At 34.9% G+C, this 58,009-nt stretch overlaps 4 protein-coding genes and 1 pseudogene across 6 annotated transcripts in view; 2 read left to right on the top strand and 3 right to left on the bottom strand.

The window, feature by feature from the left end:
• Positions 1–5,178, bottom strand: part of LOC138321373 (queuine tRNA-ribosyltransferase accessory subunit 2-like) — an 8,988-nt gene extending 3,810 nt beyond the window's left edge. Inside the window, exons 1-8 of one of the 2 annotated variants that reach the window (XM_069265018.1) lie at positions 5,054–5,178; positions 3,583–3,791; positions 3,046–3,127; positions 2,188–2,251; positions 1,953–2,057; positions 1,474–1,644; positions 912–1,011; positions 417–505 (exon numbers count right to left, since the gene is read on the bottom strand). In XM_069265018.1, coding sequence (XP_069121119.1) covers positions 417–505; positions 912–1,011; positions 1,474–1,644; positions 1,953–2,057; positions 2,188–2,251; positions 3,046–3,127; positions 3,583–3,703 — 732 coding nt within the window. In that variant the 5' untranslated portion in view covers positions 3,704–3,791; positions 5,054–5,178. Of the gene's footprint in view, positions 1–416; positions 506–911; positions 1,012–1,473; positions 1,645–1,952; positions 2,058–2,187; positions 2,252–3,045; positions 3,128–3,582; positions 3,792–5,008 lie in introns of both variants that reach the window. The other variant, XM_069265019.1, reaches the window with a different exon arrangement.
• A 229-nt stretch (positions 5,179–5,407) lies between these two features.
• On the top strand, positions 5,408–12,904 carry LOC138321372 (negative elongation factor E-like). Its single transcript, XM_069265016.1, has 10 exons — positions 5,408–5,540; positions 7,286–7,358; positions 7,712–7,770; positions 8,601–8,675; positions 9,011–9,085; positions 9,491–9,542; positions 10,421–10,577; positions 11,001–11,055; positions 11,301–11,409; positions 11,715–12,904. Exons 1-10 carry the CDS (start codon positions 5,460–5,462, stop codon positions 11,789–11,791), a joined length of 813 nt encoding a protein of 270 aa, XP_069121117.1. The 5' UTR covers positions 5,408–5,459; the 3' UTR covers positions 11,792–12,904.
• A 5,679-nt stretch (positions 12,905–18,583) lies between these two features.
• LOC138321371 (WD repeat-containing protein 47-like) lies at positions 18,584–30,259 on the bottom strand. Of its 2 annotated transcripts, XM_069265014.1 has the most exons (10): positions 28,590–30,259; positions 26,953–27,762; positions 26,378–26,620; positions 24,854–24,960; positions 24,273–24,430; positions 23,563–23,729; positions 22,817–22,990; positions 22,041–22,163; positions 21,473–21,691; positions 18,584–21,001 (listed from the first exon to the last, which is right to left on the bottom strand). In XM_069265014.1, the coding sequence occupies exons 1-10, from the start codon at positions 30,133–30,135 to the stop codon at positions 20,853–20,855; spliced, it is 3,696 nt and encodes a 1,231-aa protein (XP_069121115.1). In that variant the 5' UTR covers positions 30,136–30,259; the 3' UTR covers positions 18,584–20,852. The 2 variants fall into 2 exon arrangements, with proteins under 2 accessions (XP_069121115.1, XP_069121116.1); XM_069265015.1 differs by lacking the exon at positions 26,378–26,620.
• Positions 30,260–35,508: 5,249 nt separating this feature from the next.
• LOC138321370 (inositol 1,4,5-trisphosphate-gated calcium channel ITPR2-like) lies at positions 35,509–48,471 on the top strand (annotated as a pseudogene).
• Positions 48,472–53,829: 5,358 nt separating this feature from the next.
• LOC138321368 (MORN repeat-containing protein 5-like) lies at positions 53,830–57,135 on the bottom strand. The gene is made up of 5 exons (XM_069265013.1): positions 57,006–57,135; positions 56,505–56,652; positions 55,659–55,770; positions 55,129–55,260; positions 53,830–54,819 (listed from the first exon to the last, which is right to left on the bottom strand). The coding sequence occupies exons 1-5, from the start codon at positions 57,050–57,052 to the stop codon at positions 54,731–54,733; spliced, it is 528 nt and encodes a 175-aa protein (XP_069121114.1). The 5' UTR covers positions 57,053–57,135; the 3' UTR covers positions 53,830–54,730.
• Positions 57,136–58,009: the final 874 nt, after the last annotated feature.

Genomic DNA, 58,009 nt, shown 5'->3' with positions numbered 1-58,009 from the left:
CTTAATACCTACACGTGTATAAATCATTATCACATCTAACCTTTAGGTCAAGGTCACAGTGACCTTAGGGCAGTGCAATGCACATCAGTTAAATACAATGCTCCAATGATAGGCAAACATCTCCTGTCAAACCTGTCAATAAAGGAGCTGCCGGGACATAGCAGAAATGTCTTTTATAGACAGGTGTCAATTATACAGATGTCAACGCTATATAGTGTATAATACCAATAATTAAGTGCAATGCACCAAATAGGGTATATGAGTGTGCTTTATAGACAGGTGTCCTTTATATAGAGGGGTCCTTTATATCAGGTTTGACAGTTTGATTAAAATTTTGAACAGTTTGTCTGTACAATGAATGCATCCTGCAAAATACACAATCTGCCTAAAGCCATATCTAACATGAATCAACTCACCATTGTCTGTTTTAGTACATCTCTAATGTCTGACATTTTAAAAGATTCTGTCTTTGGTCCTTGACTATGGAATCCTTCAATTACAAACCCTGTACAAAAAAAAATTCAGCGATGACAATATAATCACATAAGGTGGATATACAAAGTCTTTTGATAATTACTTATTGAAGTTTCAAGAACAGAATAACACAAGCTGAGCTAAAAATGTCTCAAAGATGGAAATGCCCTGTCTTCATATGAAATCTTGATGAGGCTAGATGTGATGGGATACAACTGAACATGATGAATCTGGGATCTCATGATAGAGGTATAATAAACAGAATAGGAGGCAAGTTATGGATTAGACTCACCTAGAAGCCCCAGATTTTATTTTCTGTACTGTTGTACTATACATGTTTTATACTATCCTATTTTACCAGACTGATAATAAATCAACATTTCTATTTACAATACTTTTGCTCAGCTTTTTATTTTAGTTTATTTTACACATATTACCTGCCACATCTCGAGATGCTGTTTCCCTGGCTGAACGACACCTTTCAAATACAGAGTTACCTCCCTCTATTACACCAAACATGGCTGCACCCTTCAGTATCTATCGACAAAAGAAGTTAAAACAATTTACAAAATAGTGTGATATATTGACAAAATAAATTCAAACAGACAAAATACTTAATGATGTATCAGCACAACTTGTATTAATCTGAGATTAAACAAAATCCAAACTAGATTATGAAATTATCAGATACTAAATAAAAACCTAATATACAAAACCTGAATAAGTCACTGCAGATTTCTCATCAAATAGTTCCTTTATTTAACTAAACATGCCTTTCTATAAGAACCACTGAGACATTTTCCCGATTCAAAGTTTAACCTAGAAAAATAGTTCCTTTATTTAACTAAACATGCCTTTCTATAAGAACCACTGAGACATTTTCCCGATTCAAAGTTTAACCTAGAAAAGCACATGGTTTTTAAAACACTTAAGTATCATCACTATATACAAACTGAAACTATAAATAGTTCAACTAATGGAGGTTTGTTGTTTCTTTACCTCTGACTTTGGCACTCTCTCCAGTATTTGGTCCAGGTATGTCAGCGTCCTAGTTACTGACTTGTTCGTCCTCTTCTTTGCTGACATGAGATCTGTGTCACCATCACTGAGAGCCTGATAGATGTCAGGTCTGAATGCCTCTTGAATCTTCACAAACATGTCCACATCCATCTACATCAACAGCAAATAAACTAAATGTTCATATGTCGACAGACTAGTTCATTAAATATCAAATATACTAATGCATTTTAGTTTATTATCTACATGATATAACATACAATAAAAATTATTCATTTAATCTTACAGTGGTTAAAACAACCAATAATCTGGCAATAGTAGAATATTAATGAGTCACATACAAATGTAAGTCTCTATTTCTTTGATGTAACATGAATGTAGCCACTTACCTTGACCTTGCCTGATTTTGTCACTCCACCACTTACCTTGACCTTGCCTGATTTTGTCACTCCACCACTTACCTTAATCTTGCCTGATTTTGTCCACACTCCCACACTTGTGGTATCGTTTTGTCCTGTCATAACCTCTGTAGCAGGGTCGTGGAGGGCATTGTACACCAGGTAGTCCTGGAAAAAAATCAAAATCTGAATAAAACAAAAGTCTTCTTACAGCAACTTGTTTCTTCTAAGTCAATATCATCTAATATATCAATGTTATTACATTCCAATTTTGAATTGATTAAAAATAATGCAATACCTTCATATTTGCAAATTTCCCAATGCCTTCTTTGAATGCTTCTAAGGCTTCATGATGCTCAACCCTGAAATGATACTATATTTTATAAAAGACATCTGTTGAAAGGTGAATATAAATATTGCTATACCATGAATATATAGATTATTCGAGCAACAGCAACATAATGATGATATCAATATTTTTGGGAAAGGGATTGATTAGGTAAAAAAAAATAATGTCTGTTTAGGGTTACATTGGCAAAAAAAATAGGGTCAGTAGATCGGGATTTTTTTTTTTTTTTTAGTGTCTTTCACTCTAAAATAATGTCCGCAACCGGAGTACGAGATCGAAATCCAGACTTTTAATTTTTTCGTAGAAAATTAGAGTCGGAGGTAAAAAAATAGGGTTGGTCAGGTAACCCTAAACAGATATATATTTTTTTTTGGCCTTATTTAAAAGGAAAAAGAGCAGAGATTTGACATACGATAGTGTATGTACTTATACTTTTTATTTCTACATTTTTCATTTCATTTTTGACAAGAATTTATCAACACAGATTGATAGTGTATGTCTTTTTGCAGTCGGTACCTACCAAAGCAAACGTGGATATTTGTGCAAGTGTTTGACATTACGATTAGCACAGGAAAACTGCTCTCTATGTTATAAATTTTGCACCTACTAACCTTTTCCAACATAGTTACATACACAATGAAACTTTACGCTCAGGAAAAATTCCGCGCTAAAACATCCTTCGCATAACGCACGTAATTTTCCATGTTTACAGTATCGGTATCAAATATGTTTTTGCGTTTAACAGATGAACAATAGGATGTGCCCAACAAGAAAGGGATCATTCATACATTTTGTACTAATACTCACATATTGGTGAGAGACATTTGTGCAATTGCAGGTAGCCACTGTATTTTCTTCAGCATGTCTGCTGTTAGGTGAGGTGCACTTCCTGTCATTAAAACAAATTCATGGTTAAAATTTTCAAAAGCATCAAGACATTATTTAATACAATTTATGAAGTCCTACCTATATCATTAGACTTGTTTACAAGTTTTCCATTGACAGTAATGAATATGATTGCTGTAGTATAAATACACAACAAATTAGTTAATGTAATGTGTTAAAAACTTCTTAGAATGTGCCAATTAAACATTATGCTAAAATCAGCTAAAAGTTTTCCCACAAAAGCTGTAATAATTGAAGTTAGGTTAATCACAGGTAATAACAGTGTAATCTTACTTACATGTAAAGTGGGTACATGTACCAAGGTAAAGTCAACAGAATGTTATCATTTGCTTTAAATGTGAGTAAACATAATATATTAAAATTCATATGTACTGGTACACTAAATCGTCACAAATCTAGTATCACAAAATGTAAACTATTTTAAATTAAGTTACAAACCTCTCCTTGTATATAGCATACACATTGGGGTCTCAATACTCTTTTTACTATTTAATCCAAATTCTGACATCACACCTAGTCGACACCCTCCATTCTTTACACTGTTCACCACAAACTTCATTGTACGTTGAATCAGTTCTTCATGAAAGTCTTAGCTGGTATATATAGATAATACAGGTTTATCTAGATAGCAACATCATTGTGAAGACCTGCAATAAGTAAGACAAAATATACATTTTATAAGGTAACTGTAAAAGTAATAAGTTAGAATTCCAATCTTGATCTCATCAAAACATGTTCTGTAATCAAAATACTCTATGTACTATATAGTGAATTGATGTTCATGGCGACCAAGACAATATTTTTGCAGTTATTGAATGATTATCTTATAGTTTAAGTTTGTAATAATTGACTTAATTTAATTTCTATATCAACGTTGCTGTTATTTTATTTACTTCAAAATCATGCCCAAAAGACATCATATAATATTATTTTATATAATATCTTATATCTTTTAGATTCATAGAAACATACATTTTCAGTAACCCTTTAATAACAAACGTTGAATTTAAGGTTACTTCTATAAAGCAGAAACATATACAAAGAGATTAGAAACTCCTTCGTTGTCTTTGTTGACAGGCAGAGGGACCTCCGGTTTATAGGCGTTTTGCCTTTGCTAACTACTTTTAATTGTATTCTTTTAAACATGATATTTTTGCATCAGCACAAAGTTTAAACATTATAACATAGTTTGATGTGATCAGTTTTCCCGACTGATGCTATTTAACATTATTTTTGAAAGCACAAAAAATAAGCAATTTTACCTTGTTTTATGAAAATCAGGCATTCAAAACCGGAAGTGCAGTGTTTTTTTATTCATAAATAAGTTAAAATATTATTTTTTCTATCTAAAATCGTACTCAAACCATCTGAAAATTACTGAACTTTTACAACATATCAAAGTTATTCTTTTATATTCAACTAGTTAAGAGTTTATCTAAAAAACCTAAGCACATACAGAGGTACATCTGCCGATTTAAAATTGGAGGAGTTACCAATCTCTATGTATATATGTTTCTGTTTAAAGTAAGTTTAAACTCTCTCTTGCTGTGTTTTGTTGTAGCTTCTGATGGAAGGGAATCATGCAATATTTCAATAGTATCATCATGTACATTTTGTATCAGTTTAAATACATACTTGTATCTGCTGTTTGGTTCATAAGCCTTTTCAACTGTCTAATATATGATTTTTACAAGGAAATAAAACTAACTTGGAGCTTACATTACATGCAGACATGTATTATTTTACCGTTGTCAAGTTAATGCAGATGTATGTATGGTAATGTAACATGAAATTATGCATCTTCTACATTTTATAAATCAGTAAATATGCTACATTGAACCTGTTGAAGGTGGGATATACAAACCTATTTACATTACCATGACCATTTCTCTTAATGGTTAACACTTGCAACCTAAATAGCACTGTAAAATGACATTTCTGTTTGATCGATAACGCCGTTGATTTATGACTGAGACACTGCCAGGCAAGCTGATGTCAATAAACGGACAAACCGAAAGCAAATCTCCACGTGCGTTTGTTGTAATATGAAAAACGTAATTTCCGGATTTTGGAAGGGAGCATTTTGTTTATACTCTTACCAAATTTTCCGTAACCGCAGTCCCCCATTTGAATGGATGTTGAGTAAAGACAAAATACAATCTTAATACTATATTTATTTGTAATTTGCAAATGTGTTGTTTATACTAATTTACTAATGACATTTTAAGAAATACTTCAATTTCATATTAACATGATGGTCCCCTTGGCAGATCATATCCGGTTTTTAACTGAATTTGTTTGGGTTTGCTGTCGACATGGTTTACATCAATTTCCCCGCCAGATTAACAGATGAAGAGGAACGATTACGACAGAAATATGCATTACTGCGTAAAAAGGTGCTATATTTTAACATTCTGTTTATTTTAATCGCCATATCTGCTGTACTGTAACTGTTAGGTGATCAATAGGCCTACAAACTGACCACTCTCTGCACAAGTTTCACTGTAATCCAATAATATTAGATCTCGATATTGAGAAACTTCTGATGTGCAATATCGAGATCTAATGCCCGAACCCTATACGAGTCTTCGCAAGTTCCGCCCTCGAATTAGAGCGCAACTTTGACGCTTAATTACCAAGTGAAAAACTTACCAGAATGTCAAAAAACATGTATAGCGTGAATCAGTAGTTATCCATGAACACATCCTGGTATAAGAATAGGTATGACATAACATTAATCCACGGAATAATCACACATTTAAGAGCTGACCCATAGCATCGCTGTATAATCTAGGTTAATTCCTATTCAAATTGTGTATCAAATGGAAAGATAATATTAATAGTGGTAACCAAGGTTGTTTATATGCACGGAAACAAGTATTTTTTATTAGTCCTGATTGATTCTGGAAATATTTAAATAAATTAATGCATTTTAGTCGAAATACTGCAAAATATTTCATAGATAATGATACTTTTACTTTCCGTCACCATTCCGTAATTTGTAACAACCGAGTAAAAATGGCGACCGGGTAGACTTACAAATAGTGGTGGGGGTATAGAAATGTCTAAATTCGGTATAACAGTGCAATAGTGACGTTTTGAATTTTCGATTTAACATGATTTGGGATAATTCTTTCAGGATATAAAAGGTTAGTGTAAACACAACTTGAAATTTTGAATTTATATCGAGCCCATTTCTGCGCCGTGTGAATCCTGCCTCGATTGTTAGAGGTTAGACACGACGTAATGATCAAAAGTGTCTCGTCGTGCTATACCTCTAACATTGTTGGAGTAGTTTCACTGATGCCTGGATGCCATTCGGTGAATCAGCAGCTAAGCTTAGAACAGGCCCTGTAGGGTATTCCGTTGTCTTTGGCCGTTTTCGTTATTCGGAACAACCGGTTCGACCGTTGGTTAAAGTCATTATTTCAAGTATAAATCCTGACGGACCTGCAGTTTTTGATACGGGCCTGTGAGGGCTTTGCCAAGGCTCGTCTGAAAACAGTATAAAATCACCATATACATGATGGTCAGATACATGATATTATATGTATTTTGGTACCAAATGATGACGAGAATAGTATCAATCGTGATTGTATCAATATAAATGTTTGAAATGGGGACATGCATTTGTTTTGAAAAATAAAGTGGTCTGATTAGAGTTACTTCCTTTCATCTGCAGCCAGTGATAATAATGACACGGGTGCTTGTGATTCTCAATGAGATCCTTTCAGATACATTTTATTGTAAATAATGACATGGTTCCTTGTGACTCCCAATAAGATGCGGTCTAGAAATTTAACCGCAAGATGATAAACACATTACGAAAAAAACATGAAGCAGTAAATAAGCGTTTGGACCACCACCATATATAGCCATCAATCATATATTAAAACAGCAACTGCCGTACTAAACCATGGAAGAGAAGAAACTAAAAAGTATAGCTGTTTACATTATGACTGCTGTAAATGTTGCATGTTTGATGTATAATTAAGTTACTGTTAGGAACTCATGTGGAGTACGTGTTGAATTTAAATTATTTCAAATCCATCAATTTTAAACATTAGCTACAATGTAAATGTTGCAGTGAAAGGACATACATATTTAAATGACAATTTCTATTTAAAACATTATCTTTCAGAAAAAAATATTGCAAGCACTGAAAACAGCCAAACCAGAAAGAGAACCACCTGCACAGCAACCTGCAAAAAGACGTAAATATGACATAATGAGCAAAAGTTAACTTTAGAAAATATTATTAAGGATATTTAAAGTTATTTTTTCTTTTGTTCAGCCTTGTATGAAATGTATTCATTAAAATTGTGTCAATATTTTTAATATATCAATTTAAGAAAATGTAGTATTTACCGAAGTAACGATTCAATAAAAATCTATCAATTGACAACAACACTGTGTTCCTAAAACCGACAAGCTGGTATTTCATATTACCCGGTATTCTGATTGTAATTTTGACATGTATATAAAAGAAATTAAAACAATAACAACAATACTCTATGATCAAAGCTGACTTTCAAGTACTAATTAAAGGTTGGACTTTATTTTACAGCTGCTCCTGAATCAGCTGAAGATGCAAAAGAACAGGCAAAGAAATTGTTAAAATCAGGAGTAAGTTTATTCAATATTATGCTTTTGATAAAGTACTGACACACTACTACTTTTATCTATGGTTTTCAAAACTCTAAAATCAGTCGCATGAACACTGACTTGGTACCATTACATTGATATAGAAATGGCTAACACTTTAGTAAGTATACCTACTATTACTGATTATATTTCGTTGATGTATTTGACAATTCTTAGAAAACATAAAATGAAATTAGGGCTGTCCCAGCAAAACATATATGGCACCCAGGGAAGGCACTTTAAAAAATAGTATGTGCCATGGTGGGTTAAAAATAAAATCACTTCTGTGCCAGGGTGGCGTTTCAATAAAATCACTTCTGTGGGCGAGTCTATCTGAAGCACTTTTTTAAATAAAATGCAAAAAGTCAAGGAAAAAGTGGCAGTTCACAAGCTTAAGTGTGAATGTCCAGATGTCTACTCTTGCATTATGCTTGTGAAACATTTTGGTATCTTTAGTAGATTTTCTGCTGGTTCTACGAGGATTGTACCCTTATATACAAATTTAGTAATAGATGCAGCATATCAAACAGTAGTTCACTGCACAATATACAGTGCAATTTTGTCCTAGGACTCATCGGTGATGCTAGAAATCAAAATATGTAAATCCAAAAAGAAATCAGTTGAGAGTGTGAAATAAAAAAATAAATGGCTTCTATGCCATGGTCTCGGTTACAAAAAAAATAGATATCTGTGTGGGTCAACAAAATTGAAAATAACTTCTGTCAGTGGGTTTCCCGATTTCAAAGTGCCTTCCCCCCCTTACCATATATGTTTTACTGGAACAGCCCTTACTTATTACTATTTATTTCCAGGCAATCAAGATTGCTTCTGATAGCCAGGACAAACACAGTTTTAAACGCTCAAAGTATTTGGAGAAGAAACTCAAGGTAAATACATTTGATGTTATTTAGTGGGGTAATCAAGATTCTGTGCAATGTAAACATTTTGTGGTTTTCAAAAAAAGATTCATTAATTATTTTTTCTTATTTCACAAATATTTTCATGTAATGAAGTTATCTCCCCTTTGAACTATAGCCTTCTGTATTGCCACAATATTACTTCATTATCTGTAAGTTTTATTTCTTATCATTCTTTACATTTTAATGTTTCAATGGTAAGGGTAACAGTATAATTCTCTGTAGCCCAGAAACTGACTTATTTGAACTGAATCAGACTGATTAAACTGATTATTTGCCAATGTATTCTTACTCCATTTATCTAGGATCCAGAGAAGACTCCATCTGCCGTAGGTTTCCAGCCATTCCAGGCAACTCACCCAGAGGAAGAAGAGCGAGAGGTATTAGCTTTGGTAGTCATATCATGCATAAGATGTGTAAAATCATATCATGCATAAGATGTGTGTATATGTGGGATCTTTCAAAACTTTTAAAAAACATGTATGGTTTTTATGTTTACAGTATGCACATACTCTATTTTCGTATCAGCAAATTTTTTTGCTTATTATCAGCAGAAAATTTTGTAATTGGAATGAAGAATTACTATTGAAACATAGATAATTACATCTTCAACGTGCATGATTTCATGGCTTATCTATACCCATGCATAATTAAGATATAAAATCACATATTATTGAATAAACCAAGATTTAGAATATTGCATTGTTGAAGAAATTATCACAATTGTATTACACATTTCTATGTTTGTCATGCATTCATTTCATTATTTTTATTACTTTCATTAGCAACGTCCCAGACAAAAAATGCGAGGACTTTATGACAATTTTATCAGTGGAGGTAAGAGTCACTATTTTGCTGTTGGAAAAAAAATTCATATATACTTTTACCAAGTTCTATTTTTATCATCCAGTCTTTTTGGATCAAAAAAGAACAAAATTGTGTTGAGTCTTTCAGATAACATGTCTCCAAAACGAATGAAGATGATATATCTATATATGTAAAAGTTTTAGAAAACAAGCAAATGCATTTCATATCTCAACTATTATTGTTTATGCATAACTCTCAAACTGTTCTGTGATGTAAGTGTTGAACTTTAAAATACATGTGCCATCTCAATCACCTAAAGACGATGTTTAGTGTAATTTAGTAGTTCATTTTAGTCTTGACCCAAAAGGCCAACTGAATGTCTGGCTGTTGTGAATATTCGTAAGTTAACATTAGGATATGGATTAATATAAGTTTTAAACTTGTTTACATTTTTCAAATCCCATTTTTTTCTTGTTTTTGAATGAAGAAATTTTTGTAATTTATTGTATAGAAAAGAAACAAAATAAAATGATTATTATATCAAAAGTTGACACCAATACAATACTTGGGTTTTGAGATCCCAAAACGACTTGGATAAAGTACTATTTACCATTGATTAGTCCCACCTTATGACATCACAAAAATCACGTCAAATGAAGATGTCATAATCACCGGAAGGTGGAACTAATCAACGGTAAATAGTACTTTACCCACGTTGTTTTGAGATCTCGAAACCCCCGTATTCAAATAGGATATTACTTGTAAGGGAGAAAGGGATGTCATAATTAGTAATTATTATAATATTTTATGTATCCTCTAATGTCTGGTAGTAGTTATCCTCACAATATTGATATAGGTATATGTTGAACTGTTGTTAGTAAAAAAAAAATGATAACCATTCAATTAAGGTTTTGATAAGAAGGAACGTGAGAGTCGAGGAAAGGAGCCTCCGCCCCGTGGAAATACCATCTATGTACATGGGCATGGTGTAACAGAAGAAATACTAAGGAAGGCCTTCTCCAATCTTGGAAATGTTATCAATGTCAACATGGAAAAAGACAAAAAGTGTGTATACCTTTCTGTGGCTAGTATGGCATTAACGTAGGACGCTCAGATGATGTACAGACCTATTACTTCAGGGATATTTATAAGAGTATATTTCAAGCATGTTTGTTTTGATGAGCTTAAAAATTGCACATAAGAAATTCTGTAGGCAATAATGATTTGCATGATTTCTGTAAAAGTGTTCCAGATAAAGGAAACTTCAGGTGTTATTATCATACTGAAAATCACAAATTAATAGGATTTTGAAACAAAAATTTGCCTTTTAAGATAATTTGAGTGTGACTGCTTTAATACATTCATGTATAATTTAGCCCAATTTACAGATTGTGAAGATTTGTGTTATCATTTTCAAAGGTCAAGCCTAGGTTATGTGACATTTTGTTTACTTATATACATAAATTATTTTTACTTCTTGTGTTCAAGTGTCGGCTTTGTGACATTTGAGAAAATGGAATCTGCAGATTCTGCAATATCAGAAGTAAGTTTAAGTTGATATTATATATAATTGATGTAAATTTAATGTAATCAAGATTTTAATAATACTGTAAAGCTTTGTTTGTTTGGTATTAATTTACAATCAATTAGGAATGGATTTGAATGTATAAGTAACACAAGAATTGATCATTTCCTATCCAACTGGAAGGGGTTTTGTGTATTTCCTCAATAGTTATAATCAATCTTACAGATGTCTGTGTGAAGCTATTTCTTGAAAACTGGTTTCAGGTAAATAATGCCATGATAGATGGAGTACAACTGCGTGTTTCCATGGCGAGGAGACAACCCACATTTGAACAGACTACAGACCCATCTACAACATCCTGGTCTTCTATAGGTAATTATATCCTGTTCATTGAATTTTGTGTTGATGTCAGCAACAAAGCATTAAATTCACAAAAGTTACCATGAAGCTCACCTACAAGTGCAATGGAATGTTTTAACTCAAAAATTGTAAAATTCAATTGCTATGATGTTGCTACAAAAGTAAGTTGGTTTCAAATACTTCTTTGATCAGGTTTGTGCCGACCCGGTCACAGCCAAAATGTACATCTAGAAATGTTTAACACAGATATTTAATCCTTCTCACAGGAAAAACTATCAGTAACTGTTAAATTGAAATTTATCTTTCCTCTTTTCTAGCTGCAAGTTCATCACAGAAAGGATCACACAAAGATAAACGAGCGATGGTCACCTACAGTGAGGACGACATCTTCTGATTGGTCATCATAAAAAGGTCAAAGGTCTTTTGTAAAATGCATCAAAGATGTGGATGTACTGATGACTGAAGTCCAAGACTTCAAACACTAGATGTGTTGTAACTCTGGTACTCATTAACATTCATAAGCATTAACATTTAGGTAGAGGGATGGATGACCAAATAGAAGCTGTTTCCTAAGAGCAGTTATGGTAACACAGTATCTTTGTGTTAGCAGTTCAGTTTAAGAGCTCGGCAATGTAACTGTGAGATACAGCTATGTAGGACACTGAGGTATGGCAGGACATCTGTTGTCCTCAGATGTACCGTTGTGTTTAACAACTACCAGTCGGATATCATTTTACAGACAAGTTTTACGACACAATATGTATTTGTGATGACATTTAAATGTTCAGTAGAAAACATCAATTACCAGCTATTATGTTTTGTACTTTCAGAACATTTTGTGATTTTGATCTTTAACATAAAAATTAAATTTCGACAAATTAGAATTTTGCAATGCCAAATAAGCATCCTTGCGAAAATTACCAGCTCTACTGTATGAAGAATGTTATGTCCAGACTGAACGTTAAAATAAACCCACATCAAACACTCAAGTGGGCTGATGATTTCACTATACAAATAAAAAAAAATTTCAAAATTATATTTTGAATGATTTATTCATAATAAATACTCTGGCAGCATACCAAGCACATAGGGTGATACATAGGTGATGTCATGCTGGAATATATATACATGTACATATCAAGTCAGAAATATGTTATAATATAATGCTTCACAACCAAGGGTTGTTCTCTCAACACAGTGATACATATCCCACTCCCAAAAAGAAGTACTAGTAAGTACTGAATTCACATCACATCGTCAATATTCCAGGGGTTACTATCACTGTTGTTTATATATGTACCCCTGGAATATGTTAGTTTTACTATGACATACCGTAGTGCAAGGGTGGACATAAAGACAGTGATAGTAACCCCTGGAGTGTTGCGGATGGCTAACTATTCTGTTTGCTGTGTATAGAGGTTTAAACTGTAAAGTGCAATTAACAAATAAGGTAGTACATCTACAAACAACTATATCATTTATAAATAAATGTACTTGTTGCAATTTTTTCACTAATCTATGTATTTATTTTGGTGAACTAAAATATGGACTTAATTTAGTGGTTATAATTATACCATGTACTTAAATGTTGTATAAAATGCAACTTATTGATAATTATGCTGCAATAAAACTGGAACACTGTAAAATAACATAGCATCAAATAGCACTAAATTAAAGGTACTAAACATTTAAGGTAAATTTATGGTCATAATGCTGGAATAGGATCCTGTTATACAATGTAGTAGCAGCATTTAAACGCTAGTGTCACATATTCTGTATTTGCATGTTACAGAGTTTTCTCCCCTTACGCATTGATTATGACATCATTTGTTTGGGCGTGTAACATCATCATTTCAGAGGAAACAATGTGAATTTCTCTCGTAAAAACCAATACCTACCCGCAAGGGAGGTAACTCTGTAGTTTGCAAAGATGGAATATTGAGTGACATATCGTAATAATTTCTAAAAAAATAAGCACTTCATGTAAGTAAAACATTATAATTCACAAATTATTCCTTGTGATACATAAGCTGTCCAAGATCAACTAACAGTATACATATACAAATGAAGATGTATATTGTAATTGTAGTTACTTTTAATTTTAGGGGATTTTATTTTGCTATATTCATGGTCAAATTGATTTCCATAGACTTTATTATTATACAAATAATAGAAAAAGATTTGTAAGTAAGATATTGACCTGTATAAGTGGTTAATGCTACAAATTATAATTGACAAATGCGGGAAAATTTTGTTCGCAAACTAGTTTCAAAGAGGAGATTGCGAAATTTCTCTCCACAGAATTAAACAACAATACAGTAGGCAGTAGTTCAATGTACTAGAAGTCAAAAGTTCCCTACATGCACATGTTATATTTGTTGGCATACCCACTAGGGTGCCTGACTAGAAACTACAGTAATATTAAATATTATATGGTGAATGAATACATAAATCACAAAAATCATGGAACGTCATGTTTGGGACTGTTTACAGCAAACAGTCTATTTTAACACAAATGTTTATTGAATATTCATGTACTATTTTCCAATGAGATAGGAAAACAAAAACTGACACAAAATTTGTATTTGTTTCAGAAAGCAATCCTTAACCTTGGAACTAAAGGGTTAACCTGAAGTAAATGAAATGAAAAGGGACATAAAAACCAAATATTTGAAATCTTAATGCAATATGATAATGTTAATGTCATCAAGGATATTATTTAACAGAAGTGGACGAGTATCTGGGTTTTACAGAACATTAGGTGACAGTGGTGAAAAATAGGAATCTTGTACATTATATGCACAACCTGCTTTACAAAGCCACAGAGCATTGTATAGGCCACAAGAGCACAACCTTCTTAAGATGAGGTACCTTTCAATTCAAGACAAGATTATTAAACTTAGTATGGACACTGAATTTCACCACAGTGATAGTAACAGAGTAAATATAGACTGGAGAGACACCAAATTAATGGTTACAATTACTGAATTACTACTTATATGTACAATGTAATTTCTTTCATATTCAATGTCAGAAATGAAATGATGAAAACTACAATTGTACTATTTAAACAGCACTTTTACCAAAAAGCATTTATATATGTAATAAATCATCTAATAAATACATAAATTATGCTCAAAGAAATGATAGCCAATGAGCAAATGGAAGACAATCATAAAAGGTATTAATAGTATTTTTTTCATTAAATGAAACTAAACATTTCTGACTACAAAGTTCATTTTGCACATCTTGATACTGAATACATGAACATTTTACTGAGATTTCACAATGAAATGTATTATGATAACAATAGCCTCTTTAGAAATTCTAAACACGAGTACCAAGGTACATTTACAAGAACCCGGTACATTTACAAGAACCCGGTACATTTACAAGTACCAAGGTACATACTCTATATCTGGTTAGGATTAAAATGAATCAAAGATGTAAATTTCTACATCAGTGGTTCTGTCATTAATGGTTCTGTCATTGAAAGTGGTCATGTCATTAGTTTTCTCAATGAAAGTGGTCATATGATAACATGTAACGAAGTAACATTGTTGATACTAATTGCTGATTGTTTAGACTAAACAACAATGATGGACAATTGAATAAGTTCAAATCTTAAGATTCAACACTTAGAGTATGACTACTGATCCTTGATGGACGGAAAGAAAATGTGGAGCACAGATCTCAAGATTTACTGTGGAGACAGTTTTTGTTTACCGGTAAAAGGTATTTGTTCAACTTCACTAGCCAAGGGTACTTACATGTTACTCTCTATAACACAAGGATTGTATCTTAATATTGAAAATCTTTGGTGAGCGAAGTTGGACTTTGTTCAATTTCCAAAAATTCTTGGAGGGATTTTTAATAAAAGCTATCAAATAAATATCAGGATAACTGAATATATTACTTAAACTATATATCACAAAATAAATAAAAAGACAAATATTAAGCAAAAACATCAAAACAAGCACAAAAATATTTTCAAACATTAAGTTAAGTTATGAAATATCAACAAGAGGCCCAGAGGGCCTGTATCGCTCACCTGGTTTTTTGTTAGTAATTATCACAAGACTCAGACAATTAGAAAAATAAGCAAAATTGACTCCCAAAGTTTAATTTTGAATCACAACCATACAATGATGCTATTGATACCATACAAATATGCTATCCAATACATAGGTTCAGAGACAAAGTAATTTATATGAAAATAGTAGCCTAATTGACCTTTTTGACCTCGCATCTATTGCCGTCTAAGGCCCCGGGGGTCAGCCCTATCATTTGTACAATTTCAAATCCCAACCCTATAAGGATGCTTCCATTGCATTATAAGTGCTCTTCCATTCTTAGTTGCAGAGAAGAAGTCGTTTATATGGAAATAGCTAAATTGACCCCTTTTGACCCCACCCTTCAGGCCCCCAGGGGGTCAGCCCCATCATTTGCAAAATTTTGAATTCAAACCCTATAAGGATGTAACCATTGCATTATGAGCGTAATCCCATGTTAAGTTGCAGAGAAAAAGTTATTTATATGGAAATTGACCACTTTTGACCCCGCCCCTCAGGCCCCCGGGGGGTCAGCCCTATCATTTGCACAATTTTGAATTCCCACACTATAAGGATACTACCATTGTATTATGGGTGCTATAACGTGCTTAGTTTCAGAGAAGAAGTCGTTTATATGGAAATAGCCAAATTGGCCCCTTTTGACCCCGCCCCTCAGGCCCCCTGGGGGTCAGCCCCATCATTTGTACAATTTTGAATCCCCATCCTATAAGGATGCTACCATTGCATTATGGGTGCTATCCCATGCTTGGTTTCAGAGAAGAAGTCGTTTATATGGAAATAGCCAAATTGAACCCTTTTGACCCCGCCCCTCAGGCCCCCCGGGGGTCAGCCACATCATTTGTACAATTTTGAATCCCCAACCTATAAAGATACTACCATTGCATTATGAGTGCTATCTCATGCTTAGTTTCAGAGAAGAAGTCGTTTATATGGAAATAGCCAAATTGACCCCATTTGACCCCGCCCCTCAGGCCCCCGGGGGTCTGCCCCATCATTTGTACAATTTTGAATCCCCACCCTATAAGGATGCTACCATTGCATTATGGGTGCTATCCCATGCTTGGTTTCAGAGAAGAAGTCGTTTATATGGAAATAGCCAAATTGAATCCTTTTGACCCTGCCCCTCAGGCCCCTGGGGGTCAGCCCCATCATTTGTACAATTTTGAATCTCCACCCTATAAGGGTGCTACCATTGCATTATTAGTGCTATCCCATGTTTAGTTTCAGAGAAGAAGTCGTTTATATGGAAATAGCCAAATTGACCCCATTTGACCCCGCCCCTCAGGCCCCCGGGGGGTCAGCCCCATCATTTGTACAATTTTGAATCCCCACCCTATAAGGATGCTACCATTGCATTATGGGTGCTATCCCATGCTTGGTTTCAGAGAAGAAGTCGTTTATATGGAAATAGCCAAATGGACCCCATTTGACCCCGCCCCTCAGGCCCCCGGGGGGTCAGCCCCATCATTTGTACAATTTTGAATCCCCACCCTATAAGGATGCTACCATTGCATTATGGGTGCTATCCCATGCTTGGTTTCAGAGAAGAAGTCGTTTATATGGAAATAGCCAAATTGACCCCTTTTGGCCCCGCCCCTCAGGCCCCTGGGGGGTCAGCCCCATCATTTGTACAATTTTCAGTTAGTAGCCCATAAGGATGCTACCAGCCAAATTTTGTTGAAATCCGACCAGCGGTTTTGGAGAAGAAGTCGATTGTTGACGGACGGACGGACGGACGGACGACGGACGACGGACGACGGACGACGGACGACGGACGCCGGACGCCACGGTATGGCATAAGCTCACCTTGGTCCTTCGGACCAGGTGAGCTAAAAATATGAAATCAAAATAAAACAACAAATCAATAAACATGGAATAGGGAGTATTGGTATTTGCATCATACCGACAAAATGGAAAAATATACGAAAAACGCAAAATGATTGAAATCAATAAATATTTTTCTCTGTGGCAAAGTTCAATGGATAAATTCTGCTTGGAGTTACAGTTTCTTTTTATCATACATATCACCTGACAAGTAAACTGATATATAGCTGTCTCTACATAGTGCTTTTTTTAAGGAATTTGAAATCGTCTTTATCAAATACACAAATTAAATTACTGAATGAAACTGCTTTTGTATACTTTCATTGCCATGAATAACTGCTATCAAAGAGGATGTATTAATGGTACAAATTCAGTGTAAGCATGTACATTTTGTATACGATGAATGTGGAAATATACACTAATTACACAAAGGACGATTTTTGCGCGAAAATTTTCCGCGTGCGTAATACTTTATCATGAAAATAGTAACATCATGAAATGTTTACAAGAGCAAATCGTGAAATTAAGCACTCGCGAAAAATATCCATGTTTACAATATTCATTTTAGGTGATATCAAGCATGGTATTCAAGTTCTTATCATTTTATGACATTATACAGATATGGTGTGAAAATTCAGAATTAAAGTAGAAAATTTCAAATTGACCTTAATATTAATACCAAATCTGAATTGATCTACAATGTACTGGTGATGCAGTCTTGTCCCCAACATCTGACAAACGATCAGTAGAAGTAACTCATTATACATATTATTCTATTGAACAAAAATATTATGAAAAGTGTATATCACAGATTCCTAGGAAGAGACAAAATATAAATATTAATAAATTAAAATTGCTAAAATAAATACAGATTAAATTACTTATACCTTGCAAAACTTAATTTAATGAATAACCAAGAGGTCAGAATTACAATTACTGGCAAGCAAATGTGTGATAAGAAAAGTTCATACTACATATGAACTTTAAATTGTCTTTAGATACAATCAATGTATGAACACAACACATTCTTGGAGACTAAAATGATCTAACATTGATGCCCTTGTAGTAACATGTATGAAATAAGTTCAAAGTGATATAGCAAGCAATTATGAGAGGTACATAAATTGCGTTTTCTTACTAGTGAGACAGTATTAAATGTGATATTTTTGTATTGATAAAAAGTTTTACCTCCTTAACTGTGTTCATTCTTATTGATGAAAACAGTAGAATAGACAAATAATGAGATGAATTACACGGTAGTTATTATTAACTCAATTACAAACTCAAGCTAAAATTATAAATCAAGTTTATTGCTATATTATTGAGCAAATACAGAGAAGCACAGGCATAAGGCTCAGCAACCACAACCCATACAAGTAAAACACATTCGAACCCATTACACCATACTCTTGCTTTCATAACTGTATTGATTATAAAGGTCATAAAAAGTCTTAACTCAAATAGGAATAGGATATTACCACAATAAAGCACACAAAAATCATCGTTAAATACCAAATTTACGAAGCAGAGTTACCTTATAGCTGGTGATTTTTACAATGCTGATATTTTTGCAATTTACATTTGATCCTTTTGAAATTCAGATATCGGGATACATTGTATTTATCAATCAGTCATCCTAAATATTCCAGGGGTTACTATCACTATTGTAAATGACAGTGATAGTAACCCCTGGAATATCGAGGATGTCCATCAATAAACATACATATTCTCTTATAGCAATATCATGAAATTTGAATCTTTTAAAATCTTATTTGCATTCTTTATTTCTACAAAAACAGCCAGCTACATGGTGCAGTTGTACTGGACATGCGTAAATATTTACGTTAGGACATCATCGTCATACACAAAACCTTACATTAAATGAAGACAGTCATTCACAGGATAAAAACCAATACATTAACTAAAGCTATATTATTCAAAATTACTGAAAAGATATGAAATATTAACACAATCTATGATGATTTTACAACACAATATTTGTCATTGGCTTTTATTGAGGACATAGAATCACTGGAGATTTCACAGTTGACCCATGAATCCAATGAAAATTGTGCAAAATAACATTGCGAAAGATTGCTGCTAAAATATGTATGTTTACAGTAATATGAATATAATAACAACATGAAGAACGCACACATCAAACAGAAGGATTATTACATACGGAAATAACCTAGAGATACCAACTCTATATTTGCCATCTTCCACTAATGGAATATTGATACCATGCTTAAAGTCAATCAAATTATAACTCCTCAGCTTCTGGTAGGTACTTCTACCTCTTTTATCTACAAACTGAAGCATCTTCCAAAAAGACCTTTCTTCTGTGAAGAGAGCAAATCAAGTTAGCCTTCTGATACGTGTTACACCTAGGTTAGCATGAAAATCTCACAATAATACTGCAACAAAGCGTATTTCCAGTTGAGCATCTGCAAACAAGTGTATTAATTCAGCTAGCAAGCTGGAATCAAACAATCTTGGCTTTTCAGTCATATTTATATTCTCTACAAACACTTTAATACAATGATGATGGCAAACATATCATAAAGATAATTATTTTATCTTAAAAATATATATATATTAGGGCTTGTCTAAGAACATCTGAAATAAATTACTTCTTATATCAATGGTTGGACTATGTTCTGGTAACTTCCTAAAACAATGCCATGAGTGGTACTTCACACCAAAATCAGAAGTCTTTGGGTTGAGTAGTTGTATGTATGGCAAGAATACCAAGAAGCCCTTAGTAAATATCAAAGGTTTGAGGCCACATTACAAATATTTTAATGGTATTCTTGTTGATATCTATCTCAGATTAAGAATATCATTCATACATAGTGAAGACAGTTTTTCTGTTTGTACAAAACATTACAATTTAAATTGAAATTATCTTTTAAATACAGACTTTTTGAGATTCTGGAATAACATACGTGTATATGATATATAGAGATGTTTATGGTAGTTCTATTGGATTGGTGTGGCATTAGTATAAATAATATTACATCCGACTTACAATCTTGGACTATGGCCTTTTAACATACCAGACCCCAATTTCTCAAAACGTTAAAAACAGACTTAAATAAAAATTTTGACATACTTTTATTTCAAGAAATTGGGACTTGGCCTTAGCCTTGAATAAAAGTGAACTTTCAACACAGAAATGTTCACAACATGTGGAATTACAAACAAAATACAGCAGCTTTGTTGTGAGATTTAAAGTTCAATCTGTACAAAACAAATTGTTTTTGCTAAAATATCTACTTAATATGGCTGCTAATGTTTGTTTTAACTTGAAAATGATAATTGCTTTAAGATTGGTTGTAACACAGGTTGTACAAATAGTGATGACAAAAGTTGACTGACCTAAAAAAAACTTAACAACAGAGGTTAAAGTTTGACCTTAGTAACTTGTAATATTTCCTTAAACTGTACCATAAATCTTTATGAATGTTCCAAGATTCAATGGGTAAGACGTTCTGATGATCCATGAACCTTGACAGTAGATGGTGGCCTTCACCCCTGTTAGGTGACCTTTAACCTTTACATGGCGACTGGTAGACCCCAGGTCATGACTGTTTTGTCAGCACTAGTACTGACGAAGGCCAGATGTGAGGGATGCCAGCGACACTGCAGTGCTTTATCTTCATGTTCAGCAACGATTACACTTGGCAGAGGTCGCCCAAGGTCACCTGCAGATGATAAGATAGTCAAAATCACAAAGGTTGGTATAATCACACACTGATATGATGTAATACATAGGGAAAAGCTGCTTTATGAGTACAACAAATGAAGTATATGTCAAAGTGCACCAGATTTATATTATTCTTAAAACTCTCATATTAAGAGCATTGGAGTGACGACCACTGTATGAAGACCAACTTGATACTCTATCTGTGTCCCGAATTTTCAATCTTAACACTCTTTGACCTGTGTATATAGATCAATTAGCTATTAAGACCATTTTTCATTGTCCCTTGTGGGGTCTTTATAGAAAGTTTTGACTGTATTCATAAAATTATTATATTTTATAATGAACACTCCTCATGATGATTTTATGGCTAGATATGATTTTTGAATGGTAAAATGTGATACATAATGAATTGGATACACATTTTAATAAATGACTGGATTCACATTTCAAGAAAGGAGACAACTCTTACCATGCAGATCTGTGAGGACAATTTTCTGGTCATAGGATGAGGAGAGAAGGTAGTATGCATTCATGGAGAAGCGAGCAGATCGACACTCTCCTTTGTGAGGTTTGAAGCTTTGGATTCCGCGAGAGCCTCGGATATCATACAACATAACACTACTGTCCTCATGTCCAGAAGCCAAGAGGCGACCTGAAGGGTCCACACACACTGATGCAAACGCACTTCCTGTAAATCAAAGTAATGTAACATCATCAAGGTATTAAAGTGAATTCTCAAATGATTGAATCAATTAAAATTTACAAGTAATACACTTGAACTGTAGCAGACGAGTGTAAGATGTCACAAATAGCCCTCCACCTCAACCTATTATGTTTGAAACTGATGTGGAGCAGTTGCTTGGTTTTTCTCAAGGTATTTTTGACATCAAACCTCACCAAAACCTGGCATGTCAGTTAGATGCCCTTTACAAAATGACATTATTAGACAATTATTAGTATAAAAAAGCGACTATCTAAATATTATAGAGAATTGTAGCCACATGGTAATTTGTTCCAATGATGCCCGCTTTGTTTACCTGTGGCACTTGGTACCACTGTGATGGCTGTAGAAGCTCTCATGTCCCAGAATCGCGCTGTTTTGTCCTGAGATCCACTCACAAACATACAGCCTCCCCAGGTATGTAAAGAGTACACATGACCTGCAAACAAATCAGAAATATACATACATAAAGAATCAGGAAAGAATACATCGAGAGCATTTGACCCGTGAATTTACGCAAATTCAGAAAACAAATAACAATATCTCAGATATTGAAAAAGTGAAATATGTCAAGCTTATTTATATCATTCTTTCATATATAGGTAGGAAGGATTAATAGAATCTTACATGGGTCTGAGAAGTGGACAGGGATATCTCAACCCAAGTGAAAGATTTTGGCTGGTCAACTCGAGGTTTGCCGAGAGTTGACTGCCAAAATCTTTCATGAGGGTTTAGATATCCCTGTCCACTTCACAGACCCAAGTAAGATTCTTTTTCTCCCATACTTAGTAGAAAAATGATGAAATTCCACTTGGTTTCCAGCTTTTTCATCGCGTCATCATCGCAAGAACGTCGTTATGCGTCAAAATTGATGACGTCATATACAATGCGCACCGCAGTTACGCAGCATGTATTGATGATGTCATGTATTGTCTAGTGCATGTGAGCTGCCTTACACCCCCCCTGTGTAAGATAGAGATATCTTTTCCCTAGCAACCACGGGATATCCCTGTGAAGTATGGGAGAAAAAGATATTCCTCCAGAGAAGTAACAGAGTTAGGTAAAACCCAAAGCTCTGCCAGGATGACTTACCCGAGTGTCCAGCCATAGCCCTGACAGGCATGCCAGTCTCACAGTCTGTCACATAGATTTTGTTATCACCTGCCCCACCACTGATCAGGAGTGAGGTCCTGTTGATACTGTCCTGCATGAAGGTCAGGTCCCGTATTGTACCGTCGTGGATCGTCAACTCCATCTCCGGCCCAACTGTAATGATAAAAGGTCAAGATCAGCATGAAAACTCTGCCACCAAGAGCTACCTGGGGTATACATTTTACATCTAGGTACTCACTTCTACTTCCCCATTCCACCTAGAAACAAAAATGGAAAATATATGTAAAGTGACATGGATCCCAGAGGAGTTTTAACAGGAAAAACAAAACCGTTCAGGTCTTTTACGCAAAATTCATTATTATGTTCAGTAACTCACAGGTACCTGGTGACAACGGACAATAGCCAAACCAGCCACTTAAATCAATACTGGGAAATATGATTGAATAAGTTTAGATATTTGTACAAGAAGACAACAGATCAATGTGTTTTAAATACTTCCACAACCTTTATAAGTTTCATTAGCAATGCAAAAAGTAAAAATTATTTTCGCATTTGTGAACACAATTTCCTGCTGTACACGTTCCATAGCTACACACAAATAATGGGACGAAAATCTCTGCTGCTAAAAAACACTGATGAATGTCATTCCCATGATTATAGCATGATGTAAATTATGTGAAATAGTCTGTATTTGGTTTATCATTAAACGTGTTAGAGATATTTACCATCTGTATGTTCTTGTGTGTTGTAGCGGATCATCTTGATAGTCTTGTCATTAGAACCTGTGGCGATCAGGTCTCCCATGGGGCTCCAGGCGATACAGTAAATAGAACCCTTGTGATGTTTGTTCTTCTTGTAAACAACTTCTGTTCTCTCTGTCACATGGTCCTCTCTGTCACAAAAACAATAAATAATTAGTATCGGGAATGGACATAGTCACAAATAACCATAAGTGTATTTCAACAAATCTCATCTATCTCAAAGTCTTAGTTGTAATCAAATTGAGCCTTGCAATGTTTGATCATAAGGTATGTAGTCATTTCAACATTTGTGTAAAAGCAATATCATCTACAATACATTTTATTAACATTGATTGGTGGATTATAACATATACAAGTCTGGCAGGACTTTTGATAATTGGTGACCAGGCAACTCAACTGGTCTGGCTTGTGTTCGGAGGTCCTGAGCTCGAACCATGGCCTGGCTGTACGTACATTTTCAACTCTTGTTACATAGGTTCCAACACCTGATACTTGAAGCTGTTCATCCAAACCAACATCAGATTTTGTTCTTAATTTCCTTTTCATAATATCTAGTTTTCTTATCATAAAGTTTGAGATAAATAATAGTTGAAAGAATGTGCTTCTCTTAATTATTTAATTCCCCTGAGCGATTTAGCAAATAAACCCTAGACTTTCAAGAAAAATAAATTTACCTGAGACTTGACAAGTCGGGGAACCTACAAACACGTAACACCTTAGAGTTAGAGCCTACAGCATACAGCTCTCCTGATGGGTGGAAGGCAACAGTTCTAATAGCTTGTGCATCCTCCATTGACGTCACTGCCACAAACTTGGGCCGATTTACATTTGGCTGTTAAAAGAAAGTAATCCGTGCTCTTCAAATAAGTTGTGAATTGAAAAGTACAGTAGTATATTGCTACTTTGTTTTTCAACTAATAACAACAAGGCAGTCAGGCATTTTGCCTACAATAAACAATGCTAACGATTATGAAGGTGGTCAATAGTTTCTGATAGAAAATTGTATGGCATCCTTTGACCGAAGGGAAATAACTCAAATCATTATATTACTGCCATGTTATTCAATGGCGTTAAAAGGTATAGGAAAAGATGATAATGAGTACATTCTTTAGACCATCAAAGGGGGGTATCTCCAATCGTAGAGACTTGACCTTAACATGCTCTGAATCATTCACTGCTAACAGTTTTCGATTATCATAACATAAGCGGAACATCTTCAGAGATTAGTGGAAGGGAGATAACTCATCCTGCTTACACTAGGTTTAGGTGAGGCCATTCCCGGACTAGTGTCCAGATGGGAGCGATGCAGACTTCCTGAACTGAAGCAACTGGTTTCCTGGTAATTAGCTTCCTGTTTAGCATCTGTGTACAACAAACCAATTAGGTACAAAACACTACCAGTAAGATTATGCAATAAAAGGACTCAACATTAAATATGAATTATTTTGCAGTAGCAATGATGTTTGAAAAATGACCTGAACTTCTTTCATTTAAATATGTAATGTTTTCTTCTATGAAATGAAAAATGACTTTAAAAATTCAAAATCAATGGAAAAAGAAATTTGTTCATTACACTAATTTTACCAACAAGAACATTTCATAAACCAAGTACTTTCAATTTGCACTAATGTGTTTAAATTGTCTTTTTATGAATGATGTGATATATATAACTCAAGTTAGAAGTATTTACATGCAAGACTTCCAAGTTGTTAAAATTATTCAAGTAATTACAACAATTAGTTAATAATATCTTTGGAGACATGTTATCAGTATATTGGTGATTCAAGACACATATCCAAATAGTTATTAGAGAATAGAACAAAATAATATGCAAAAATATCAAATCTACAATTGTTGTTATCGCATTCTGTTACCAAATAAAAGAAGATTTTGAAAAATTCCTCACATCAATCATATTACATATGCCAACAAAGGCATGGTACAATGAAGCCTGAACAACAATCAATACTGTAGTTTCCTATCCATAAAAGGAGAATTACATAGATATTGACCCCTTTATAGTACATGTACATGCCCATAAAATCTGGTAACACGGCAACACCTGGGAACCAAGTCAACCTACCGACTGGAAATGTAAGGCTTAACTGTACATGTGATAATAGACCACAAATCCACATTATACACTTTACACAATGACATGAATGTACAGATCTGACAGTGGCTAATAAGAGGTCATATTTAGATAACCTTTGTATAAGCCAATCCAACCGCAGCTTTTCAAATTTTGAAAAAGACATCAATAATGACACTGTCTCCACATTTATGAAAAGTTTATGCAAAATCCAGAGATCATACATATAACCATGATAACGAATGGTGTATTTGAGAAATTTGATGCTGATTTGCTATCTGTTTGTATGGTAATTCATTGAAATCATCTAAATATGACTTTATTATCTAATAACAGCCATTGTCAGATCTTCATCAGCATAGTACATTTGTATCTGAATTCTTATCAGATTCATAATATATCCATATAAATCTGTCAAAACAAAACAGGTATACACAAAGTACATAGGCCAGAGCAAAACAAAACCATGCAAAGCATGAAATAAACTTAAATAATCATTAAAAGGATCAGTAAATACAATAAAGATATGTATGAATCTTTCGATGACGTATGACATAAGTTAATAAAAGGGGGAAATAAAGAACATAAGAGAGGAGAAATGAAAAATCATAAGCCAGTTGATTATGATGCTGCACAGTTATAAAGGGTTCAACCTGAAATCATGCCAATATACACAGAGTTGTCTACCTTTAGATGACATGGTTGGGGATTTAGGGTTTCGACACTTCCCTTGACCACCTGTGGCCAGACTAGATGGCCTAGGTGCCGGCCCTTTTTGGGCCGGGCGGGGACTGGATGATGATGCTGATTTATTGCCTGGGATTTTTGTCTTACTATTACCAGCACCCCCTGAAGGCCCAGGACGAGCATTCGATGGATCCTTAGTCTGAGATTTAGGTTTTGATCGCCTTGGTAACGTTGAACTGGAACCTATATCCCAGAGTGCAGTGCAAATTATTTCGAACAATTCCCATACATCCAAATATGAAAAAATATTTTAATTATATTAAAAAGTATCTTCAAATAAAATGCACTTTTGAAACTGAAACGAGGTACAAATATAATTTATAATATCAATTGCAGCAAATTGACTTGAAGGTTTATAAAATCTGCCAAATTCAGAAAATCAAACTTCATATTTTGAACTATACCAGTAATTCAAAATTAACAAGTTTTTAAATATGCATTTAAAAGTTCTACTTGTAAGTCATTAACAGTTGTGTGTTAATTAGGGGTGTTAGTTTGTCAGTATAACAACTTACCTGGTGTATAAGTACCAGAAGCATTTAGATGGTCAATTGTTAGTGTTTGGTTGCCATCCTTTGCCTGTCCTGGAGTTTTCTGTTTACCCATATTTGGTAATGTCCTATAGCTATTGGCAGGACTGTGAGGACAACTTGGTGAATGCTGCATTCCTTTCCCGCCTGATCCTCTGGTCGAATTTGCTAACTGTCCTTTGACATTCGGAGCAGTACTGTTTTGGGACTTCCCCTTTTGGAATGACTGCTGGTCTTTGACTTGCTTAGTTTTTGAAGCATCTCCTAACACATAACCACTGCTGGTTTGAGAGTCAGGCCAATCGTTCGACTGTACCGGACCTACTGGTCTATTATTTCCTATTAACTTCTTCTGATGTATGCCAACTAATGCTTTAGGACTTTGTTTGGAACTCTTGTCTGTTTTTCTGCTAGTGTCTTCATCCGTGGGTTCCATTTCACTATCAGAGTCAAATATTTCCACAGCATTCATAGCTAATATGGGCGCTTTCATCGCATTAGGACTACCATTTTTCTCTCTTTCGAATTTCTTTAACATTTCAAGTTCTGGGGTGTTCATAGGTAACTGGCTATTGGGTATGATAGGTCCTCCATTGTTTTCAAAAGGTGTGAAGATGGGTGTGTCTGTATGTGCATTACATGGGACGGTCAAAGGACTGTCATCCGTGTTTCCCACGATTTGGTCATTGTCTGCTGTAGGTGTGACTTGTGTAACGTGTATGTTATTGTTCTGAACAGTATCTACCATGGGTGTATTACATGAGAAAGGGGATGGAAACTGATTTTCCACACAATCTGGAAATCAATAAGGTTGAAAAACTAAATAAAGAAAGGATTAAATAAATATGATACAGAACAGTATGAAACACAATTTAATAGAATCACTTGGAGTGAATTGCTCTCTTTAATATGAACAAATAAAGAAAAGTCATGCAAAAATATCTAGACAACATTCATAGTATTTTATACCGATATGAAAAAAATATTTAAAGATACAACAGCAACCATTTAACAACAAATCACTTCACAACAAATTCCAGCTAGGTAATTTATTTATTCATAATAACATCATTCAGAGAGAGAGAGAGAAATCAAATTATATTCATAACTGAAGATGATTTATATGTCAAATACATGTATTATTTTATCTTTGCATATTACAGAATTATCTCCCTTGCAGCTAGGTAACAATTATGATGCCATGTCATTTCTCTATAAAGTTACACTCATAAAAACTTGACATTACAATCAGTTCCTTCCTATAGGACAGATAACTCCATAATATGCAAATTATACAGAATATACTAATTAAGTAATTTATAGTATCAATCTGTAGCATCATAAGTCTGAACAGTGCTTTCTATTTCTCTTATTTATGGATATGTAATTGTCTTCGACATATATGCTCGATATGGAAGCTAGTACTAACCCTTTTCTTGTATCTAAATTGTACGGGTATGTATTGTCTCTCCTCTTACTATAATGTAACTGTTGTTCAATCTATCTCCATACTGGAGGTAATAAATGAAAGAATGATAATTATAGACATCAATGCAATATAACACATAAGCAGACATTACAACAGCAATGGGAATTAAAAGGACAATAGCTATAAAATATACCTTGTTTTTCCTCCATACTGTCGAGCTGTGCCATCTGCTGTTTTTGCTCTATCTCCTTCAACTCCATTTGGTAAAACTGTCGTTGTTTCTCCTGCATGGCCAATTGTTCTTGTAACCTAGATCTCTGTCGTTGATATTCTTTAATCAATTCTGAATTGGAATCTCTCACACTTCCTGGCTCTGGAGAATCACGTCTCTCACGGGGATCGGTCTGCAACTGGGCTGGGGACATGACTCTTTGTGGTGTGTCACTGCTCACACTTGTCCTACGCTGAGGAGGCGTTGCACTTCTAAGAGGCGAATTTGTTTGTGTGTGATGTGGAAGTGGTCCTGGCTTTGTCTGGGAAACATTTTGACCAGGTGATTTGTGCATCACAGATCCACTAGATGACATCCTTGGGTCCTCAACAATAGAACTATGTGTTTGAACACTTTCCCCTTGTGAAAATAACTTGTCTATGGAGATCTGCATTGGGTTTTTCATGGAGTTGTCTAATTTTGGACCAGGTGCCATAGACTGTGACAAAGGATGTTTGGTTAAATCCATTGACTGGGTCATTAATCCACCTCTTCCCTGAGCTAATCCACTTGACAGTCCATCAAACTGGGGGTTCAGAGACCTTGTCATGTGGTCTGCTGAACGGGGTCGTGTGTTTGGCACAGCAGAGTGGGGGAACATTTTAGGCTTAATAGGGGTGACTAGAATCTGTTCAGACCATGATGCTTCCAAAGAAGGTTTGACAAGTGGACGAACATCAAAGTTGAGGTTTTTCTGCTCAAAAGGACATGAAAAAGTACTATCAGGGATGTGTTGTAGCCATGAAAGCAAACTTAAATCTGCATCATTAAACCCTGTATTTTGTAACACTGTAGAATAAGCCATATCATAGTCGCTGTTATCGCCTGAACTTGTTGCTCTCTGCTGACAATATTCTACACAAGATTCATACAAAAGACCTTTCAACACAAGTTGCAGGAGACGGTCATTCTCTGCGACACATGATTTTTTGTCTTCTTTTCTTTCAAATGGGAGAAATTTCTGCACCAGTGGGAGGACATCTTTGAAGCATGTGACACGTGCATTACTAGGATTCCAGTTCTGGTAATCAATGTGATCCGACAATCGAGGCAATGTCAATAACATGCACATATTATTATATTCTTCTTTCGTTGGACACAGTTTTTCAAGAGAGTTTAAACACTTTACAACTTCTTCAACTGTAAATTCATAATTCTGCATTGCTGTTGGGTCCGATTTTATACACAACAGCTCCAAATATTTGTGTTTCATGATGAGGTACTGTAATTGTTTACCGTTGAAACCATCAGCCGAACTAAGTGGCTGAACAAAATCTATAACGTCGTCCCACTGGCCATCGAGAATTAATTGACGAAGAAACAGCAGATCATCTGAGAACATGCCATTTATCAAACCCGTCTCTCTTTCAAGCGAAAGCATGGCGATGTTTAGCTCGCGATTTTCTAAAAACTCGGCGACGAGTTTGACCACATCGCCTTCGTTTATTGTGATATCGGGAGGAGGCATCTTGTTTCTAAATAGACCCTGACTCCTGTTCAGTTCCGTATACCTTAAACTGTTGTCAATAACACTGTTTTTAGACGAGCTGTCACTTCTGCGGTACGCCGTCTGCCATTATCATATTTTGTGATTCCACTTCCGGTATGAACCAAGAAAGACAACTCGTCAAGATCTAAATTAAAAAGTGGGTTGACTGCAACGTTTCATTAGGCCTAGTACACATACTGTACATTAAAGTGGTTTGTTTTTTTTCTTAACGAAGAGCAGCTGTATTTATTTTTATTTTGGACAAATTCTTTCAGCAAAAAGGATAAAATAAAAGCAACAAATTCATATATCATATAAATGACAGCCTCCATTTGTGTGGTTGATACGGTTGGTCTGAAACATTGAACCATTGAAAATAGCATTCCAACCATTTCTTTGCATCGTATTTTGAGTTTTAATTTTCTAAAAAAAAATATGTCTTAGAAACAGTATGAATGGTGAGATAATGGGATTTCTGATGATCATCACCGGACACAGGTAGTCTACATGTTTGTTGGCGATAAGACTGTACAAAGTTTCGTTCGCGCCAAATTATAATTAGTGTTTAATGGATTTCAGTCGCACAGCATTTGAAAAAGTAAAGAATGTAAATATAAAAAACAATTAAATATCTTAAAGACGTTCCACCGCTGACAAAGCATAAATGATATTCATCATTTGAACATTATGAATTGGTGTTAAATCGTGTATAGATATGTGTAATTACACACACAAAATAATATAAAATTATTTATTTTGCCTTTGGTGCATGCGCAATAGGATATAGTGCCACGGAATTTTTCGGGATGCAATTAATTATATTTTATATTTTTAACTTGAAGTAAAATAAGAGGCTCAAACTTTTCAATGGTGGTAATGGTGTAAAGTAAGTAACTTTTGTAACTGAAGAAAAATACTAAATCGTCTGCGCCTGTTTTTGATAGTGAAAAAATACTATTTGTCGGCGGTGGCGCATCTTTAAAAGTTAAGATGCTTATCAATAAAGTTGTAGTTGTCCATCTGCTGTTATACATTTCCTTTTTGGAATCTCCTAGCTTGTTGATGACTTTTTAGAAATTATAATTTTTAAATTTCTACCATTTTATTTTGAAATTGGACACATTCTTCAGCATGTATCATCACTATATATGTATGTTACACAAGCAGTTGGCCTAATTATCAAGTGTGGCATAAAACTTTTCGATTTAACCATATACAATGTATCCAGGAACCACAATAATGACAATGGCTTAACAAAAGTGTTAAAGGTGCCGAACAAATAACTGTGACAATTTTCAATTTTTCATAAGTCATTTTCTTTCCTATTGCTTATTACCTATATTTAAATATGAAAATAATGAAATTGTGAAAAATTCCGGGAAACGACGACGTGCGACAACCCTAAAACACCATACATAGAAAAACAATTGCCGCATGGAATATTTTTGACAGATATGTGACTTAATTAAATAAACTAAAAAAAAAAATATTCGAACTTTCTTTAAATGAACTCAAACATTTTATCGTGCCTGGACATTTATTCATCAAACTACATTTAGGAGTTGTTCATTTTTGGTACTCAAATCTGTTGAAGCACAGGGCTGGACTGGGCATACTTCAAAGCTCTCTATTTATAAATATATGCATTGTTGACAAGTAAACATATTTTGAAATTAAAACTGAAGGCATCTTTTTGTGAAATGCCAAGAAAAAAATTTGGATTCAAACACACGCTAGAAAATGTTTACAATTATCTTCAAAAAGCGCTCAAATTTGGGTAGCGTCATGTTAGAGACTATGAACTATGATCTGTGAACTGGCGTACAGGTCTATGGTGCTTGTTTATTTTAGAGTCGGTAGTCACCACATGATCAAAATATCTAAATACGTAATTTTACCCGCCCCGGTATTTCACTTGATTTGAGTAAACTAAGAAAAAAATAAACCAATGTAGAATGAAAATAGGATATTCAGTATCAGTGAGTGGAAAGCGATATTGAAATGACGTTGAACAATATCATTAAAGGGAGACAATAAAGATTTTGTGTGAGGAACGTCATTCTATTATGACGTAACAACTAAACGTCAACTGAAAGTGAGGTTTGTGAGACAACATATGCCAGCTTCTTTGAATATTGCCAAGATGCAGACTTTCATCGTATGTGGCGTCATCGGAACTACACTCTCTGTAATAGCAAAAGAAACATCAGCTGTTCTTCTAAAAGTTGGAAGCCTTTGGGAGTTCTGCATATTTCTGTGGTCGATGATTTTTGTTGTATTCAGGAAAGAGGCCAACGTTCTAATGACCGGGTATGCAGCTTCTGTTGCATTCATAATTGCAATGGTTTACTTGATCCTACACAACTATGTATTACCAAAGTATCTTCCTCGACTTAGGATAAAATGTCTCAAACAGCTTGCAAAGATTGTGCTTTCCTCTACGGCTCCAATTGTGGCACTTTTATACATGTGGTTTCCGTGTCATAAGAAGATGTCTTGCCTTTTCGGTTTTCTGTTTCCCATTGATTATGACGCCAGCAAAGAATCCTGTCCTTATGGAACTGTGATTTTGGCCACGATACTGACTCTTCTAGTCATCATCAGAAAACAGGATCTCGCTGTAAAAGGAGCAAAGAAAGCATCCAAAGAAAAAGTCGTTGAGAAGGCAGTGAAAATCGAGGAAATCCCACAGTACAATCCCTCACTTGGTCCACGTCGAAGCATGAGATTACTCAAGAACTAGGCCAAATGACAAAGGCTTATTGACAGTAATGTTAATTGGAAAAAAAATCAAACATTTGAAATTCATCATGTAACGTTAAGGATGATTTCGAAAAAAATAGTTTTCAGTGAAAAAAAAAATCAAATTGATTTTAGATAAAGTGAATTATAAAAAATAAAATCATTTATGAATTGGAAAAAAGTTATGTAAATAAACTAGCAAAACTTATCTATGTCAACCATTTGTTGTTGTCAATTGATATATGCTTTTTATAAAGAATTTTAAAAGTCAAAATTTTCGATAAAATGGATTTATTCGGAGAGCAAGAAAATTGATTCTACTTGCACCTGGAAAAAAACGGAATCGTAACTCCGCATCCGTACCCTCTGTCACAGGGATCTGAGAATCAGTTAAAGTCTGTATCAATTTGGACACCTAAAGAGCTTAAAATGGTTTATGGGCATTCAAAATGGTGAGCCAAAGGTGTAACTGGGCCTATGCTAATTCTCAGACTCCTGTGGTACACACGTGCGAATGAATTAAGTGAGAAAAGGGGAACTACTCTGGAAATTATATTCGAACGCACCCATTGCCAGCGTGCGATGTGCGATGTTGTGAAGATGGCTGAAAGTGAAAATATAGCATCGGCTCTCCAATCAAAGATAACGAAGGTATGATTCTACTAAAAACTCTTGGTTGTTTTATTCTACGAAGACGTTTCAATTGTGTGCCACATGATTGAACACGAAACTTCAGTTCCAGCCGGACGGACCAAATAATGAAATGAAATGATCGACACTAAGAGCCAATGTTTTCAGTAATTTTATTATTTGCCCCCCGAATTTTGTAATCTGTGCGGAGAACTAAAACGTTAATATTAGGAACTAGTAAGACTACGGTCTTTGAGGGCAACGTACTTGCACATGTGTTTAGGCATTATATTGTTTGTGCACGTGGTTGTCAATGTCAAACGGAACGCGAATCGTTTTGAAATGATATAGAGATTAACGCAGCACGACATTGGCTATTCGGAATTGACAGTTCTGTTTTTGTTCTGTATTTGAAATCTGCTGCTTGGGTTAGACTTGTCACATAGAACATCTTCAGTCTCAATTGTTTCGTCTGACCCGTGCATGATTTATTTTTTCAATTAAGTGACACTAATGAATGAACTTGAGCGAAAAATATCAACAAGTCGTCCCAAGTGATAATGTATTATATGTAAGCTGAATATATTTCGTCAAAAAACAAATAGATCGATTTCAGATGTAGATGGGGATTTACATATATGCAAAAAATTCTGTTTTGGAATCATAACTTAATCGTATGGGCAGGTTTTATAAAAAAAAAAAGTCAGAAATCTGTTAAGAGCGGGTTTGACCAGTAGACATTCAAAGACCCCCAGTCGGGCTTTGGATAACATAATCAAGAATCCTTGATATAATGACTTCACATATATGTGGTTCAAACCACCAGCAAGACATACAACGTACGTGGATTATTATGAATGAGATTCTATTGGTGTAAAATTATGCAGTTAATTGCATAGAGATGTTCATTTATTAACTAAGACAGGTACATCAATATACATGTATGCATGGCATTAAATCCCTGTTTTCAAGCGTTTTTTCAAACTCAATATCTGTGATTAAGGATAATATTAAATAGGTATCGGACATGAACACAGGTATTTGTGTCCTTCAAAATCGATATTTACAAACTATCACATGACAGACACTCAAAAATCCGCCTCTCTATCTTAATGCGAGTAAAATAAGGGTCCCGTTGTCCTGGAGACGTCACAGGTCAGGTGGTCCGAATTCGGGGGTCAATGGCTTTGGGCTTCGAGGTGTGTTTTAGAGGAAAAAGTTCGCATTAATCTCAAAATACCGTATAATCGCTGATGAAACTCGTACTTTCTCCATTCTAAATTTTATCCAAAGACGCATTTTTCAAGAGCCTTATATTACCAAACCATTCCGTGGTACACTGTTAATTTTGCACTACAGATTTGAAAGCTATATTGTTCTTGGTAGTTGAAAGATTTTTTGTGGCTGATAATTTATTCTCATGAAATCTAATTGCATATGAAATATAATTGCACCCAATAAAATAAGTTGGTGTAATAGTTTAATTGTTACCCTAAACAAATATCTGAATCAGAGCCTATAATGGTTGGTTTATATGAAGTTGTAAAAATGTAAAGATCCATTGCCTTTTGGCCCTGACTCCATATACTGAATATAGGGTGTTGATAAATAATTGGTCATGAAATGTCTAAAATTTAAGACCCGTTTGAGGGACACTCTTTACTTTTATAATTGCCATTTACCCTTTCTTTGTACATATTGATTCACAAACATAAATCTTGTAACTGGGGTAAATGAATTCTTTTTAGAATTTAAGTTTGGTGATCCAAAACTAACAACTCCAAGTTTCTTAAAACAAGTTGCATTTAAGTTCCTATTTCATTGCTTAAAATGTGATGTACTCTTTGACCTTGAATCAAATCAAAATGATTGAATCCCTATAGAAAAGAAATTCAGTTACCTATTGTATTTCATTGCCTATTCACAGGGTAACTTTGCCAATCAGGCTTGTGTGTTTGACAAACAAGATCTGTGGACTACATGAATCACATCTTAAGAATGGGTGTCTTCAAAGGCTGCAGTCACATGGAGGTAGGAACAGTTTTGAAAATACTTTCATATTTGTCAGATAAGACACAAAACAGCAGACTTTGTGTAAACAATGACTTATGAATGATGATTTTCATTTCAGGTGTACGGACTGAAGATGTCCATTGCTACAGTGATCCGAGCCATGAGTGAAGAAAATGCTCCCCAGGACTTCATCCAGACAGAAAATCCACTGGCCACTCTTGCAAGGGTTAGTTTTGAAAGTCATACAGAATGTAAAATATGAATTACGCTACAGGTTAAAATTCAGTAGCATATAGTCATACAGTCATAAAGTCTGTGTCCCAATCAATGCCCCCCCTCTCTCCTTGATGTAGTCAACTAAACTCAAAGAAGAAAAAGGATAATTATTTGAATAAAAAATAAAATTGTTTATTTTAGTATTTGAATCTGAAATTAGTTAATTGAAATTTCAGCAAATCAAAGTTTCAAAATTTGGCTTTAAAAGTATACATATACTTCAACTTATTCCAAATATTTCACAGATCAAAATTTTGGTCATGGTGATGATCCGTGAAATTTTAAAAATATCATTCCTGCAAACTATTTCTATTTGTTCTACAGGAGGTGATGGAATCAGTGGACGAACACATACTGATGAAAACACTCAGTGATGCCTACACCCACATGATGGTAAGATCTCACTCAAATATGTACCACATGATACCCGATAATGTTTGTCTGGGACTGGTATCTCCAGTGGTGATGGAACAGAACTATGTAATCTTCCTGCTGAAATGACTTTAATCTTTTAATGTCATTTCATCATCATAAGAAACAATAGTTCCACACAAGCTTTATCAGGTATAATGTGGTACGTGAATTATTCCCATTGTAAATAGCATGCATAGAATTGTCTTTTTGTAACTTAATGAATTTATACAGTCATATACATAATGTTATATATCAGCAAAAAAATACTCTTCAATAATGAAATAATATTTAGAATTTCAAAAAAATTTCAAAAAAAAAATTTATTCAAATAAATCAAGGTTAATTGATGCATAGACACAGAGTTGAAATGCAAAGATAAAGAAGGATAAAATTGGTAACAGATAATTTTATGAAAATAACATTATTATTGAAATAACTGTCATGAGAATACAACTTTCTGGCCATGGATTCCTCTGAATTTACATGAATTAATGGTAGACTTATTAAAAAAAACACATATTTTTTATCTACTTAGGCCAAAAAAAATTAATTGTTAGTTTCTCAGGCCACTTTTTAAAAAGTCAGTGCGGGCGGCGGGAATATTTTTTATTTTTTATTTCTCTGAAAACAAATGCGGCACTTGAAGGACATGAAAATCAATGAAAACATGTGTAGAAAATGTAAATTCTTACTCAGTCTTTAAGAACAGCTTTTAAATATCTCAATCGTCTCTATATCCAAAGAAAACCAGTTGAAAATACATAATCCTTGGAGGAAACATTTCGTTTTGAGCAAATGCTGACATCGGCAGCCATTTTTTACCGGAAATGAAAGGTGCATACTAAAATTGGAGCCAATTTCTGGATGCGTTTTCTAATGGAAATTTCGGGCGAGTTCGAATGGAAATTTGGGGTGCGTTCGATGCGGCGCGTCTCAATTTTAATTTTTAAGTTATGGTGCATAAAACGTTGGTGCAGGGGGTAAATGTCGATGCAGCGGGGCCTGAGAAACTAAAATTAATTTTGTTTGGCCTTAATATGGGTTGTTGAAAAGCTTTGCAATTTTAGTGCAGATAGTTCACAGAATTCATGAGCTTCTTCAGATAGGTACAATACTTGCTTTTGATAGTATTAAAATGATGTTTTTCTTGTTTCTCTTTTTACAGAATTTAACTAAGGCTTCCAGAAAAGAGGTAAGCCAATTCATAGTATGCTTCATGGAATTTACCTCTGTCCAGTTGGCATTCATATAGACATTAATGTTTTAAGATATTTTTAGGTTTTGTTTCTGACTTAATTTTACCATAAAATACATTGAATTGTTTGTGTGATTTTGAAATTGGACTTATTCATGTACCTACCACATGATACCCAATATTTGTGCAGGACTAGTATCTCCAACGTTAATAGAACATAAACTCTTTGTAATTTCCCGCTGAAATGTCATTAGTTGTGGGATATCCTCTTTGAACTTCATTCCATCACCAATTGAAACAATAGTCCAGCACAAACCTTATCAGGTATCACGTGGTACGTTAATGAGTCGGACTCACATTGTAATATATAGTGTGTAAAACTTTAGTTATAGTTAGAATTATACAGTAGGTTATAATGTGTGATTTATTTTACTCCAGAGAAAAGACGATGACTATGATGACCTCTGTGACTTGGTACAAGATGTTGGTTATGCCTATTTCCAAATTTTGCTGCGGAAGCTGGCTATAGAGAAGGGCATGACCAAGGAAGGTGTGTTATTGTGGTGTTTCCTATGGAATAAAATCTATTAAAGAAAAAGAGGAATAAAAATTATTGCATTTGCCATATTAATCTGATCTGAATGATAGATTATTTTTGTATAATCAATTGAAAATCCTAGTTTCCAAATGCATGGAATTTTAGTTTATAGCGATAAATTATGACTTTTTAAAAGCAATGGCATTCATCAAATTACGAGGTAGTGAGAAATTTGGGAAAAAAAATTTAAGCTCACCTGGATGAAGGGATTGGGTCCAATTAGGAGAAATACAGCAAATTCAGATTCTTTTTCAACCTCTTTGAATTAAAAATGTGAACAAGCTAGGAAATCTTAAATCTGAAATAATAAGAATATAAAAATATAATTTATTTTGTAGTTTTTGTTATTTTGTAGTTTTTGTGAAAACGAAAATAGACAAGGAAGCCTGGGACTATTTCGATCAAGGAACCATGTCAATAGAGGTACTGAAAGGAGAGGACCTTCAGACAATCTACTTCAGGGTCAGGGACAAGGTAAGTGGGATAGAGGGTTGGATGTATGATGATTTTGTATTCTACTGGCAGATTTTACTGTCGTGTAGGTCTAACCGTTGACAAAATGAATGATGCAATACCTCAGTATGTTGACCAACAGATAGATCAACTGGACGAGTGGTCAATTGTCTGGAGGGGCGGAGTTTACATAGCCTACCCGACGTCAGGTGTTAGAACGAGTGGGCAGAGTTTATCTGACAATGTTCTAGAGTTTGATAGGCAAATGGCTGATTGTAAAGAACGTGACTGCACGGGGAACATTTGACCTGGTCACCTGTTAATCGGAACCCAAGCAAAATTACTAGAAGTCCTAACGATAATATAACAACGTTAGATCTAAGAGCGTATGATGTTTGTCCTTGAATGTTTGGGGGGAAAAAACGGCAAATTCTGTAAGAAATCCATTAACAGCCGATAAATCTGTAGTGAATCAAAAGTACTTTAGACGGCATTGATAATTAAAAGTTGATTGATAAAGATACAAATAGAGGTAAACTTACCGCGAGGCAGGCCTCAAAGCAGCCATTACGTTGTTGCGTTATCTCATTTATTGCCACAGCTATGAACTTCATTCCACAAACAATTGCACTTCTTTGAAGAAACGTCTGTTGTTAAAAACTACAGGTAGTACACCATGCAGTTCTATGAATACGGTAACACCCGATGAGTTCAGGATGGATCTATCACACATGGGTCACACATATCACACGATACAATAAGCCACGCCCACAAACCAATCAACTCGCGTCTAGTATTATATTGTAACCCAGTATGCAATAGGTATTGCCCAAGTTGCGCGGTGAGTACATCACTTTCATCGTCAGCGGTTAGACCGACACGACAGTAATAATACTTCCCTGGGTCACTAGCTCCTCTGGTTTAATAAATTTGCATCAGGGGACTGACCTTTCCAGCATTCAGAGGATGTACATTGATCAAAGATGTTTGAGCATGACATTGAGCAAAATTAAAAGTTAAATGCCAGGAATATGACAGCCTAGATTTATAGATAACATATTTGCTATCTTTCTGATAGAGTGTGCTGCGAGAAGACATCAAGGAAAAGTTTAAGTACGAGGTGGACCGTTCCACTCCCAGTAACAAGATACGAGGCTTCATGGACTGGTCCAGTGATATCATGCAGGACATCAAATACCAACGGAAAGTCCTGGCCAACCCTGTCGGGAGAATCCTCATTAAGATGTGGTAAATTTTATCTTTTCTGACTTTCGAAGATTAGGCAATCTTCAGTTTTCCACTGTATGGAACCTATCCTTTTTATTGTGTTGATGAAGTTAAGTATCTAAAAGTGCCAAAGGTCCACTACCTTTCCAAAACAAAAACAAGAGTCCTGTCGTAATCTGTGCTAACTGTGAAGACTCATTTCGCTGTTTTGCAGTCATTAAACGTGAGGAAATAAGGACGACGGAGGGAAACATATGACCCGTGTTATGAAAATTAACATTTAATTAATTGAAATTAAATTGTTCAAAAGGTGATAATAAATGTATTATTAACATTAAGATAATAACTTTTGCGACTCTACAAAATTATCAATTTTGTTTTACATTCCCATTTAAAAAAATAGAAATCGCTTCGGAAAGGTAGTGGGTCTTTTATTTGCTTATAAAAATTATTTAACTTTATCAGATCCTGCATCGACTAGGGAATCTCACATATAAAATCATCAAAGATATATGAGCATTTATAGTACATGATCCTTATCAATTTTTCTCTGATCTGTACATCAAAAATGATATTAATAGTTGAACTAATTGTGTTAATCAATTAGACAATTACAATATGCTGATAATGTATAAAATCTATCATGACTCGCTGAAACTATGTTTATAACTTGTAGGTTGCCTATGAACTATGCAGCATTACTTCTGAGCATTTTGATCTGCACAGTCATCATGATCACTTGGCGTGATCCCAAGGATGAAAATGGAGATTCCCGATACCAACAGGTTTGTTACACATGTACTTCTAGAGAAAAAAAAAAACCCCAAAACTTTCAGTCACTTAATTTGTAGCTTATTTTGCTTCTGGAAAGTCTTTGTCTATGAGTTGGAAAATCTGGGACCTTGGCCTATAGTATTACATGTGTTGTGTGTTTTTCAGTCGAGAGATCTGGGACCATGGCCTGTAGTATTTAACAAATAGTGTTGTCTGTTTTTCAGCCGAGTGCCGATCTTCAGCATTGATGAGAACATGTACTTCTACTTCCTGTATATAGTAGGTGGATACACAACTTCCTGAGTGTGTGTATCTATGTCACCTTCCTCCTCTCCAACAACCCCAGCTTTCCGCCATGGCAGTTCTCTTAAGGCTTATGTAAGTCAAGTTACAATGTGGTTATAACTAATTCTAGATGGGCAAGGTATATAACACTTGCCACTTTGTATCTTAAACTTATATTAATATAACAATATAAAGGTCATTGATGTTGAGTGGAAACACAAAAATAAACAAATTAAAAGGAATGAAATTTTGGCAAAAACAATGAGGATGGGTATTGACATTTTAAAAGAATGTTTGGAGGGGACTGAGGGCTTGAAAATATTCGTTAGGTGAATATTATTTGAAAAATGTATTTTATATAAGTGAGGATAATTTTATTTCCCAAAGTTGCATTTTCATACTGGGCCTTCTATTTGACAGAGGGAGGAAGAGCAATGAAAAAGAAGAGGAATTTAAGGACCTGGAATGAGAGAAAAAATCCTTATGACACCAACAACCTTGAGTTGAACATCTACAGCATAAAAGCTCTGTATTATGTGGTATGTTTTCAATGACACATGTACATATGAACATTTAAAGTTCTTTAATTAAAATGTTCATCAGATCAGAAAAATTTTAAATAAATTCCTTCTGTTCTTAAGTTTGACTTGAAGAGGTTAGCAATTTATGAAAAAAACTCATCAAACCTGAATTTAAAGACCACAAGAAGAAAAGAATGAAAATATCTTTACATTCAAGTGGTGTGTATAAAGAGGTAAAATTACATTAAGATTGGTCATTTGGATGCCCAAAAAGTGGTTTTATTAGACAGGTGGTAGTTATACACAGTTGTGGTCACTAAGGCAGGTTTAAATGTAGGGTGTTTTGACAAACATTTGATTTCTGGATATTTTTCTTGTTCTTTTTGGGTGAAAGTATCAATTATTTTAAAAGACATTACTTCGCCTGCCTTCGTAGATATACAGAATTGTTTTTGTCTCTTTCAGGTATTTGTGGCCTGTTCTATTTTGGGAACAATTTATTATGGCTACTTCTTCTCCTTCCATCTCCTACACATTGCGGAGCTTAACCAGCTGCTGAAAAGAGTGATTCAGGCCGTTACAACCAACGGTAAGTCTTGTAGGAATTTAACATTCGGGGACATTTTACAGTAACTGATGGCTACGTCACTTAACAACATGCTATAGAGGCCCAAACAATATTATACATTAGATTATGCATCTGCTGGGATTTAAATCTTCATAAATGTGATATTTTTTTGTTGGTTGCCTTCCAAATGTAATAACATTTTATTGTTTTTCTGCTATCAAACAGGAATGTCACTATTGTTGGTTGCCTTGCTTGGTTTGGCAATCATGTTTATCTACTCTTTGGTTGGATTTGCTTTCCTGCGAGAGAGATTTTTCAAGGAGGATGAAGGTCGTCACTGTCGGACAGTAGCCCAGTGCTTTGTGACCATCACCCATCACGGCTTTGTGGATGTACCTTACACCGTAAGTAAAGAATGATATAACTGTAGTGTCCGGTGATTGATAGCCCATTAGTTTTCACAGCATTTTTCCAAACAAATACTATACTCTCAAATTTGTACTGTTACTTATGTTTTAAACTTCTCTCTCTAGACCTGAACAAAATATTAAATCAGATAACCAGTCTTGTCAAATTATAGACAAGTACTCTTATGACACAGGTCAGTTAAAAAAAGAAAAGTTAATTTTTTAATATATAGAGTTAGTGTTCTTTGTTAATATTTCAAACATTGGTAATTGTTTTGCTCCTGCATCATTTTGTTATTCTATGTTCGTTTAATCTTAGCTTATGTTTAAGCTTAGTAATGAGTACTGAACTCAGGTCAATGTTATGGGAACCTTGACAAGCTATCTAGTGAAATGAATTTTTGTATTTCCTTGCAGACGTTTGAGGGTGCCATGGACAGTGATATAAATGATGTGATAATGTTATCAGCTATTGATGTAACCTTCTTCATACTCATCACCACCATCGGCCTGAACATCATCTTTGGTGTCATCGTCGATACCTTCTCTCAACTCAGAGATTCCAAGGTAATGTATAATATTAGGATTATTCTGTTAAATCTTAGAGACTCAAACATTATGTTTGTAGTAATATGAAATGTGTTCTATCGTCTCTGAGACTTCAGTATAGCATATATCTAATAATTGAAAAAATCATAGAGAAATAGACTAGAGTCTGAACATCAAAATTGTCAATAGTTTGAACCTGTTGATTTAGATTCTTGTCTAAGTTTCAAACAAGGGGAAATGATAAGGGAATATAAGTTTTTGGTTTCTTGTTTTACTGTGAAGATGCTTTACACTGTTATTAAAACATGCTGTTTTCCTGCTTTTCTTTCAGCAGTTTTAGCATCAGGACGCTATTTAAAATATCCTTTTTTCACATTATATTATACTTTGAGAATATTTGTTTAGAATATTTAAAGCAAACTTACATTCTTCATGTTTCAGTGGGAGATTGACAAAGATATGCAGAACAACTGTTTTATCTGTAGCAGAGAGAGTTACGACTTTGAGCGACAGGGAAAGGTACATTTTAGAGACAATCATTACATGTGTGGCCCATGTAAAAGCTCAAGTAATTAATGAAGTCTTTACTTTGCCAGATAGGTTAGACAAGATCAAAAGGAGAAGGCTCAACCTATTGTCAGTATAATGTGACTGGCTGGGAGGTGCTTGTTCTCTTTGTAACCCATTGTCAGTATAATGTGACTGGCTGGGAGGTGCTTGTTCTGTGTGTAACCCATTGTCAGTATAATGTGACTGGCTGGGAGGTGCTTGTTCTGTGTGTAACCCATTGTCAGTATAATGTGACTGGCTGGGAGGTGCTTGTTCTGTGTGTAACCCATTGTCAGTATAATGTGACTGGCTGGGAGGTGCTTGTTCTGTGTGTAACCCATTGTCAGTATAATGTGACTGGCTGGGAGGTGCTTGTTCTGTGTGTAACCCATTGTCAGTATAATGTGTGACTGGCTGGGAGGTGCTTGTTTCTGTGTGTAACCCATTGTCAGTATAATGTGACTGGCTGGGAGGTGCTTGTTCTGTGTGTAACCCATTGTCAGTATAATGTGACTGGCTGGGAGGTGCTTGTTCTGTGTGTAACCCATTGTCAGTATATTGTGACTGGCTGGGAGGTGCTTGTTCTGTGTGTAACTCATTGTCAGTATAATGTGACTGGCTGGGAGGTGCTTGTTCTGTGTGTAACCCATTGTCAGTATAATGTGACTGGCTGGGAGGTGCTTGTTCTGTGTGTAACCCATTGTCAGTATAATGTGACTGGCTGGGAGGTGCTTGTTCTGTGTGTAACTCATTGTCAGTATAATGTGACTGGCTGGGAGGTGCTTGTTCTGTGTGTAACCCATTGTCAGTATAATGTGACTGGCTGGGAGGTGCTTGTTCTGTGTGTAACCATTGTCAGTATATGTGACTGGCTGGGAGGTGCTTGTTCTGTGTGTAACCCATTGTCAGTATAATGTGACTGGCTGGGAGGTGCTTGTTCTGTGTAACCCATTGTCAGTATAATGCGACTGGCTGGGAGGTGCTTGTTCTGTGTAACCCATTGTCAGTATAATGTGACTGGCTGGGAGGTGCTTGTTCTGTGTAACCCATTGTATATAATGTGACTGGCTGGGAGGTGCTTGTTCTGTGTAACCCATTGTCAGTATAATGTGACTGGCTGGGAGGTGCTTGTTCTGTGTAACCCATTGTCAGTATAATGTGACTGGCTGGGAGGTGCTTGTTCTGTGTGTAACCAATTGTCAGTATAATGTGACTGGCTGGGAGGTGCTTGTTCTCTGTGTAACCCATTGTCAGTATAATGTGACTGGCTGGGAGGTGCTTGTTCTGTGTGTAACCCATTGTCAGTATAATGTGACTGGCTGGGAGGTGCTTGTTCTCTGTGTAACCCATTGTCAGTATAATGTGAATGGCTGGGAGGTGCTTGTTCTGTGTGTAACCCATTGTCAGTATAATGTGACTGGCTGGGAGGTGCTTGTTCTGTGTAACCCATTGTCAGTATAATGTGACTGGCTGGGAGGTGCTTGTTCTGTGTGTAACCCATTGTCAGTATAATGTGACTGGCTGGGAGGTGCTTGTTCTCTGTGTAACCCATTGTCAGTATAATGTGACTGGCTGGGAGGTGCTTGTTCTCTGTGTAACCCATTGTCAGTATAATGTGACTGGCTGGGAGGTGCTTGTTCTGTGTGTAACCCATTGTCAGTATAATGTGACTGGCTGGGAGGTGCTTGTTCTGTGTGTAACCCATTGTCAGTATAATGTGACTGGCTGGGAGGTGCTTGTTCTCTGTGTAACCCATTGTCAGTATAATGTGACTGGCTGGGAGGTGCTTGTTCTGTGTAACCCATTGTCAGTATAATGTGACTGGCTGGGAGGTGCTTGTTCTGTGTGTAACCCATTGTCAGTATAATGTGACTGGCTGGGAGGTGCTTGTTCTGTGTGTAACCCATTGTCAGTATAATGTGACTGGCTGGGAGGTGCTTGTTCTGTGTGTAACCCATTGTCAGTATAATGTGACTGGCTGGGAGGTGCTTGTTCTGTGTGTAACCCATTGTCAGTATAATGTGACTGGCTGGGAGGTGCTTGTTCTGTGTGTAACCCATTGTCAGTATAATGTGACTGGCTGGGAGGTGCTTGTTCTGTGTGTAACCCATTGTCAGTATAATGTGACTGGCTGGGAGGTGCTTGTTCTGTGTGTAACCCATTGTCAGTATAATGTGACTGGCTGGGAGGTGCTTGTTCTGTGTGTAACCCATTGTCAGTATAATGTGACTGGCTGGGAGGTGCTTGTTCTGTGTGTAACCCATTGTCAGTATAATGTGACTGGCTGGGAGGTGCTTGTTCTGTGTGTAACCCATTGTCAGTATAATGTGACTGGCTGGGAGGTGCTTGTTCTGTGTGTAACCCATTGTCAGTATAATGTGACTGTCTGGGAGGTGCTTGTTCTGTGTGTAACCCATTGTCAGTATAATGTGACCGGATTGGATGTGCTTGTTCTGTGTGACTCTGGCTACATGCTTCAGTGAGATAGCACTAAAAAAATGGGCAAGAGTCCCTCTATTTCAAAGAACCATAACATAAACTTATAGCAGTCCCCCAAAACACTTACCGTAACTTGCAAACTATGTCTTCCAGGGTAGTATAAACAGTGTTGTTGTAGTCCACTAAAATTTTATTGTAGAGCATTTCTTTCACATGAAAAGCATTTGAAAGAGTTATTGCCCCTACTTTATAAGTTCCATGTATTTTGTTGATTTGTCACTGTATTCTATACAGGGATTTGAGAAGCATGTGAAATCAGAACATAACCAGTGGGCCTACCTCTTCTTCTTTATCCATCTGGATGAGACCCGACCCAATGACTACTCTGCTCTGGAGCTTCATGTGTACAACATGGTAATGTTTCTTCTTTCCCATGTTTAAAACCTATGAGTACAATCAACCTGATCAAAAGTAACTACAATGCAAGGTCAAATATCCTTTATTATTATGCCCCCATCATTGGGCATTTACTGTGAAATGACGGTTGTAATGAACTTCTGGGGACTTACAGAATCACTTCGTTATAAGTATAGTTTGTTATAATCATATTACAAACATCTTATAGGAACTTTGGCAGGGAACGAAAATTACTGTTATAACCATTAATGTATTGTAAGCATGTTTGTTATAAACATGTCTTACTGTTGTATGTATTATTTATATTCTTAGGCCAAAAAAAAAATTGTTTAGGGTTACATTGGCAAAAAAATAGGGTCGGGAGGATTTTTTTTCTTTTGTTTTTTTTAGTGTTTTTCACTCTAAAATGATGGCCGGAACCGGAGTCTGAGATCAAAATCCTTACTGTTTTTATATTTTTTCGTAGAAAAGTGGGGGGGAAAATTAGGGTCAGGGGTAAAAAATTAGATTCGGTCGGTAACCCTAAACTAGACTCTTTTTTTCTGTCCTTATGTTAGTCCCATTATGCTGTAACCTGCCCCTTCGTGTATTGTAAAGACATTATTAGTGTTTCTGAGCTGTTGCATTCATATCACTAAATAGTATGATTCATATTAATTTTCATATGCTTTATAAAAATCTTTATACAACCATTGTGATTTTTATTTGAATTCCATTTTAACAGCTGGACCTGAATCGCTTTGAGTTCTTCCCCTTGAACAGAGCTCTTTGTCTCCAAAGTGATAAGTACGATACAGATGAGATGATAGAACAGCTTCAGCTCTCCATCAAGGCATTAGATTTAAAACTCAGCAACCAAATGATGATGGTCCAGTTTATGGCCAACAAAATTAAGGAAGATGTGAGTAAATTGTTACGTTATCCCATTAAATGATGCAACTTAAAGGAAGAAGTATTATCAAAAATGTCAAAAATTAATGTAATACTTAATGATATCGAGAATCTCATACCCTCTGTAAGATATTGACAAGCTTTAATTTTCAACTTTACCACTTCATTTCTTGAAACATTACTATGTCAGTAATTATGGTTAAGTTCATGCTGAAGTATTGTTCAAGCTGTCAATATTTTCTTTACCATAGTTGATATACATGTAAATTTCTTCATTGACCATATTTAAAGGATTTCTTTCTATCATATGTTTTGATCATATACATGTAGTGCCCATATGCAATATAGTGTGCAGGTGCGGTTTAGTTTTACATTACATTTACAAAAAAAATCTCATTTTTTGTATCTTTTTCCTAAATGTTTTTCTGTGACAATAATTCAAAAATGATTTCAGGATGCACATAAGCTTCAGGAGAGAGAAAAGAAAAAACAGAAGGAATGGGAGGATACTCAAAAAACTCCACGTGAATGAAATACCACAAAATGATAGACACTGACGTGAAGGAAGAGGTTTCTTATTTAGTGCTTGAAAAGGAATAAAAGAATATTAAGGACCAATAATTCTGAATATGTTTTTTTTAAGAAGTTTACTCACCTTGCATTTTAAATTACTCGTACCTATATGTATTGTTGTATAGACATTTGGAAAGTCTAAATATTTTATTATAATGAGAGCTTTAAGTAATTCCTAGAAATTATCCTATAGGTACTCTGGATGTGTGAAGTTGCCAGAAATCCTCAAGCTATGAGGAAAATTCTATTTGCTGGACATTTTGGTAATTTTAGTAACTGTAGTTTATTTGTTTCATCTGAACAGAAGAGGATTTGTTAGGGAATTTTTAAATATGAGAAATATAGTATTGTAACAGAAATCATTCAAGAAATGAAGAAAATAGCTTTATTCAACTTGTAAATGTTCTATTGGTTAGCAGATATTTATATATAGCATTACTGTGATATTGACTTTTCCCAGATATATATATATATACAGTGAAGTTTATTACTGTAAACCAACTTTCTTTTGCTGCTTCTAAATTAAGCGATTTCAATTTCAAAACAAGTTAATGAAGATTAATTTTCGTGAATTCGAAAATTGATTGAAATATATATATCAATATAAGCGATGTTACTGTGATCGAGAACTTCGAGAAAGTAAATCGCATGCAAAACAAAAGTCGGTTTATAGTATATAAGCATTGTGTAAATTGTTTTGATAAAATGGCAATTTTGTAGAAATTGATGTAGATTTATATATATTTATATTTTAAGATAGTATTAATTTTTCCAAGTGTTGAATCAATTATTCCTGCAACTTAGAATTCGAATTGAAAAAAAAAAATCAAAATATGTGTTTGAATGCATGTTAGTTATAATAGCTATAATAGAAAATATTTGAAATAAACTTCTGTCGCTAAAACAATCTACATTTGTACATGTAATAAATAAAATTTTAAAGATTTGTATAATACATGCTATCATCAAGTTTTAGCTTGTCTTTCATATATTGTCACTTCATGTAATTATAATTTCATTTCATAAATTTGTCATATAATACATTAGTATTTTATCAATGCATATGTACACTTCAGATGTGTCAACATACATGTATCATAATTTCATTTCATAAATTTGTCATATAATACATTAGTATTTTATCAATGCATATGTACACTTCAGATGTGTCAACATACATGTATCATAATTTCATTTCATAAATTTGTCATATAATACATTAGTATTTTATCAATGCATATGTCCACTTCAGATGTGTCAACATTATATGTCCAGAAAAGAAATATAGCTCACATAATCATCCGATCAAATAGAACATAGTATAAGTCTACATCTCAATCATATCTACACTAAGTGTTTAAATCAAATTGTTTAACTCAGGGTAGAAATTTTGATTGATGTTATGCCAATCCAGACATGATGTAGACCATTCAGCTGTTTAATTATTTTTTCATTGGTGATATCCATTTGTACTTAAGAGTTGTATCAGAATTGCATTTGTGAACATATTAAGAATGTTGTGAACAATTTTCTCTAAATGTTAATGGGAAGATAATTTCATGCTGAAAACATTTTGCATGATGTGTATTGAAACCTAGGAAACAGCATTACTGAAAAAATCCTTGGAGATAAATCAAAATGTGTAAAACTTTTAAAACTTTTACAAATCCTTTTCTAAATACATATATTAAATTACAAATCTCTTCTAAACAAAATAATATTAAATTACAAATCTCTTCTAAACAAAATATTGAAGATATACAATTATACTTTGAATAGAAATACAAGTATCTTTGAATTGCACATTTCTTTGTGTTTAAGTCATAAACATGCCAATATGAAACAATATTTTCATCATTTGTCTAGTTACATCAGAATTTTTCATATAGGGCCCTTGGCTCAGAGATCACCCATTCAAACAAATCTTATTTTCATTCCATTTTACAAGGTTTGTATTTGGACAACCTAAAGATAAATCCTTTATAGGAGTATGTACATGTATATGATGTTAATTATCATGGCTTGAAATGTGACAGAAAACACAAACATTTCATCAAAAGTTTCCATCAATTCTGGTCAGGATATTCAGTAGGAAAGGTATCGGATCAAGCTACACAATGGACGATTTGACCATGATTATTATGTGTGCTGGTAAAACGTGTATGTAATCTTACTTTGAGATTTTGGAATTTTTTTTACATATATGGTAATGAGTTAGGAAACATATCTCGTGCAGATTAAAAGAATGTAGCAAGCATATTACAGATACAAATGATATTCAGATGGTGGGAAGTTTAGTATGTAAAAAGGGAAAAAAATCTAGTAATGTTGGTTTCGTCTGCTATAAGAAAATAAACACATTTTTCTATGACACCAATGTCACCTTCGATTCAAGCAACTTTTTTAGAACAAAAATAATGTAATAGTTTTATCATCGGTTTTCCAACTGGTTATGAAGGCGTGAATTTGTCTTAAAATCGTCCTCAGCATTGATTCCGTCCAGGCATTATATCACGTGAGTTGTTGTGATATATTTTGATTGCTCTTCTAATTGTTAGATATGTAAGATTTCAATAAAATGTTTTAGAAAATGGTTTTGTTTGTCCTTTACACATATGTAAATGGCGTGCAATAGTTATGTCTCGTCGGTTGCCAATATAGCACGCTGCTCGCTCTGCAGCTTCTGCCAAACGTCTGATGACTGCATGTCTGGCTCTATCTGTTACCACAGGTGCAGTAGTCCTAAACACAGGGACCTGGCACGAACACTTTAACCAAAAGTATACATATATACTATGATACATATATATGTATAATATTGGTTAAAAAATCATGCCAAGTCCCTGTGTTCCCAACGCTGCGGATGACACATACATATTTAGCTCTGGGCAACGGACGAAAGATTTTTAAATCTCCCGCAACGAATTTAATTGATGGGGTATACTGGAAATTGGGTTGTCCGTCTGTCGGTATACACAGCTTTGTCCGGTGAACTCCTAAACTACTACAGATTTTGATGAAATTTGGTACACAGAACCCGGACATAAAGGGGAGTTGAGTAATATATGGAGGGTTCTGCAATATTAATGTCCCTTATTGGTATTACTTAATGTGTGCAGCGGGGGTATTAGTCGTCCACTCTGGCGACAGTTCTAGACAGCTCATTGTCGGGAGAGGTCGATTATTCGTTCTAGGATGTCTAGATATGCAACCTGTACTTCCCCAGGGAAGAGCCACACAGTCATCTCTTGGTCCTGCACTTCAGCTCGTCGTACTTTGTCCTCTTCCTTCATTGGCTCCTTCATTACCTTTTCCCCATGATCATGCACGACTTTATATTTAGGATAAAAGCTTCACATCCTTGTCCATCTTCATCTCCCATGATTGTTCCCTGTCCTGTATGGAAGACTCGCTTCTCAACTGTCCTTTCCACCACTTATCCTACTTCACAAACCTAACAGAAAACCGATATACAGGATACTTTGTCAAAATGTATTTAGCGCGGTATATAGACTATAAAAGTCTACCTACAGATGGTCTTGGCCTTACAGGCTTGCTTTTGCCCCCCCATTTTTCGCCAACTGAAATTTTCTAAAAAATGCTTATTTGAAAGAAAAAAGGGTCCTCCTGCACATTTTTCGTACTTCATTCCAGAAAATTTTCCGCTGCGCGGCGCATTTCCTAAAAACGTTCAAGCACATGATGCCAAACCTTAAAGATGCTCCACCGCCGACAGAGTAAAAATGATATTCATCATTTGAATAATAATTGGTGTTTAATCGTGTATATATATGCCTAATTAACACACACAAAAAAATAAAATGATTTGTTTCGCCATTGATGCATGCGCAATCAGTACTTCATTTCATATAGAATATAGTGACATGGAATTTTTTCGGGATGCAATTAATTATTTTTCATATTTTTAACTTGAAGTAAAATAAGAAGCTCAAACTTTTCAATGGTGATAAATGTGTAAAGTAAGTAACTTTTGTTACTGAAGAAAAATACTAAATCGTCTACTCCTGTTTTTGATAATGAAAAAATACCATTTGTCAGCGGTGGGGCATCTTTAAATAGTAAAAATTCAATGCACACAAACTAGACTAAAAATGTCCATCAAGGGATTCTATATTACTATTTAAAAAAAATGTCTCTAAAAGATCAATTTATTTATATGTCTTAGCGAGACAATAAATTCATTTGTTTATGTTACACAACAATGTGCCGATGGTGTGAAGCCGGTATATTCAGATCGAGTAGGGTTGCATAATGTTATGACGACAAAATTATCATTTCTAAATGCAGGTAGCTTTAAATCGAAAAATTACCATGTTAAGAACGCTTTATAATCATTAAAAAAACTCATCTCAGCCATTCTAAATCGTAATTTTTTTTCTCGGGGGAGACCCCCCCCCCCCCCCGGACCCCCCTAACACCAAATTCTCGCGCCTTTGGGCGCTCACAAATTCATCAAAATGCATCGTAAATAAAACCTCATCTAAGCCATTCTAAATCGTAATTTTTTTCCGGGGGAGACCCCACGGACCCCCCCCCCCCCCCCCCCCCCAAAAAAAAAAAAAAAAAATCCACCAAAATCTCGCGCTTTCGGGCGCTCGCAAAATCATCAAAATACATTGTAAAACTCATCTCAGCCATTCTAAATTACAATATTTTTTCCCGGGGGTCACCCTCCGACCCCTAACACCAAAATCTTTGTTAATTATTCGTTAATTTCCTTTTAGCGACCCCACTGTCTATAAATGTGTACAAGGATTAAATTTAATGATATATGAAAAATGTACATTTAGCATATATGGGTTGGGAGTTAATCTCCTCCTGAAGGTGCGACGGCGGGGGGGGGGGGGTTACAAAATATTGAGGACCTTTGCCCCCCCCCCCCCCCCCCCCCCCCATTACGTTTCATCTTCCTACGCCACTGCAACTGATTCTTTGTCGGTCGCACTTCACCATCAAATTCTTTGTCGGTCCGCACTTCACCATCAAATATTCTTTGTCGGTCCGCACTTCACCATCGAATGATTCTTTGTCGGTCCGCACTTCACAATCGAATGATTCTTTGTCGGTCCGCACTTCACAATCGAATGATTCTTTGTCGGTCCGCACTTCACCATCAAATGATTCTTTGTCGGTCCGCACTTCACCATCAAATGATTCTTTGTCGGTCCGCACTTCACCATCGAATGATTCTTTGTCGGTCCGCACTTCACCATCGAATGATTCTTTGTCGGTCCGCACTTCACCATCAAATGATTCTTTGTCGGTCCGCACTTCACCATCAAATGATTCTTTGTCGGTCCGCACTTCACCATCGAATGATTCTTTGTCGGTCCGCACTTCACAATCAAATGATTCTTTGTCGGTCCGCACTTCACCATCAAATGATTCTTTGTTAGTCCGCACTTCACCATCAAGATTCTTTATTGGTCCGCACTTCACCATCAAATGATTCTTTGTCGGTCCGCACTTCACCGTCAAATGATTCTTTGTCGGTCCGCACTTCACCATCAACTGATTCTTTGTCGGTCCGCACTTTCTTTACCATCAGTTGGTATGCGTATTTCCTGTTTTTGGCATCAAGCGATTCATACGCAACCCTCGCGCACAGGGTTCTGAGAATTAGGTACAGTGGATATAATTATAGACCCAGATTGTCCACAAACCATTTTAAGATGTTTTATAGGATACTGTACATAGTATTATATCGTCAGTCACGTGAGTTATAGCTTGTGCCGTCGGATTTCATGTTGGTCTATAGTACAGCCCCTTGAGTCAAACTTTCGTACTAAAATTTTTGCAGCTTGGGCGAAGCCAATTTCAGTACCATCAACTTATATGTGTCGTTCCGTTCTTGAAAAATACAATGTTGGGGCTATTTGGTGGAGGGTGGTGGACTTGTCTTCTCACAACGTTGATTTGCCAGTCACCGTAATAGTATTTGTTCAATTTCCTATTTACCGCAATCTTATTAAAATTAAATCGACATAGAAGATCTAATTTCAATTACATTGGATTCATCGCTTCCATAATATGGTTTTCAATCTCCTAACTTATAGAACGTCATGAATATGATTTATTTCAACAAGACTACCAGTTGGGGTGTTTTTTCCAGAAATAGATAAAGATGCGTACTTTGTATATATCTGACTTTAATAGAATTGAATTATAAATTGCATTTACAATGTTTGATTCATAATCCAAGCATTTGTATCATGCATGTAAATGAATATTTATGACAGAATACAGTGTCATAGTTATCACACAAGATGCACAGAAACGTATATTCCAGTTTCAGACGTGAATAACTATGCTGTAAAGCAACTCTCAACAAGACAACTTGTACTTCAAAACTGAAGTCAGTGCAAACATATTGGAAAATGGCTAATGGGTCTATACAGGATATATTGATCCCTGCCCAAACTACAAATCCCTTTATCTTACCGGGGTAAGGTCCTTGAAACCTAATTATGTCCATATGCCATCAAATATCTTAGCATGGGGTTTCTTGACACCACACTTTAACATTCAGATAAACCTTAATTTGTATCTATACGAAAAGCCATAGAAACGATGTACATACTCTCTGGGAAATGGATACACAGGAAAAACATGGATGCCCTGATAATGACCCACAGACTCCTAATATAAACCACTGTCTATTGCTTTGTTCTGAGTTCCAGACAAAGACAAATCAAGACCATGACAGTTTGTGCTTGGCCTAACAATTTTTCAATATATATATATATATATATGTGATATCTTAGATTTAATACAGACACAAATAAAGAGGTCAAAATTTAGACCTGTATGAAAAAAATCAACTTTCAAAAAATTCCATTACTCTTTAGTATTTATCAGTTTAAAATATACATTGGATTGCTGATATCAGCTAAATCTAATGTAACATATACAATAAAAGTATCAAAGAAATTACATGAGCTTATATAACAAAGGTTCCCAAACATTCTGTAAACATGCATTATAATCATATTGTAAACACATATCAATTGTCTATAAATAAATAACAAAGGACTATGCTGTTATCTTTCCCTTCTTAAACCCAACATACTCGTCCCATCCTTTTCGACATTTTTTGATAATCCAACTGTGTTCATCATCATCTGTAACAAACAAGTAAATGTTCTGATTTAATTAGATTTAAAATATTATTACATATCCTGTGTAACTATACAAGAATGTAGTTCAAACCAGAAATTTGAAAATTATCATTCAATTAGACAAATCTTGATTGAAAAAGGATATAATGAGTTGTCAATCTTTGTTTATTTTGTTTTGTATTTTAGACCATTTTAAAATATGGTTTAGTTCTTATTTTGATGCTATTTGACAAACTCAACTAATATGGGTTTCTCATTATTCTGATAAATTCTCAGAAATATAAAAATAAATGATTTTTATGGATGACTAACCTGCATTTCTGAGAAACTTATGGTTATAGTCGACTACCACTCTAGATTTAGGGTTATAGAATCCATCTCCACAATCATAACAACCTTCGGGTATAGTTCTGGGTGGTATTCTGTTGGTCAGCTGAGAACGACCTGGATAGGAGTAAAAATAAATTGATTTGCTTGTACCAATTGTCAAAGTTGCACCTTGCATGGAAAATCATTTGCCTTCCAATAATATTTCTTTATAAAAATATTGAAAGAGTTTCCAAGGGAGATAAATATACGACAGATAAAAGATGAGCCAATAGAATACCTCTTAAATGGTGTACAGTAAAATATGGTTATAAACATGTACATACTTACAACGAATTCATGGTTATAATGTAGTGTTTTTCATTCCTCTGCAAAGTCTATATAAGGACTTTGTAATACATTTTGTATGTGTATAACAAACTATGTTTATAATAAAGCAATTTTGTTGGTCCTCAGAGATTCATTAGAACTATTTTTTACAGTATTGAGGAACAGACAGAATGTGAAACAATTACCTGCTGGTTTTAGACCATTGCATGTTTCTGTATAGAACCGTCTGTCATAGCCATCACAGTATTCCCAGTTCTCCTCCTCATAGGGCAGACCATCTGCAAATGTGTATTTTCCCTGCAAAAAATTTTGATGTTACATGTATATTCAATACATGTACTATGATGTCATCAAATATATTTTGGTGTTGAATTTAATAATGAAGAATTGTATTAACATCCTACCAGTCATTCCACAAGTCTGTCCGACTAGCATGAGGCCTGTCATCCTTGATGTTCCAAGGGTTACTATCACTGATGTAATATCCACCCCTGGACTATCTCATAATAAAACTGATAGGCAGTTCAGGAGAAAAAATACCTTACCAATCACAGGCCTGTTAAGACTTCCTTAAGACAACCATAATGTACCATTACTTGATTCTTTTGATGTACATCAAAGGACCAAGTTACCTACCGGTATTTCTTCCGTTACATTCAGTTTTAGTTTGACATATTATAGGGATGCATGGATATAATGACAGTGAAATTAAACCCTGGAGTATGGAGGATGAAGGCCTATACCTGTTAGGTATTTTACAAGACTCAAAATCATGTGTGCTATACAAGAAAATTAGATGAATTGTTCATAATGTTAGATTGTATTTATAAAGAACATAGATATATTCGTCATATACTGTATAAAAGATAATTCAAATGCACATGATAATTCGACCATTAATTTGCAGACCTTGTTTGATCAAAATCATTAAATAATTATGCGAACAGATAAATAGCCTCCACCTCATTCTGAATTACAAAACAATTTATTGTCTTATTTACTAATTACTATCGTTTATATAGATATTTTACCTCCAATGCAATTCCTTCCTCCCATGTCGCTTCATATTTACTTCCATTTGGGAAAAAAAGAGTTCCTTTACCATGAAACATTCCATCCTTTAGCTCTCCTTCATACCTAGTTTCTGTGGGGAAGTCATAGGTACCTTTACCTTCCATCCTAGAATGTAAACAAAATGATTTGTTGCAAATACCATTGTTCATTTGTAAACAATACTCGGTAGCTATTTCAGCAATGAAGATGGCAATGATTCGATCCGTGCTTTCCATTCGTGGTATACGATAAAATGAATTAAAAAGGTACATGTAGATAGGAAAAATGTTTTATCATTACAAAAATTTTCCCGAAATCGCAAAATTCGCAATGACAAACAGAAGGGGTTGGATCAACACGCATAACTTCGATTCATCCACGTCTACCTATACCATTATTGGAAATATACATATCGGTGATCTTGGCATTTTGAAAATTTACAATAAACTTCTTAAGAGTCTTATTTCACTGCATATTACCGTCCATTTTTGTAGTCGCCCTTGTAATTGCTTCCAGTGTACTCCATTTTCCCGGTTTGTTGTCATAGAGATTCATAACACGTCCTCAAAACGTTTGACATATACGGACAAGGTAAACAAAGCGTTTTAGTGATTAATGTATTATAAGATTAAAAACGGGACGCATTATAAGATTAAAAACGGGACGCGACTACATTTCCGGATTTAGAAGCGCGCACCTACCATTGTGTGGAAGTGTCGATTACTACGATACAAAGTTGTGAAATAAATAATAATTAGTTGATATATATATACATATAATAATAATGCAATAATGGATATGTTATAAAACAAATATAAAACATTTCCAATTATTTATGATATAGATTATAATAGGATATCTACGTCATTGCGTTTGCCTTTATACGTTCTTTTCCATGCATTTGTACCGTGTAAAATGTTTTAATAAATCTATTGAAAAGCCTTTGAATTGTATCGATTCCAAATGTCAAATGTCACTATTCAGCGATACAGTCAAATTCACTACAAAGATCACAAAATGGTCAAAGAAAATAGTCTTTATTTATTACTATTATTATTAATTTCTATTCATTTTATTTTCGGGTTATTTTCGAAGTTTTTAGTTGTTTTTCCCCAAGCATATTATTTATTTTAATTCATTTTATTTTCGAGTTATTTTCGAAGGTTTTAGTTGTTTTTCCCCCAAGCATGAACATGTGTTACTCCAAGGATGTGATTGATCCTGTCAGCAGAAGGAGGAATTATCTCAACTAGACTGAGAGGACACCTTCCCAGATCACATCCGACATGTTTATTTTCTCCTAAATATTGTTCAATCAGATGAAAATCCTCTAAAAAGAGAAAGAATCACATCCCTGTTACACTCAAGACATGAGAGGGAGAGAGGGGGATTGGGGAAGGAATGAAAATAGTCTTTATTCCTAGGTTGTCCTTACAAATAGTTCAAACATGATGTAAGATTGGTTATTTTTATTCCGGGAGAG

This window comes from Argopecten irradians, chromosome 4 (assembly GCF_041381155.1).
Source record: "Argopecten irradians isolate NY chromosome 4, Ai_NY, whole genome shotgun sequence".
Lineage (NCBI taxonomy): Eukaryota > Metazoa > Mollusca > Bivalvia > Pectinida > Pectinidae > Argopecten > Argopecten irradians.
This window is presented reverse-complemented; position numbering and strand designations above follow the sequence as displayed.

Coding starts and splice junctions, on each gene's coding strand:
- LOC138321372 (XM_069265016.1), top strand. CDS start 5,460: ATGGTTTACATCAATTTCCCCGCCAGATTAACAGATGAAGAGGAACGA. Junction 5,541..7,285: donor ATGCATTACTGCGTAAAAAG/GTGCTATATTTT, acceptor ATTATCTTTCAG/AAAAAAATATTGCAAGCACT. Junction 9,543..10,420: donor TGACAATTTTATCAGTGGAG/GTAAGAGTCACT, acceptor CATTCAATTAAG/GTTTTGATAAGAAGGAACGT.
- LOC138321371 (XM_069265014.1), bottom strand. CDS start 30,135: ATGCCTCCTCCCGATATCACAATAAACGAAGGCGATGTGGTCAAACTC. Junction 22,991..23,562: donor CACACAAGAACATACAGATG/GTAAATATCTCT, acceptor TTATCATTACAG/TTGGGCCGGAGATGGAGTTG. Junction 21,692..22,040: donor AGTGGTACCAAGTGCCACAG/GTAAACAAAGCG, acceptor TTTGATTTACAG/GAAGTGCGTTTGCATCAGTG.
- LOC138321368 (XM_069265013.1), bottom strand. CDS start 57,052: ATGGAGTACACTGGAAGCAATTACAAGGGCGACTACAAAAATGGACG. Junction 55,771..56,504: donor AGGAAGGAATTGCATTGGAG/GTAAAATATCTA, acceptor AATTTTTTGCAG/GGAAAATACACATTTGCAGA. Junction 55,261..55,658: donor CAATGGTCTAAAACCAGCAG/GTAATTGTTTCA, acceptor ACTCCTATCCAG/GTCGTTCTCAGCTGACCAAC.